Source organism: Pongo pygmaeus, chromosome 10 (assembly GCF_028885625.2).
Source record: "Pongo pygmaeus isolate AG05252 chromosome 10, NHGRI_mPonPyg2-v2.0_pri, whole genome shotgun sequence".
Taxonomy (NCBI): Eukaryota; Metazoa; Chordata; class Mammalia; order Primates; family Hominidae; genus Pongo; species Pongo pygmaeus.
In genome coordinates, this window is record NC_072383.2 from 78,741,347 (window position 1) to 78,813,435 (window position 72,089).

General features: G+C 37.1%; 2 protein-coding genes across 2 annotated transcripts; both read left to right on the forward strand.

Annotated features, from left to right (window-relative positions):
- The first annotated feature begins 6,730 nt into the window (after positions 1-6,730).
- On the forward strand, positions 6,731-8,586 carry MYF6 (myogenic factor 6). The gene is made up of 3 exons (XM_054444220.1): positions 6,731-7,335; positions 7,637-7,727; positions 7,960-8,586. Exons 1-3 carry the CDS (start codon positions 6,817-6,819, stop codon positions 8,076-8,078), a joined length of 729 nt encoding a protein of 242 aa, XP_054300195.1. The 5' UTR covers positions 6,731-6,816; the 3' UTR covers positions 8,079-8,586.
- Positions 8,587-16,372: 7,786 nt separating this feature from the next.
- Positions 16,373-19,129, forward strand: MYF5 (myogenic factor 5). Its single transcript, XM_054444954.1, has 3 exons — positions 16,373-17,025; positions 17,819-17,894; positions 18,319-19,129. Exons 1-3 carry the CDS (start codon positions 16,525-16,527, stop codon positions 18,507-18,509), a joined length of 768 nt encoding a protein of 255 aa, XP_054300929.1. The 5' UTR covers positions 16,373-16,524; the 3' UTR covers positions 18,510-19,129.
- Positions 19,130-72,089: the final 52,960 nt, after the last annotated feature.

A 72,089-nucleotide genomic window follows, 5' to 3' on the forward strand; every position in this document is an offset into this window, starting at 1 on the left:
TAAAGAGATCATTTACTTAAAGTACTTCAACATATAAGGGCCTGAAACTTATTTTTTTTCAGAGTTGAACAATGGCTACAATTTTACAAAATAAAAAACGTATATAGATTACTACTTTTTATTCTTTTCTTTTAAAAAGCACCGATTCTTGCACATTATATTGCTACAAAAGAAGCAGCATAAATCTTGCGATAGCTTATACTGAAATACAAGAAAGTGAAAAAAATCTATATAAATGGCTTAATAAAAAGGCCATACTAATATTGTAAAATTCACAGACAGCCTTTTCTAATATGAAAACACTTAGCCCAAATCATATAAAATCAGGGAAGATAAAATTTAATATGATTAATTTTATATGACCAGTGACATGTTAAACATGTAATGCCTGTACTTTAAAAAGCTCCAGATTATATGCAATGTGAACACATTATAACTTTCTATCACTCACTAACCTAAAAACTAACGTGTATTATCCACAGACAAAAATGTCTGGACTTTCAAAAAAAGCGTGAGATGCAAGTGTATATCTGATTGAACAACTTTTTTCTTCCAAACTGGTAGGGAAACTTTATGGAATAAATGTGTTTGTACAGTGGTGGCTATCTGTCACGGTAGACCCTGACACAGGCATTAAAGCACCAAACATTTTGGGCAATATGTCATAACCAGCCAGTTGGAGGGCAGTAACAAAATACTTGGCTAACCATACTATATTAGAGACATTTGTTTATCTTAGCAAGCTAGTAACACCAAGCACCACTATAATTGGGGTCATCTGAATATCATGATTCATTGCATTTTTAAAAGAATTAAACATCATAGGAAAATCATTCCATATATTTTAGATTTTGAACATTTAAAATATTAGTTGTTTTAGCATCATAAAATGTTTATATAATATTTTCTTTGAAAAAGGCAATATATACATAATATTATATTGTACTTACATTTAAATAAAAAGTAACAAAATTTACATTATATTATATGACATTATGTAAAATTTTGTTCATATAGAAAACAAAAAAGTAGGGTTTGATTTATTGAAGTGACAAGGAATGGTTGATTTTTTTTCCCTTCAATCATAGCTGAAATAATTTGTATTGAATGTTGTTTATGTGCTAGACAGATACTGTATATTGGATTTCATTGACATTATTTAACCTTTAAAACAATATTATAAAGTAATGTTATCTCCATTTTATAGACTAGTTAATTAAAGCTTAGAAAAATTATAAAACATGTCCAATGTCAAATGATTAGCAAGTAGTAGAGCTGGGCCTAGAACTTTGTCTAATATCAAAACCCATATTTATAATCACAGTAATTTTTTAAATAAAAAATCTATATATATCCTGCACTCTGTACATTGTTCTTATTTATGAATAGATGTATGTCAGTTTCTATGGGCTTTTTCTGGGAAATAGAGTGACAAACTCATTCTGACTTGACCAGGATTTCCCCAGTTTTAGCACTGAAAATCTGGCCTCCTGGGTACCCGCTCAGTCCTAAGCAAACCTATGCCAGTTGGCCCCTCACCAGGAAGGAATACTTAACCTGGAAAAATTATAATGGTTTCCAAATTTTAATCTTAAATTCATAAATCTGAATAAAAGCGGGGGGAGGGAGGTGCAGAATTATGAAGAAGGCTTCATGTTTTGCACTGAGGAATGTGTGTTTCCCAGGGAGAAAAGCATTCATTGTCACCTTCCCTGGAAATTATGCCTGAGAATTAAGAAATGAATAGCAGCCTTCTTAAGTGTCATTTTGCAGCTAGTACATAACTGAATACAGATTTTTGGAATCAGGAGTGAGAGCAAAGAGCAAAAATGTGTTTCTTGAATTATCTGAAGAGCAGCCTCGCTGGTTCCCTCTTTGCTTGTTCTAGACTCATTTCCTTGGTGCTGTTTTTAAAAGGGTGCCCCATGGTGGGCCTGGAAACTGAAGCCCTTCCTAATCTAGGTCCAGCCCCATTTCTACGCATAACTTTTCACTGCCACTTACTGGAGATTGCAGAAGATTTGCCTTTAATATCTTTCCTTTTCCTCTGCTTGGTTTATGCCCCTCCCCCAGGTTCTCTGAAGTGACTCAAATGTTCTGTCGATCTAAGTGCAAAACTATTTTTACCACAGCGTTTGGGAATCTCCGGGCACAAACTGTCTGCCGATTAGGTAAATTACAGGTGCAGGAGCTCATGTTACTCATTTAGCTGCCACAAATTGAAAGCACTAATCTGCCTCTTCTGAGTTTTGCCTTTCAGTCAGCGGGCTCTCCCTTTACCTTCTATTCTTTATGGCTACTCTCTGCCCTTGCTGGGTGACCCTTCACCCTGAGGGCTAGCCTGCGTTCTGTTCACTCTTTCTCTCCTCTCTCTCTTCTCTCTCCTTTCTTCTGTCCCCTTTTCTTTCTTCTATTTTTCATAGTTGAAAGAGTATAATCATCATCTATCTGGCCCTCAGTTCTGCTTTATCAGCTGTGGCTGAAACTGCTTTCTTTGAATCTGACCATGTAGCCAAATCCCCCAGCTATCACCCACACAAATCTCTTCCCTAGTCTCTGACAGTCATCTGTGTCTCTCTTTCTTCCTTGAGCTTCTCCTGACTGTCACCATCATCCTGTTACTTTCCAAAGGCTTTTCAAAAAGCTTGAACTTTGTTCCCTAGAAATACCACCACAATACCTCAGGAACTTCTGTTCCCAAACCATCCTTTTCTCAAGCTTCCTGTTCAGGAGTGACTTTATTGTTACACACTCTTAGAGAACTGCATTCCTTTCTTTCAAAGTTCCTAACTCAGTTATTCATTTGTGTGACTTTTAATTAGTATCTTGTTCCCCAGTAAATTGGAAATTTAATGAGGGTATAAATACACTAAGCTCTGTTACTAGAGCGACTAGTTTCAATATTTTCACCTTGATTAACACAAATCCCCAAATTTTTCAGAACATCTTTCTCACCAAATCTAGGTTTTTCAATGAATTCACTATGATTCTTTCCATCAGAGGCCTTACAAACTGAATAGGAGAATTAATATTTGCTGAGTGCATATTCCATACCATGGCCTCAAAATATATTATTTAAATTAGTGTGAAAAGAAAGCCTATGATATGTGTAATGTATATGCCTTTTGATCTCTAATAAAACTGTGGCTAGAAACATACTTAAGAATGGCTAGAACACAGATTCTGTCTTTCCCCCAAAGGTCTCTTCTCTTTCTATCATATATGCAACCTTTCCAAAGGCTCATAGCTAAAATCCACTGATGTGAGCTAGCCATAATCCTTTCCTTCCCACTTCTTTCCACACAAAAGAATTGGGAGGCACTCAGGCTATTTTTGGGGGAAAAGAAAATCATTTGCAAATGAATAAGCATGAAATAAGAACAACAGGGTGGTAAACTACATGAAAACTTCCCATCCTATCACTAACCTGGTTTCAGATTTCATGATGAATGAAGTCTAGTCCCCTTGGAGTGATTTTATTAATGATAATATTATTATTCCCCTATTATCATTTACTTTTTCCATAATTAAAAAAATATTTGGACTATTTAAAGCTTGGAGGATTGCAGTTTATGTAAACCTGATTTGACCACTTGTCAAAGTCTGTGTCTCCAAGTTCTACTGAGAAGTGATATAATTGCAATTACAGGCATCTCATATTTTGTAAACAGTTTGAGTTCCAAGAGTTCACTAGTTAGAAGTTTGGCATCAGTGCGAATTTTCCCATTGACCTAATCTAATAAAGGGTGGTTATTTCCCAAGCTGGCATTTCCTTGTTTTCTCCTTCCACCTCCTGCTCTCAACCCCCAAAACAACCACAAAAAAGGGGAAAAAATCTGTTTAAACCAAGGTAAACACTCCCACTAATTTTACTGGTCTGAGGCCTACAGTGTGTTGGAAAAGGGGATTTACAATGTAATAAGGAACAATTCAATAGGTGAAAGTTGACTTTATGCCAATAAAATCCACCCTTGCCTAAGAAGTTGCTCCTGATCTGCACCCCAAAGCTTTATGTACTTTTTTTAAAAAAATAATTCTCTTTCTACATTTCTAAACTGGCTCTTTCTCCAGTGGTGACACTTGAATGAAAGAAACAGAAAAAGGAAAAGGCGAACTTTCATATTTTTTAGCAGGTTCATGATGTGAAGTCTCTCTAACATCTATCTGATACCTCTTAACATCAGTGGCAAGTCTAAGAATGGTAACACCTTAAATGTATTTCTTTACCCAGGCTTCAAAATTGCTTAGTAGTGATATTTTTCTCCCTCATTTTTCTCTGAACATACTAATTCCAATAATAAAAGTACTTTTAGAGAGGATGCTACATTTTTGAGGTGGGTTTCATGTTTTTAAAAGTTTAATTTTTTAACATCCTGTGAATATGGACATCTTTTGTCATCATGCCAATGTTATGGATGAAACATCTGAGGATTTGAGAGAGCAGGTAGCAGGGTTCATTAAATCCTCACAGGCCACAAAAGACTATAATCTAGGCCTTTCCCATCCCAATTCCAAGGCTATTTCTCCCATTTGGTCTGTTAATTTAACTCACCTCTTTAGATTCAGACTCCATAAGAAGAGAGATTTTTTTTAATGCTTTATCCTTAGCACCTAGGATACTATCTGGCACTTAGTAGGTACCCAATAAATACTGAATAAAAATTAGTCATTTTTATCTTAATGATCTTAATGATTTTTTATCATAATAATCTTAGTTAACTTTTCAAATTGTCTTCACATTTACAAGAGACAACATAAAGTGTGGTTAAGACACAAGCTAATTTTCTATAATAGATGTTAGATTATACCCTGAGTTGCTGAAACTTTCAATCTGCAGTTTTAATTGCTGACTTGAGCAACCAAGAAACTGGTGAAAATAGAAAAAAAAAGTCACAGAAGAAGTATTGGCCTCTTGTAACTCTTCTCTCTGCTTCCTACCATTCCAAAAATCTAAGAATAGGTATTAAACTTGATAAGGAATAAAAACAGCCAAAAATATCAAAGCTTAACATCCCGGTCTGTGGCTCAATAGAAACCGTGAAGAATCATCTTCTAGAATAGGCCATTTGATTAGCTAATTTCCAAATTATCTGACAGTTGATTTCCTGCATTATCTTCACTCTATTCATTTTTTAAAATAAAGTCATAAAGAACAAAGCTTATAATCATTACTGCTTGGGGTAGAGCAATAAGATTTTATGTTTCCACGTAGTTTTTCAGGCACTGACTACAAAGACCAAAACCAAGGTTGACTGTCATCCCAAAGGCCAGTTATAGCTAGGAAGTCGTTCCAGAGCTCTAGGAGGAAAGGTGAAAGGAAAGGAAAGAACAACACAACAGAGGGAGGGAAGAAAAAAAGCCTCTCCAACAGCTATGCTTTATTTCATTCATAGGAACGAGTCTTTGCCCTAACATGGCTTTATACTATAAATGATAACTACTGTTCATCAAGCAGCTATGTGCTATGTGTTTCACATGCATGGTATCATTTGATTGAATCCTCACTAAAACTGTAAGGAAACTACTATCATCTTGAAGACATCAAGATCTAGTACTTACCCATGGATATATACATAGAAATTAACCTTGCTAGGACTTGATAGTTCTTTGGAATCTAGGGCCCCCACACTTGACCTTCATATTGTACTGTCTCCCGAAGAACAATACATGTGTCTTGTGGACCACGGGCAAGCTGCAATTTAAAAAATGCTGTTTCTTTGCTCGTGCCTTGCTTGCTAACCTTTCTCACTTAAATCCTATCAAACAACTTATTTGGAGTCAATGGATAGTGAGAATGCAAAAGAAAAAGTGGTGAGCACACAGTGTGCAGAACTGGAATCATAAGAGAGGCACCTTGGAGGGGGCCACAAGTAAATGCTGAAATATCAAGTAGCTGTGGTGTGAGTCTTGTTTTCACTAAAACTATTTTTAAGGAGGAGTTACTACATGTATTGTAACCCCATCCTCTATCCCACTCCCTACCTCATATGTACTACTGCTCCACAAATGGAAAGGTACAGAATTCAGATCCTGGTTGCCCCTCTCACCAAAGGAAAAAAAAAAAAAAGATAGTCCAGGAAGGTCTCTATGGAAGGACCCAGAGAATCATTTCAACCAGTGTCATGGGATGTGAGCACCCTTCAGCCACCCCCTCCATTTCCCAAATCATCTTGCAGCCTTAGTAAAAGAGAGGAAAGAGATTTACCTGCATCTATTGAGGTTGAAGCCTGAAAGTCATGTATAACCTTTGAAGGACTGTAATGGTTTTAATCACAGGAATAGCATCTTTTTGAGAGGCAGGAGAAAGAAAGGAACTGAACCACTCTGCAAATATTAACCCGGCTATTTTGGAGCAATGGCTATTGCCTTTGAAATCTTTCATCATGGGTCTATACTTAGAATTCAGATGAGCGCAGGGGGAGGGGAATAGGGCAATGTTAATCCCCAGTTGTTTTGAAGTTGTCCTGTAAGCAGGTTAGTACCTAAACTGCCCAAAATGGAAGCGTTCAATGCTTTGTTTAAGTTATGTGATTCTCTCTGTGTAACCTGGTCTGCACATAGATTGTCACAACACTCTGGGAGGTGACACTTCTCAGTTTTCTTTCAAACTAGATGTTCTAGAGAGCACTAGCTGCAATCACATTGGGAGACTGATGCTCCATGACAGCTAAAAGTTGGATTGAGTTTCAGGAGCTACTATATATAAAGCTGGGTCGACTTATGTCACTGCACTAATTAAATGCCATCTGGGTGGTTCCTCTGGGTTTTTGAGTCCATCACCCAGTTCAGATCGAGTCAGAGGCCAAGGAGGAGAACATGATGATGGACCTTTTTGAAACTGGCTCCTATTTCTTCTACTTGGATGGGGAAAATGTTACTCTGCAGCCATTAGAAGTGGCAGAAGGCTCTCCTTTGTATCCAGGGAGTGATGGTACCCTGTCCCCCTGCCAGGACCAAATGCCCCCGGAAGCGGGGAGCGACAGCAGCGGAGAGGAACATGTCCTGGCGCCCCCGGGCCTGCAGCCTCCACATTGCCCCGGCCAATGTCTGATCTGGGCTTGCAAGACCTGCAAGAGAAAATCTGCCCCCACTGACCGGCGAAAAGCCGCCACCCTGCGCGAAAGGAGGAGGCTAAAGAAAATCAACGAGGCCTTCGAGGCACTGAAGCGGCGAACTGTGGCCAACCCCAACCAGAGGCTGCCCAAGGTGGAGATTCTGCGGAGCGCCATCAGCTACATTGAGCGGCTGCAGGACCTGCTGCACCGGCTGGATCAGCAGGAGAAGATGCAGGAGCTGGGGGTGGACCCCTTCAGCTACAGACCCAAACAAGAAAATGTAAGCCTAGATGCTGCCGGGGCAGGGAAATGCAAAGGCTGATTAAACGCCTTCCTCGGGGCCTTAACCTCCAGCTGCTTGGTTTTTTTTTCCCTTCCCCCTTTCTCGCCCGCCCCTCCCGCTCCGTCTCTAATGAACCCCCAGTGACCCGAGAAGACCGGGTGCTTGCAATAGGCAGGAAATGCGTACCCGGCCCGAGGAAGCAGGAAAGCCGCCCCCCCCCCACCCCACCCCACCCCACCCCACCCCCGGAACCGATGTTTCTTTCCTAATCTGCTGCTTGCCTTGCTTTTCCCTCCAGCTTGAGGGTGCGGATTTCCTGCGCACCTGCAGCTCCCAGTGGCCAAGTGTTTCCGATCATTCCAGGGGGCTCGTGATAACGGCTAAGGAAGGTAAAGTAAAAGAAAGGGCTCTGGGCCGCGCCAGAGAAAATTCGGGAGGTGGATAGGATGCTTGGGCCGAGAGGGCTCGAAGCGAGAGCAGGGACGCGCCCTGCGAAAAGGGCGCTCTTTGCGCGCAGGGACCAGGCCTTTCTGCGCTGCCAAAGCGGCCTCGCGCGGGGCGCGGAGCTGCTTCATTTTCCTTCTTTGGGTGCCATGTTTGTGTGTTTGTTTTTTCGCTCAGGAGGAGCAAGTATTGATTCATCAGCCTCGAGTAGCCTTCGATGCCTTTCTTCCATCGTGGACAGTATTTCCTCGGAGGAACGCAAACTCCCCTGCGTGGAGGAAGTGGTGGAGAAGTAACTGGGCCGGCGCTTGAGACCTTCTTCACGCAGCAGGAAGATCCCACCGACCCTTCCTGGCCTAATCCTTTAGATTAGGTCACATTACATTAACATTTAGGAACCCAGACCGAAAAGTTGGTGAAAGGGAAGGAGACACATGCACAAAGAAACGTTGCGAAAACTGTTGTGCACGCTCAAATGAAAAAGCCTTTCAGCTTTGGGCTTTTATTTTTTTGGAACCGCGAGTGGCTTAGGTCTAGCCTCCTTATTTTGTTTTTGTTTGGTTGGTTTTATAATATATTAACTTTTATTACGGTGATCCTTTTGTGCCATGTTCAAAAGAAGTTCATTCCTGTCTAAAGTGGGAACGTTGCATTTAATGTTAGGAGTATTTAATGTATTTTTGTAAATAGATTAGCACTTTCTTTTTTTATGTAAACCTAAAATATATTTTAAATGTGGAATGATGTATATAAAATGTGCGAGGATCCTGGTATTGTAATATTAAAAAGAAGTTTCTATATGAACAAAGTTGGTCCTAATTTGATGGAACTGGAAAAATATGTTTGGAGGCATGTGTACAAAAATAAAGGGTGCCATATTTTAATTTAGACACCACACAAGCCCATTTATTTGGGTGTTTCCTTACATGCCAATTGAAAGGAAATTTGGCTTTCCCCTTTCTGAATTAAACTGGATACTTTCCTATCTCTCGTAGACCTCACACTTGTCATTGGAAGTGAATAGTGCCCAGAAGAAAAATGTCATTTTTCCTTTTATCAGCATCTTTTTCCGTCTGGTTTTACACTCCTATACCTGGAGATCTGGGTGAGATTTACTCACCCAAAGTTAACAATGGAATTTTCAATCTAGGAAAATATGGTTGCAAGAAATTACCACACCAAAACTGTGCTCATTTCCCGAAAAGATCTTCAGCGGATTTACCGCCAAACTGCCTTCCCTCTTAGCCTTCCCAGGCCGCTCTTGTCCTGAAGTGTGGATCTGGAGTTCCCGGGGCTGCATCCGGCATCCTCAGGGCCGGATCTCGGGCCCCCTCCCCAGTTTTCTTGAACTAGACTGGTCCCTAGCAGACTGGAATATTCTCAAGGCCTCGTTTGGCTTGGGTTTGTTTTCCATATACGAAAGATAAAAGAAATGGGCAATCTGTCTCTGGAGGTGGGGTGGGCTGCTCTGAAGGGAGGGCGGCTTCAAGTGAGGGAAGGTTTCAATGGTTGAGGGCAAAAGACAACAACAACACACATGCAACCTCTTAGCCGGGCCAAACAGCAAAGCCCCAAAGAGGCTAGAAGCCCCAGGAGCTCCTCACCATGCGGATTTTACAACGTGTGCCAGGTTTGTTTATCCTGTAACCTCAGGAAGAAACGACCACCAAAAAACACTGTGGGAAGTGAGGCAGACGAGAGGAGGAAGCCATTTCTTTTGAATTGCGACTTCTCTCTTAGATTCTGTAAGTGGCATCTTCACTCCCTTCCCCCACCCCTGAACTTCTACCTTTCCTCCTCCTCCCCAACAGCTAGTCTTCAGTTACCAGATGTGAAAATCAAATCGGATTCAGTATTTCCCAGCCCACCCTTTCCTTCGTAACCCTCCAAAGGCTGGACCTTCTTATTGCGCACCTAAGTTCCAGATAGCACCACAGACAGTGCCCCCTGGAGGTACAGAGCTGTATCTTGCCCCTTTTTCCTCTCAGAAAGGAAGGCCTCTTCCTGGGGATAATAGTCACTGCGTTTTCTGAGTATATGGGAAATTCAGATTTCTTCTAAAACAAATTTAAAATGCAGAAAGGTTCATAGTGGAAGCTGACATTGACATACAATCTCTTTTAAAGGTTTGGGAGAGGCAGGTGGGAGATTTAGCGGATGCAAACTGCTGAGCCTGTGTGGGGTTGGCTACCTAGATGGAATCCAGGCTGCCATTGTCTAGGGCTAGTCACTGCTCATTCTTAGTCCCGTTTCCTCCTGAGGTTGTGAAGATTCACTGAGATAACACATGTGAAGTGCTTAGCCAAAATGGCACAAAATAAACACTAGATGCCAGTTCTCTTCTTCATTAGTCAATTCAAAGACCCTTTCCTTCCATCGAAAGCCATAGTTTCTTCAGCCTTTCCTTGCTCTGGCTGGGGAAAGTATTGACAACAATGAGAACAAAAGCAACATAAATGAGCCATTCTTAGTATTTAAATATTAACTCATAATCCTACAACAGATGAGAGAGGTACTGCTATTACTTTTACTTTACAGAAGATCCTTGGAACAGAGTTTCCTGCACTTGGTTAAGTACTGCATAGAGCCAGGATTCAGAGCCAGGCAATTATCAGTGGATTCAAGCCTGTGTTCTTAACCATCATGCTCTGTGGAACAGATGCCTTGGCACATTGGCAATTTCTTTCTTTCCTCCTTTTTTTTCTTTTTAAGGGGTGATGTGTCCCTGTTGTCCAGGCTTGAACTCCTGGATTCAAGTGATCCTCCAGCCTCAGCCTTTCAGGTAGCTGGGACTACAGGCCCATTCCACTGAGCCCAGCTTGCCTTGGGAAATTAATAAGCAACATTTTATGGTCTGGGGAAAAATTTGGCTCTCCTTGGCTTTTGTTTTCCAAAAGCTTTTTCTCAAGAGTGGCTAGCTAGTGAACTCCAAATTAGAGCAGTAACTTAAAAAAATAAATGGTAAAGCATTTCAGATTATCCAACCAAAACGTGTGTGAATATATCTGGGTAGTGTCTATGCCCATTAATTATGCTTATTAGATGCCCATCATTTTCTCCCTGAGAATCAACAGGGATTTTCCCCAAATTGTATATACGCACACTTCTATTTTTAAAATTCAAATTTATTATGCAACACAAAATAATGTAACTGATTAGGTGAACTCATTTAATTTATAATTTAGCATATACTTATAGTAAGATCTGTGTTATAAATGGCTCAACAGCAGAATGCTTTTATTAATTCATGGACTTTACTTGTTGATGGATTTTATTCAGTCTTTGCAAGCCAAATCCTCTCTATCTCTCTTAGCTGGGTAACTTGAGAAATTGTTTGGAATAAGTTTGCCTATAGAAGTCTCTTCATTAAATAGAGCAAATATTTCCCAAAGACTTCATGTGACCTCCACTGCTACAGATGACATGTTAGGCTTTCCAATGAAATCCTTGGTGTGTTTGCAATTAAAATGTTTTTGTTTGATATTAATGATGATAATCTTTACTGAGGCCAAAGCCAAAATAAACAGGGCTGTGGAAGCAGATAATCAAGACATAATAACTTGGTAAAGATAAGCAATTTGGGATTAAATTCAAGCCTCTTTCCAGAGGCAGGTGTAAAGTTATCAAGTACAAAATAATGAGTGATTTTCTTTATTATATTACTACAGAAATGATTTGCAGAAAATCAAATGCTGGCTTTCATACTAATTTCAATACCTGGATCACTGAATTCCAAGCCTGAACACTGGAAATCCTCTTAGGTCTAACAGTCTCATTTATTTTTCTCCAAACTCTTGCATTTGTTTTGGGAGTGGAGGGAATGCTGGAATTTAGGGTTCACAACTACTTCTGAAACTAGCAGAGAAATCTTGGGATGCTGAAAGTGATCTCTATCTTTATTAAGACTTTTTTTTTTTTTAACTAAAGTTAGAATTTACCCAGTTGTGTTTTTCTTCTAGTAACATTTTATCCCATTTTGTCATTTCAAAATCGCTCTCCCACAACACCATAGCTGGAATTTTTTTAAACATTTTTGTTTAAGCTTTGAATATCTAATTGCCTAATCCAATGCATTGATAAATTATCAATAACGTAGTATTTTCTCAAAGAGCCAAACCACCAAGCTATTTCTCTGACAGGCCCCTCCAGTCACTCCCTTAAACTATTACACTTATAAAAGATGATCCTCCATCATAGAGGTTTCACTCTGAAAAAAGCAATTTTTTTGCAAGCCTAGTTCAGAGTCAGTCTGAGATGGAATGGCTATGCCATGTGCTGGAACAAAGATAACGCTGTAAGAACTGGCTACCTTCTGTACTCTCAAGGCTGCTAAATGTCCTTACTTAGGCCTTTGATCTCTCCTGGAAGTCCTCTAATTCAAGCAGAGGCCAATGTCTTCCTCAGCTGTCTTCACAAATTCTTCCAGCAGCTCTGGCAGGTACTAATGTGTTTACTTAGGTGTGCCTGATTCCCAGAGCTAATAGCAGTTTGCAATTGTTGAGCACATTGTGAAGTCATCTATAATACAAAAAATATCAAGAACAACTCCCTTAGTCCAGGAGTTGATAAGGATCTGCAGGCAGGGGCAGAAGTGAATTGGAATGTATGTATCCTTCTATATGTATTTGGTTTCTCCCTCCAAGAAAAGCATAGAGAATTTTCAACAATGCAGAAAGCCTAGGGTGGGCAAAATTTACTAGAAGAGGAAGGTATGAGCATCATTTTGCTGGTGTGGTCTGTCCATCAATATTAGTGTGTTGCCATAATGCTTAAACTAACACAGATTTCACTTAAAAAAAAAGGCGATGTTACTTAAAGGTCATTGCAATTAGAACCTGACTATAATTCTAAATTGTAAGAAAATCAAATGTATTTATTTTTTCAGAATATAAAATGAAATAAATAAATAAATAAATACTTCACCAGAGCCTTAGTGGGTATCCATTTATAGCACCACAGGTGACTGAGTTTTCTTCCCCTTATCTACCTACTAGTAGACTTTCCTAGCAGACAGTGTTGGAGTGTCATTTCTAATAACCTGTTTACATATGAAATAAATGTGCGTTTTCTCTGCAAGCAAGAAATCCACTTCTTTGCAGAAATAGTGGAAAACTTATTTTCATTCTTTTTTTTAAATTAATTAATTAATTTATTTATTATTATTATACTTTAGGTTTTAGGGTACATGTGCGCAATGTGCAGGTTAGTTACATATGTATACATGTGCCATGCTGGTGCGCTGCACCCACTAACTCGTCATCTAGCATTAGGTATATCTCCCAATGCTATCCCTCCCCCCTCCCCGCACCCCACCACAGTCCCCAGAGTGTGATGTTCCCCTTCCTGTGTCCATGTGTTCTCATTGTTCAATTCCCACCTATGAGTGAGAATATGCAGTTTTTGGCTTTTTGTTCTTGCGATAGTTTACTGAGAATGATTTGTGTGAGGAGCAAAAGCCAATCTAGTCCGACTTTGAGTACAAAAGGGTGTCCTGAGTAGATCTTTTCAGAGCCATTTTTAAAACTTTTCCCATGCTTCCCTAGCCAACCCACTCAAAAAAAAATGCTTTTCTCTATGTTGCTCACCCAGTTCTTTATTTTTCCCCTTCCAGGTCTCCCCTGGGAAAAGAGCAGGGAGACCGCTCCTGAATTGGGACACTGTAGCCATCTTTGTGGTGCTGGCTGCCTACCGTCTTAGCATATTGCTGTTTTTTTGTTTTTGTTTTTTTTTCTCTCTCTCTCTTTCTTCCCTCGCCCCTGACAGCGTTTTAAAAGTTTTGTCTTATTTCTTTTTACTTTGGTGCTCTGAGATCCTATTTTCAGCACTTGCGTCCCAAGGGCTCTCAACTCCGGACCCTGTTCTCCTGCTAGCAAGTCCCATTAAGCCGCCGGGCGCTTGTGTTTTCTCGGCTTCTTTAGTTCCACTCGCTCGCGGCACTCTGGTAACTTTGTTTTGAGATCACCTTACCAGAGACAGCTCTAACCTCTGAGAACTACGCTTACTGACAGAGGCTCCTGAGTGACAGCGTCTTCCCAGGCACAGGAGCCAGGGAAAAATGTTGAGTAGCCAGCTTTTGCGAGTTTCTGCTTTGGAGCCCTAAGGAAGCTCACGGAGCCTAAATTAATTGAAGAAGAAAACAAACAAAATCACCTCTAGGAGTAGGAATTGTAATGACAGGATGCCTAGTTTCCAATCCTGTGTGACCTTGGGGCAAATAACCTAGTCCCTGGAGCTCGGGTTTACTTTCTTTCTACAATGGGCCCAATAATAGCTCCCACAGGGTGGTTTGGAGTATTAATTGTTAAGTTAATCTATGGAAAGGGTTGAGAACAGTGCGGGGCAAATAGAAAATTCTCAATAATTGTTAGTTAAAAATATTTCACGCTGAGGGGCTTGAGTACAAATCACGTTAAGTGCTTTCAGAAATTAGCTGAAAGATGAGCAGAAGCGTAACCTCTAACTTTCACTCAAACCTTAAAGACCAAGTTTATTTGTGTCCAAAGCACAAGTCCGAGCTAATTTGTGGACTCCACAGCCAAAAAAATTAAAAAGTGGTCATATGGCTGCTAACAGAAACTGTGGGACTTGGCTGAGAATTCCTGGGGGGGGGGATATCTACCCACTATTGTATTTCAGAGGTAGCAATGTGCTTTGCATTTGCTGTGCATTTGAATGTTTCCACCAGCGTGGATGGCATCTTAGATTCCACCTGGGTTCTTCTTGAACTTGCCTCTTTTTATCTGGCATAGCCCTGGATACCGTATTCATTTCAAAGGCATAGACTTGTTAATAGCCCTAAAAAAGGTGCAGATGGATTTCCCACTGGTCAGATGATTAAGCAGCCCATTGGTGTGAGAGGGAGCCTGATTTTCAGGAGAGATCTTTGTCTTAGAGATGACAGGACAGAAGAGAGGAGACAGCAATGCTGTGGCTAGCAAACCTTAGTGACTGACAGTGTCACTCTCCCACCTCTGGTTTTCAAGGTCTTCACTTTAGAGAGAAGATCTCACCCTGAAAAGGTTGCTACTTCTCTGGCCCCTGAAGATGCTGGATCAATGAACCAGTGTTGCTTTAAGAAAATAATTCTGCAAAAAAAAGTACAAAGTTCCATTCACTGAAAGAAATAATAATAATAATAGGAAGGAAAACTCCATCCTCCTCCCAATAACTTTGTAGCCACTATATTTATTGAACTGGGTTACCCTAGATTGAGTTGAGAACACTCCTGCTTCTTTTAATGAGGCCACAAGACCTAGTCCAAAACCCCAGGCTAATTGTGTAGACCTTAAGTAATTGCTTTTCCTAAATATAAACAGCACCTCCCCAACCCAAATAACCTGAAAGTGGATTAAGGGTGGAGGAGAATTGGTAAAAGCTGATTAATAGATTCATTCTCACTTAAATGACAACCCTCCCCTCTTGCCTTCTATCCATCGAAGTTCTAAAGACCCTGCTGTGATTGCTTTTCTGGAAGGCTTTTGTCACTGAAGTGTGTGAAGTTACTCCTGGTTTGAGGAGTTGGAAATTTTACACGAGTCAAGGATTGCAGTGGCGGCAGCTGGGACGCATCTGTAACGGTGTTAGTTTGCCTGAAAGCAGAAAATTAGCAACCCCAAAGCCCAGCTTGGCTGTTTAGTCTGTAGAAATGACAGGGCGGAGCAGAAAGAGAGGGAGAAAGGAGACTCGCCCCTGGAAAGGGAGTTTGCCGTCGAAAACTGGGCTTCTTCTATGGGAAATCTTAGAGACACTTTCAATGCAGGTCTTTGGCCTGCTCAGGATCTAGGGAAGGCCTGGCACAAAGGAGAAGGTGCTCAACAAATACGTACAGAAGGGGAAAATGAAGGAAGCAAGAACGGGAGGAATGTTCCTGGTCACCTGGCCCTCCTGTGCCCCACCTCCTTTTAGATGAGCAGACATACAGGGAGAACTCAGAGCAAGCCCCGTCATGGGAAAAGGAACCTCCCTCCATACCCTCAATAAGGTAGAGCCTAGAATAAATGACAATCTGAGCAAAATTTTACTCATCTGAAGCTATACAAAATAGATTTTAAAAGGCAAACCCTGTATTCACTCCAAGATTGAAAATGCCACTTCAAGTTTTTAATAACCGTATTCAATCCAATTGCTGGAAAAAAATTTCGAGATAATTAAAGTTCATGAAAAAGAGAAACAAACACCCCCAAATCAGGTGATTCCTCATGCCCAGGATTGGGAGGTCAGGTCAGCTCTTGGTGCCAGCTGAAAGGGATTTCTATTTATTACCACTATTTTAAAATGTGTGTGCAATTGCAAAAAGTTGGACTGCCTTCGTTACTTTTGTGTGAAACACTCCTTAAGCGATCCCTTGTTTTAGCTTATCTAGAGAGTGCAAATGAGCAGGTTGGGGACCCACTCCCGCCCCAGCAGAAATGCAGTAAAACCATTAGCGTCAAAAGGGGCAGTACACAGCAGATTGTCTCTAGAGGAAAGGCGGAGGGTTGTCCAGACAGCCCCCGCGGGGGTTGCGGTGGGATATGCTAATAGTGCCTGGCCACTGGGGCCAGCCTCCCTCCCGAAAGAATATATAAAGAACCCCAACCCCAGCTTGTCGACCCAGGCCAAGAGGCGTCTGCCCTTGTTAATTACCGGAGCGACAGACTAGCGAGCTCCGCCCGGGATTTGCCCGTCGGCGGAGGCGCCAGGCTTCCGTTTTTCCCCATCCCTCTCGCTGCCGTCCAGGGGCACCGCCTGCCTCTCTGCAGGATGGACGTGATGGATGGCTGCCAGTTCTCACCTTCTGAGTACTTCTACGACGGCTCCTGTATCCCGTCCCCCGAGGGTGAATTTGGGGACGAGTTTGTGCCGCGAGTGGCTGCCTTCGGAGCGCACAAAGCAGAGCTGCAGGGCTCAGACGAGGACGAGCACGTGCGAGCGCCTACCGGCCACCACCAGGCTGGTCACTGCCTCATGTGGGCCTGCAAAGCCTGCAAGAGGAAGTCCACCACCATGGATCGGCGGAAGGCAGCCACTATGCGCGAGCGGAGGCGCCTGAAGAAGGTCAACCAGGCTTTCGAAACCCTCAAGAGGTGTACCATGACCAACCCCAACCAGAGGCTGCCCAAGGTGGAGATCCTCAGGAATGCCATCCGCTACATCGAGAGCCTGCAGGAGTTGCTGAGAGAGCAGGTGGAGAACTACTATAGCCTGCCGGGACAGAGCTGCTCGGAGCCCACCAGCCCCACCTCCAACTGCTCTGATGGCATGGTAAGCAATAGATCTGGTACCTGCTAGGCTACCCTAATCTTTTCTAAAGTTCTTATACCTCATTTAACCTGGTATAGTGGGGAGAGTGGGGTGGAGGCAGATGCTGAGTTGCTTTAAAAGAAGAGAGGGGTCTACATTTAGAAAGACTCCCCAAACCGCTGCTGAACAAGATTTTAGTTTAACTTTCTAGCAGGTTCTAGGTGTATACTGTAATCGAGAGTTGACATGGAAGATGGATGGCTGGGAATGATCACTCAGATGTTTTCTCCATTCCTGAATTTATTTTCAAAATATGCCATCTGTGGATCATGCCCTACGCTAATATCTAAAGGCACCGTTTCTAACTTAATGAGGAAATGGAAAGAAATACCCACACGGCCCCAGTTCCTGCTCCAATGAGGCCTGGCTGAAAGATGTTGATGCATTCTTTTTAGAGGGCGTTTGCTCCAAGGCTGCCAGGTTTTAATGTGTTTTTGCCCTGGGAAAGTGTTCTTTCCCTGAATTAGTGTGGCTTTCTTCTACTCCAATCCATTTTGCATGGTTAACCCAATGCACACTGCTGCTGAATTCCACCCCCTCTTCCCTTTGCTGCTGCTCTCCTCTTCTTCAAGCACAGAGATTGACCTCAGTGCCCTTGGAATTTGGAGAGGGCTAGCCCTTCCTAAATCAAGGCAGTGAAGGTGATTGACAGTGTTCGGTTACAGAGCTGGTGGGCAAGCACAGCCTCACTGTTGGTCAGAACATCTTTTGCCAAGACCTGAAAACAAACTTTGTTGTGTATCTTGTATTATAGCCCGAATGTAACAGTCCTGTCTGGTCCAGAAAGAGCAGCACTTTTGACAGCATCTACTGTCCCGATGTATCAAATGGTAAGAATTGATAACTTCACAGGAGTTTTACCAGTTCAACCTAACAATTCAGCCTATAAAATTCTGTTCTTCCTGATAGTATTGGGGAAGGGAGAATGGAAGTGATTGTTCTTATAGGGAGGCTTTGGTAAAGCAAAATAAACACATCTTCTGCTCCAAATCCCCCTAGCAGACACGCATGCACACATGCATACACACATGCACACACACTGTTGCTTGAAATATTATCAAGGGGCTTCCCCACTCCCCACCTCTACCCCTCAGGAATTGCCAGATATTTGCTGCAAATTTCTATGTTAGGCTTTCTGTGACCACCTGACCTCTGGGTGTCAGAGGAGCTGACCTACAGTTTAAGGAGCAACATAAGCAAATCTGTCTATCTTGGGCTAATTATTTTTTAATGCTTTTCTTCTTGTATCCTTAGTATATGCCACAGATAAAAACTCCTTATCCAGCTTGGATTGCTTATCCAACATAGTGGACCGGATCACCTCCTCAGAGCAACCCGGGTTGCCTCTCCAGGATCCCGCCTCTCTCTCTCCAGTTGCCAGCACCGATTCACAGCCTGCAACTCCAGGGGCTTCTGGTTCCAGGCTTATCTATCATGTCCTGTGAACTAATTTTCTGGTCTATATGACTTCTTCCAGGAGGGCCTAATACACAGGAAGAAGAAGGCTTCAAAAAGTCCCAAACCAAGACAACATGTATATAAAGATTTCTTTTCAGTTGTAAATTTGTAAAGATTACTTTGCCACTTTATAAGAAAGTGTATTTAACTAAAAAGTCATCATTGCAAATAATACTTTCTTCTTCTTTATTATTCTTTGCTTTAGATATTAATACATAGTTCCGGTAATACTATTTCTGATAGGGGGGCCATTCATTGAAGGTAACTTGTTGCAATGCTTAACTTATATATACATATATATATTATAAATATTGCTCATCAAAATGTCTCTGGTGTTTAGAGCTTTATTTTTTTCTTTAAAACATTAAAACAGCTGAGAATCAGTTAAATGGAATTTTAAATATATTTAACTATTTCTTTTCTCTTTAATCCTTTAGTTATATTGTATTAAATAAAAATATAATACTGCCTAATGTATATATTTTGATCTTTTCTTGTAAGAAATGTATCTTTTAAATGTAAGCACAAAATAGTACTTTGTGGATAATTTCAAGATATAAGAAATTTTGGAAATTCCACCATAAATAAAATTTTTTACTACAAGAAATATTTTGGCTCATGATCTTTTAAAAGAACACCCCTAATGGAATTACTATTCATTGATATGAAATCTTTACGTGTGGGCTGAAAACACTTAAAACAGTTGGCTTTTCAGGTAAGTCTGAATATTTACCATTCTCATGTATCCAGTTTAGGTCCTGTTGATGTCACAAATGAAAATGTCATATTTTCATTTTAAATATATTTCAAGTGAACCTGCTAAATGAAACTTTTCCTTTATCTTAGAACTGTACCATATACTATCAAGTCGTTTGTGTGTGAAGGGAAGATAGAGGTTATTCAGGACAATAACACATGCTTTTTTTAAAAAAGACTATACAACATTACATCATTTTAATACCTATAGTACAATAGAAGATACGAGTTAAGTCATATTTACTTTTACTACCTGCCTGAAAATATCTTGATAGTATATACTAATATTGTCAATAAAATATTTAAAGGTATTGGGCTGATTTTTTTTATATTGCTAGAGTGCCAACATAAGAAAACTTACACAAATTATACTGAATTGAGACAGACTTGAGTTGTCTTCCTTCTTTTTACAGCCTTTTAAATTTTATTGTATTAATCATATCATGTATGCATGTGTGTGCATGTGTGTATGTAAAACAGATGTGTCTCATATTCATCACCCTAAATCTCCTCTAGAAAGAACTGATGTGAAAAAATTAAACAATTAAGTGGAAAATTAGGTTGAGACAATGATTGGGATAATTCTCACAAGTTTACCATTGAGAGAGATTTTAAAAAGAGATCCTTAACGTATCTAAAGTAGCTGTTCACAGAGAACAAATATTGATTTGTTTAATCCTCTTATATGTACATTAGTTTAAAATTCCTAAGGATTTGTGGTTACATATGTTAATTTAAAAAAAGCATACAGACTCTTTACTAGATCTTGGCAATGCTACTGTTCTCAGGAAGGTTTCTCTTTCTCTCTGATGTGATTCGCTCATGCTTATGCAGTCATGAAGCTTAAAGGAATGGGAATCATTCCCTAAGGGAGGGATAAGAGCTGAGTTAAAAAATATTATGACCACTGTCACTCTGTTAGCATCATGGCCTGACAGGGGACGCTGACTTTTAGCACACAGATATAAGTCTTTACTCATGATTTGAGAGTGTGAGGATTTTACATGAAAAGAATTCAAGAGAGCATGATAGAGATTTGTGCATATTTCCAACATAAGTCTGGGTTATTCACTTTTGTTAGAAACTGTGCTAGGTACATTTTCTCCTTTTGATACTTCTATGGAGACATTGGAGATTTGTTTTTAATAGGATCAGACAGGAAAAAAATTCAAATATTGGTTTAGTTTTTTAAACTTCAATTTTTAAACACATTACCATATTTTGTTTCACTTAATATAATTAAGCAGAAAATATGAAATTTTTGGTTCAAGTGAATGAAAATTAAACTTTTTCAAATCAAATCTCAATTGCTTTATAACTTTGCAAGCATACCTAATATTCTCAATGAATATAATAATGATAATTCGAAGTAGTTAGAGCCTTTTCAGTGTCTGGATATAATACAAGGGGGGTGGTTAATGTACAATTTAAAACAATATTATCCATGCCATGTATGCTCAATTTATCTCATTTTCAATGTACTAACATTGAAGGCTGATGTCTGCTCAGCACAACACAGCATTTGCAGTCATACATACTTCTTTTTAGACAAGGGACCTTTGGAAATTGGTTTTCCAGTGGTTCAGATCTAGAAAAGTCTTATTTTCTTTTAAAAAGTAGGGGAAAAAAAGAAATGGAACTCACAAAAAGATCAAAGTAAGGATGGGATTTTGTCATCTATAAATCTCCCGCAGTGAACACTTGGGTTTCTGAGTTTGTATTAGCCCACTTCACCTCAGCTGGTGGAAAACATGCAGCAAACCAACAGTCAGATTTCTAAGAGCAACTAGGACAATATTCCCTTCCCCGTCTGCAAGCGTGATGGGGAAGAGGTTTTCAGGAAGTGAGAGTCAAAAGAGCCTCCTTTCCTCTCATGGCTGCAAAATGCATGTTCCCTGGGTTATATATGAAAACCGAGTCCAGTGAAGTTATGGAAATTTGTATGTGTTATGTGGATGCAAGTTGTTATATATATCCAGGTGTGGTGTCTTCATCGTTCTTATTTTCTTCTCCTTTGAAAGATGCAAGTTACATAAAATTAGTAGCCATATTATACCCATAAATTCCCCTTTATGATGGCATTCTTAGGAACACTTAATCTGGGAGTGGTATTTCCTGAAATTCTCTCTTTGGAGTTATAACAGTTACTAGATTAAACAGGTAATTTAATTCTCTGACTTGCAGAAGTGGTATTTCTGGAAATGATATTAGAGTACGGCTATTTGTAACTTCAGAAAAGCCCTGCTTGAATGGCAAAGTGCTCCTGAAAATATCACCACTGAATGTTCCTACATTGTCACAAAAAGCACAGGATATCACATTTATTTCCTTCAAGAATTTTAATTGTATATATTTTAGTTGACTAGTGACTTGGTTTATGATAAAATCATAAATAGTGAACACCAAAATTATTGTAGGGTCAAAATATTATGAAAATAATCCTTTGTAAAGGGGAAATTAGCCAAATCTTATCTCTGTTTATGGTACAAATTCACTTCATTACAGATTAATCAGAAAATAGCGATACAGCAGCAACTGGCAAATATTGAGTGCTGTGCTTATCATTATGCAAATAAGAAAACTGAGGTTCAAGGAGTTTAATAATTTGCCCAAGACATAGCTGGCTATTTGGGCTTCTTTACATGTGTTCCAGGAGGCTCAGGCAGAAGTTAGAAGTCTTATGATGTAGCATTGGAAGTGCCAGAACATTATTCCTACTACATTCTTCTGGTCAAGCAAGTTACTAAGGCCAGCCCAGAATCCAGAAGAAGCAAATTAAACTCTATTTTTCAGGGAAGGAAATAGCAGTAAATTTGCATACATAGTTAATACTACCACAATGACTACTATATACTTGCTGTCTTTATTTCCTCACCTTTTATCCATTCCACTGATGGTAATCAGGCTTCTGTCTTTATGACTGTCCATGATCACTGGTAACCTCCAAACCAGTGGACTGTTCCAGTCCTGGGTGAAGCTTATCCCTATAGGCGTGATGTCTTTCCTGATCTTCAGTCCTATATATCCAACTGTCTTCTTAAAGTCTCTCATAAGTCTCAATGGCACTTCCAACTCAATGTATTCCAAATTAAACTCATCATCTTTCCCTTCTCTCCCTACTTCTAAACCTGGCTCACTTACCGTCTTGACTCTCTCTGTGAATGACCTTACCAGTCATTTAAACATGAAATTTAGGACATATTCCTGGTATCTCAACCTCTCTTACTCTCTTGTCTAATTCATTACAAAATCCTATGAATTTACCCTTTACCCTTAATTCAAACTATGGCTATCTCATTTCAGGGTTATCATAAGATCCTTTTAATCTGTCCCTCCATAATTACTTTAAATCTTCCACTTCTGGTGATGGCATCCATATTTTTCTGTGGAGACTGTTCGTTTCCTCTTTTCAGTTCATGTTGTTCAGGTGGGATTCACAGTACCACCTGGCTCTAGAAGTGAGCAAGTCATTCTTCTCTTACCATGAGTATATCCTCTTCCTTGACCATAATTATTGTTTCATGGATTCACATGTGACCCAAGTTGTTTAGTAAGTGTCTATCCTGGGATATTTGTTGGAACTTCAGAGAAAAAAGAGGTTCTCTTTCTGCTGAGGTGATAATATATGAGATTTTTTTATCTTATGTATCAGGCTGCCAGCTATCATCTCACCCCCAAAAAAGTAGATCCTGCCTAAAAATAAAGCAACACAGTAGAAAGCAGAGCTGTGATGCAGATGTTCCTGAAAACATCATTGAGCATCAGATCCCCAAATGCTTGAATATCTGCTCTTGGCTACACATTACAATTTAGGGGCCGACACATGGTCTTTTTTCTTAAACCAGTATGAGTGGGAATTTTGTTAACTGAAACAGAAATAATCTTGTATAATATCACTCTTTGATCTCTTCTGCTTATTACAGCTAGAGCAATTGTCTCAGAATATTCATCTGATTATGTCAACCATTCTGTTTTCCCTCCCAGTTTATTGCATCCAGGCTAATAAAACAGCAGACTCATTAACATGACCCTCAAAGTTTTGTGTGTCAATCTCCTATCCACCTCTCTAGCATTATCTCTTTCTTGTCAAGTCTCTGCTCTCTCCACTCCAGCCACAGAAGTGACTTTTATCAGTCATCATATTCCCTTTTGCCAAAGAGTTTTATATATTCCATTATCTCTGTCTGAAACCTCTTCTCCCCTCTACTTCACCTGGTCAATACTCATCCATCTTTTAAGCTGCAGCTCAGGCATCAATCTAAGGCAAGTTTTCCCTGAACTCTCATACAGTATCAGGTACTCTTAGTCTATGCTCTCAAAGTACCATGTATCTTTTCTCTGTGTTATGTCTCATCATTGAAATTACATATTAATTTTTGTGATGATTAACATTTGCTTCCTCCTCTATGAAAGCAACAAGACCTGTTCTTTCCCAACCCTGTTGTCCCCTGGATTATAGTAGGAAATATTTACAGTTATGCATACATACATATAATATATATATATATATGTTATCCTGCTATAGTAGGATAGATTGTGTGTGTGTATATATGTGTATGTATGTATATATATATAAAATAAATGAATTGACGTTTCTGAAGCATTTGTTGTTGTGGAATGTACTCTCTTTTTTCAAAAATCTTCATAGGATTCCTTAACATCATTTTCTATTTTTCTACTGGTTCTCTTAGTTTTCTGTTTTATGTTAATTTCTTGCACTGACTTCTCTTACTCTGGTTAATTGTTATATGTTTGTTTCTTAGGTTTCTGTTATGTGGACACCTCTCTTTTTGGTCTGCTGTAGTCCTTTCAATTCCCATAGCTTCACCTCCTATCTGTCTTTTATTGTAGAGATGTTTCTACCGTTGCCTTATTCATACTCTCTTCTTAAGGAAGCTACCCCACATGCAGCTTCTGTTTGGCCTGACTGGTCTTTTAAATAACAGCTAATCAGTGAAGAATAGGCACCTGACCTGAGGGCAACCAATATACAGACTAAGCAATATTTATGAACTGCATAGTTTAATTCAAATATGTGCTTGGAGATAAACAGACTGTTTTTTTTTCCACAAACAGAGAAATAAATCATCAGTTAACAATGAGAATTAAATTGAAAAGTCATGATATGGATGGACCTAGAGAGATTAGGATGGGTCATACACAGACTGAAATTACAGGGGAATAGAAGAGCCCAATGGAGAGTACTGTAAGGTACATTCAGAGACAGAATAGGGCATAGTACCCGCTAAGTGCCTACTATTGTCCTACTGAGGCCTTGGGTAAAAGCTGAGGTTAAATCCCAGCTTTACCACTAATTAGCTGAGGGAACTTAGGTAAGTTGCTTAAATTCTCAAAAGCTGTTTCTCATTTATAAATGTGGATAATAGAATATAATAGAATATAAATCACAGAAATTGTGAATATTGCATGAGATAAAACATATAAAATGCTTAGCTTAGGGACTAATACAAAACAAATATTTATCACATGGTAATTCAAAAAAGAAAATATAATGGTTTGAGGCTTAGAATAAAGACTCACGAATTCCTCATGTGGGACTCTTTGGAACTATCTTGATTCTCGAAATATCTTCCAGCTTTAGTAGCTATGGGCTCAAGTGGTTCCTTTTATTACTCTTCATGTCTCCTATATATGAAATAGCTTGAGTGGATCTGCAACTAAAAGAATCACATTAAAACATCTTCTAAATGCTCATCTGCAGGTTTCTCTACAGAGAGCCATTCATATTTTTAAATGGCCAACTAAACATTTCCCCGTTGGTGTCAATCTCAATACGGACAGAACTGAATTCATCTTCTTATTCTACACATTTTATTTCATCGTGTGGCATCATTTGATGAAAATTTTGGAATTATTTTAGATTCTTCCCTTTCCTCAAAGCAATTAATTTAGTTTGCTGGGAACATAAGGCAAAAGGGAATTGTAAAGGTAATAGTAGTAGTAGCAATAGAAACAAAACTGTATTTCTTCAGGAAGCATGATTTTTCACACTGTAACATTTATAAAATCAGCCTGGGTTTTATGGTTTTTGCCTACATTTAATGAAATAGGACTTCTTTTTTAGGCAAAAAGTTGTTTCAAGTTGAACCTCTTATGATCAATGGGATTTTAGAGTCAAGGAAATGTAGTATTAAGATTAAGAAAAGAAATTTATAAAGGACAGTTATTAAACATTTCTTTTTTTACTAGAAACTGAGTTTGACATGTATTACTAATGTTGATCACTGGTTGATTAGAAAACTACCTCCATTCATAGAGTGACTACTATGACCTGGAAGTGTTTTTGGGTCTGATATGCATTATATATAAACAAGCATAAAAACAGCTCAGGTAATTGGGTATTACTGACTCCAGGCTATTGCAGAGTAAGGGGTTACACATAGAGAGTGTGTGTAACATGATCAAATACAAGTGGGATTCTTATAACACTCCTATTACAGCTCTATGCAGCCACGAAAGTTCAGTGGAAACCTGAGGCAAGGCAAGTATTTTGAGCAAATAACTAAGATTTTGAAAAGGTGTTTTAGTATTCTGGTGTTTTGGAATGAGGAAAGAATAGAGTCAGAAGGACTAATTAAGAGGATTTTGTAGTTGCCCATACATAAAGTGATGTTCTACATCCCTCGCTGAGTTGTACAACACAAGGGGGGTGCTCAATGGAAGTTGATGACTGATTGAACCACTGAGGTTCTGTCTGCCTGATGCCAGACATCTGGATATAAAGATTAAAATCCAGTCATCCAGATGTTAAGGTTACATGATATGTCACCATCAAACATTTAGAAACTTTTAACTGATTGACTGCCTTTTTTACTTTTCATCCAGATAAACAGCATTGAATTAACTCAGCCTGAGCATGTACCAATTACTATTCTTTTTTTTTCTTTTAACTAGCGAATGGTTAATCAGGTTGGCAATGCTGATGAGTCACTAAAAAAGGAATGGTGGCATAACAAACAGGTAAATATGAAAATAAGCAAGAACAAGTAAATAATGAAGAAAGTGAAAGCTTCATCTTATCAGAGATGCATTTTAAAGACTCTTTATTGTGGCTTCTCTTTACAGACAAAAAATTTTCATTGGGTTGAGTGTTTCAACATTACAGCATTATACTTCTCTATGTAACTATTGTTTTTTCACATCAAAGCTAACTCTGAAAATATTTCACAGACAATTAAATGTTAACACTTTCCTTCTGTTAACACTTTGTGTGCTCAGTTAAAATGGGATATAAAAAGTGAAGAACTGTAATCGCATATTCAGGTCACTAAAAGTAAATATTATTCTCCTAAAGGACTATATTGTATGAATAATGTGTTTTAAGAATCCCAATTTTGATAAAACCATAGTGTTATAATCAAGTAATGATGATAATGTAAAATAAATACATCTTTTTTTTTTTTTATTGAGATGAGGTCTCACCCTGTTGCCCAGGCTGGAGTACAGTGGCATGATCATGGCTCACTGCAGCCTCCACCTCCTGCACTCAAGCGATCCTCCCATCTCAGCCTCCTGCGTAGCTGAGACCACAGGTCCATGTCACAATGCCTGGCTAATATTTTTGTTTTTGAAAAATGAATCTCCAAATTAAAGTATATATAATTTGAAAATAAGATCTTTAATTTACCATTGAAGATAATGCTTTTTATCCAAACCAATTCTATGTCCAGATGCTAAACTGACTTGTTAAGTGACAGTTCAAGTAAAACAACTAACTGGTTGTTTTGTATGCACAATAATAAAGAGATTGACTGTTTGGTGTTGGATTTTTTTTTCTTGAAGAAATTACTGATTTTAAAGTTACTCTTTGTAATCATTTGTTTGTTTTTTTATTATCTGAATAGGGATAATCAGAGCTGGGAAGATGAGCTATCTACACAAGGAAGTGACAAGGAGAATTGAGATGATTTCTTGGGTCACTAAACCCAAAACTCCGTTAACTTTAGTTAGTAACACATTTTGGGGGGAGAATTAGTTTGTGGCTAAAGAATATTAAGAGTGTGATTTTATATGTTTGCTTTTTTTTTCTATTAGTTTATGCATTCCCTGAATGCAGAACTGGTCCCTCAATCCCTAGTATTTTTTCTTGATTCAGACACAAAAACGGTATAAAATCAATGTTAATTGAATAAATTTTTGTACTGTCATATAAATTTATACACGAGTAAGGTCTCTGTAGGAGGAATTTAAATTTTTCCATCTATACATGTAGATCAGAAAAGCCATCCTGTTCTAAATGTTATAATCTCTTTCAGAAAGACAGGATATACAATATGAGTAGTCCCATAAAAATTTAGAATGAATTCAATATTAAAAAACGAGTATCTTCGCAAGGACAGCATCATTACAATCACAGGCTTAATAATAGAGTTAGAAATAGTTGCATTAAAAAGTTTGCCAACAATTGAATGGCAGATGTATTTTTTTAATAAAGTTACATGAGGAATTTTGAAAGTCTTTCAGGCTTGCTAAGTTGGAGGGATAAATGGTCTTTAACATTGACATATTGCCAACTCAGGATATCTAAAAGCCCTTTTTAAATTACATACAAACAAAAATCATTTCACCCACCTCTGGGCTGGAATGTGACAGCTGCTTAAAGTAAGCATAGCAACACTACACAACAATGTCAAACAGGATGAATGGCTTAACTAATCAAAAATAGAGCATCAAAGTAAAACTGCTCAAATTAGATTTCTGGCCAGGACAGAAAGGTTAACTGTTCTGTACTGGTATAAAGTCCTTACGATTCTTGATGACTGCAGGATTCATGTCAGTATTGCCAGTCAAATTCAAGATGTGATTTGACAACTTAAGAGTTTTTTAATATCACACTGGGGACTTTTTATGGTCTTTTGATCCAACATGAAGAATCTAGAAGGCAATACGTATGATAGCTAAGAGAATAAGCTTTGAAGAGTGACCCTGGTCAAGTCACAAGTTCTTGTTTTATAAATTGACCAATCTACTTTCCCTCCTGCATGTACAGTCCTCAATACCCACCTTCTCAAGATAGTTTTAGGATGAGTTATATATAATAGGTACCATGCTCTGAAATCAGTTCCTGGTACAGAGAATGCACACCATACTTGGATCTGATTGTCTTTAATCTATTAATGATCAGCAGAATTCATATTAAATGCTGAGGGAAGGAGTTGTGAGAAATATTTTCCCATATACTAAATTTTTCTTAACCTAGGGGTCTAAAAAATTGTTGGCTCAACTGATAGTCTGGTTTAATTTAAGATGCTTGAGCAATAGTGATAGACTAACTACCATAGCCAGAAGTTGTTCAGGTAGAACTAGAGAAAACATAAACATACTAATTTTCCCCTTTTTTATTCCTGCCTACCAATAAATACTTAATCAAAATTCAAAAATGAACTTTCGAACTGTTTAGCAAACGCTGGGATTTCCAAGCAGATATTAATGTTCGGATGGAAATTTATAGATTGCTCTATTATAAAAGTTACTTAAATAAATTACCTAAAATCATTATTCATTTTATTTTGGCCAATTTAAAGTTTTAATGAAATCTTATTTTAACACCAGAGATTATATCTTCTTTACCCCATCTACCTTCTGAACCTTTGTCTTTATTTTTTGAATTATTAACTGAAGATTCTGTAATTTTAAAATGTTTTCACAATAAAAACTTAACTCTGGAATATCAGTAAATATGGGAGCATATAACACCTAAGTATGACTGAAACTATTTTCTAGTGATTCTTAGAGAAAAATATCCAAGTTATATTCTGAAATCATGTACTAGTGACTGGCGTAAGTGTTCTACAATCATAGTATTCCTCAATCCATCTAGGTTCAAATGCCTACTCTAGCATAAGTGATAAGATCATTTTTAATTCTTGCTAGAGTGTAGTAGGCAAAGCCATACTTTTTAAAACCAACGCGTTAACAAAACAGAGTACTGTGTCAAGACTTCTCACTCACTGAAGTTATAATACGCAGGATTCTGTTAGTCTAGTCCTCTCCGGAGGTTAATTCTTAAAATTGCAGCTATTAAGTTTCATGTGTTATATTTACTGTGGAACTTGAAAACATTGACAAAGGGTTGAGCATCTCTGGTATGTCCACTCTAGGTTTGCTTAATGAGCCACATCACTTGCTGATAAGTTATATGAAAGACTTCTATTTTTATGGAGTTTCCTTTACTACTTTATGTATTTGCTTCCAGTAAATGTTCAGCGAAAAGTAATGACATTCTATAGGATTCTACAAATACTATCATGTACCACTTGTACTATTTATTTCCAGTTATCAACATACAAAGAAAGATACTATACATTTGGATGAGGGAATTATAGATATATTAATAATTGCCCCACTGTTTTTTATTTTTTTCCAAGTTTTCTAAATGGATATTTTAATAATGGAAACAAAACAGTTTCACAGAAATGTACATAAACTCTCCTTATACGAACATTTTCTAATCTGTAATTTCCTTTTCAGTTAGTCAACTTTTGAAAGCAGTCCTAATGTTTCATGTGCTCTTTGCGCATAGGTACGTTGAATCTCATTAGATTTGACTGAAAGACAGAAGGATAAGTTGGGGTAGAAGAGAGATATTTAGAGGGTGGACATTGGGATGCTTACCAGGCTTACTAAAACCCCACTGAGATCATACAGAACCCTGGCAAAAAGCTTTGTGAAAGCTAATTGGAGCGTATCTCTTTCCCCAATGCCCCAGTGACCACTCAGACCACCCCCTATAGATTTGCTCTTCCCCAAAGGTACTATTTATACTCAGGCAATCCCTGACAAAGACCATGCTAATTTAAAGACAGAAAAATATTAATTTCAATCACAGAATTTATTCCAAGTCTATTTTAAGGCCAAGAATAGATACTGATAATTGTGACAATAACTCTGCTTTTCACCAGCCTTCCAATGGAACTGTTAGTTTTAGTTTACTGCAGTATAATAGCTTATTTTAACCCCCTTTCCAGAATTTGTATTAATTTTTGCAATTATACAATGTCTTACTTATATATTCAAAAATCTAGTCAAAATTCAAATGTGGGTTTATTATCTAGTCTTTTTTTTTTTTCAGTGAACAGAGACATCTCCTCCTGAAAAAATTAACAGATATTTAAAGTAATTTGGAGAGCATGTCAGAAGTTCTAGGAAAAGACTAGTCTTTTCTGAAGGCTAGCAATGAATCACTTGTAAAGTTTCATAATATCCACAAAAAAATGATATATACTTCATGTAAATTTTTCTAATAGATTTACAGAAAAATTCTTTCCAATGAAAATGATAAGGCTGGGCATGGAAACTCATGTCTGTAATCCCAGCACTTTGGGAGGCCGAAGCAGGCAGATCACTTGAGTCCAAGAGTTCAAGACCAGCCTGGGCAACATGGTGAAACCCCATCTCTGCTAAAAAATAAAAAAATTAGCCAGGCATGGTGGCACATACTTGTAGTCCCAGCTACTCAGGAGGCCTTGAGGATCACTTGAGCCTTGACTGTTGAGGCTGGAGTGAGCCAAGGTCATGCCTCTGCACTCCAGCCTGCTGGTTGACAAAGTAAGACCCTGTCTGAAGAAGAAGACGAAGACGAAGACGAAGAAGAAGAAGAAGAAGAAGAGGAAGAAGAAGAGGAAGAGGAAGAGGAAGAGGAAGAGGAGGAAGAGGAAGAAGAAGCAGCAGTGGTGGAGGAAGAGGAAGAGGGAGAGGCTCAAAAAAAGAAGCTCAGTGAATAAAATGTTTTGGTGAGACCCTTCTAAGTTAGAAAATTAGAATATAGGAAATTGTTGGGAATGAGATTTTGTGGCTTCCATAGAAAGTCTGGCCAGAGGAGAAAAAGAGACAGAGAGGTTACCTGGAATACATTTCTCCATCTCTTCCCCCTCCCTCCAAATCCTTTTCTAGGTTTTTGCTCTTGTTTTCATTATAGTAGCATATACCTTCATATTTCAAATATCCTCCCAGAGAATTCTGAATCCCAAATAACTGTGAGTAATGCCTGTAATGCTTGCCTTCTAAAGGATTTAACCTAGGCTGCATAGTTTATAGCTGATAAACTGGGAGTCAATCTTTCACTGCAATGATGTATTCGCTGCACTAAGAACCATTTCCATTGTAAATTAGTTCTTGAAATGTTGGGTCATAAATGTCATCAGTATCATTACCTAGTCCACTCCCAGAAGCAGCGACTCTGTCAGTTTGCTGCAGGTGCTGGCTTCTAAAAGGAAGGTGCTCCAAACAAAACGCATTAAACCGTGACTCCATTCTTAAGGGCAACTCCTTTCAAATGCCTTTTTACTTTATGCTGCTTGGCAGAGAGATTAATGGATGCCATTTCTGATATGCAACTGGCTTCAGGGTTTTTCCTGTGCCCTTTCAGAAAGAGATACTCTTGAGTGCCTTTTAACAAATATATTTCCCAAATGTTCCTTCTTTAGAAGGCTACTCTAAATTTAGTCAGAATTCAACTTCTTGTGCCTCTGCTTAGAATCAATAGGCCTAAAATACGACGACTCATCAGTGTGTAGAGAACATACTAGGAATTACGTGAAGGATAAGAATCAACAAAACAGGACTGCCCTTGAGGAACTTAGGGTTCTGTAGGGTGAGAAACAATCCTACCCTGAAGAATCAAGAAAGAAATAATAAGCGAAACCAATTTCAGGTATGAGTTACTTAGGGCACTCCTCACACATTTTGAGATGTTAACTAAAGTTTCCAGTAAGTTTATTCACAGTTTGGTGCTTTCTGGGGAACAAATGTTCTTCAGGAAATCAGAACAACATGAAAATATACATTCTGAACATATATTTTTTTGAAGAGTAAAAAATTGGAATGTTGATTCCACAATTTCTATGCATAACAGAAAGGAATATTTAAAGTAGTTCATCCGTTTTTAGTTGTTCCCTTATTTTCAGACTTCCCAGATTAATTTAGCAGAGTATGCGTGAGATAGCCTTAAAGCTCAGCATGCATCAATCTGGTGAAAAACTTTAGGTTCAGCAAAAGAAAACTGTTGTTTCTGTAACCCATCTTCTGATTTTGTAGTCAGGAAAAATTGGAAACAAGTGTCCTGCTCCTTAAAAAAGTCAGTAGGGATATGTGAAAAGCCATTCAACTGGAAGCAGATGTCTCATAAAATAATTCTAATTGGTGCTCAATTAGTTTAAGGCAGGGGTAAAAAACTGTTGCCCCTCAACTCCTGATACGTATTTATATTCCTAGAGCCAGAAGGACATTAAGTGCACTACCTTGTGTTAATAACAAGTATTTACTGAGCATCTACCTTGATATTGTCACTGTGATTATCTCTGGACCTGCATCATTTTACAGGTTATGGAAACCAAGGCTCAGATAAATTAGGGAGTCACCACAAATTTGAAATAAGTAGTAACAAACAGATCATGCCGTTTGGCTACACTGCAATCATTTTTGATTTCAAATAAAAAATGAAAACTTTAAAAATCCATATGTTAAATTTTAAAACTGAAACTACCTGTATTAAGTAATTTAGGGGGTAAGGCAAAGATTCAAATAGATATTGGAAAATCTTAGAACTGAATGTTTAGTATATCAAAATTTGTAAGATACAAACTGCCAGCCAGGTGAGGTGGCTCATGCTTGTAATCCTAACACTTTGGGAGGCTGAGGTGGGCAGATCAACTGAGGTTGGGAGTTCCAGACCAGCCTGACCAACATGGAGAAACCCCATCTCTACTAAGATTACAAAATTAGCCGGGCATGGTGGTGCATGCTTGTAATCTCAGCTACTCGGGAGGCTGAGGCAGGAGAATCACTTGAACCTAGGAGGCGGAGGTTGCAGTGAGCTGAAATCGTGCCATTACACTCCAGGTTGGGCAACTAAGAGTGAAACTCTGTCAAAAAAAAAAAAAGATACAAACTGCCAAGTATCATATTAGAAATCAATACTAAAATTTAATTAACTATTCGTCCAAATTAAGAAATTATAAAAATATTAAAATAACAAAAATTACCAAAAAATTTAAAAATTACAATAGAACAAAAATAATAAAATATAAAATGTAGAATAGATAAGCCTTTATTAAGATAAAATGGAAGTGGTCACAAACATTTTAGGAATGAGAAAGCTGAGAGTTTTGACTGTTATTGTGATTTTAAAAATGAGATTAATATGCAAAAAATGCATGAAACATAAAATTATATACAATATAGTTAATTTCCTAAAACAATATAACTTTTAAAAACAGATAAAAAAGAACTAGAAAACTGTAATAGTCTTATATCTTTAACAAAATTAAATATATAGTGACAAATATCCTAACAAAGAAAGTACCACATCCTGATAGTTTTAAGGACAAATTCTACTAAACCTTCAGTATTATATATTCTTTTTTTTTTTTTTTTTTTTTTTGAGGCGGAGTCTCGCTCAGTCGCCAAGGCTGGAGTGCAGTGGCGCGACCTCGGCTCACTGCAAGCTCCGCCTCCCGGGTTCAAGCGATTCTTCTACCTCAGCCTCCTGAGTAGCTGGGATTACAGGCACCTGCCACCCTGCCTGGCTAATTTTTGTATTTTTTAGTAGAGATAGGGTTTCGCCATGTTGGCCGGGCTGGTCTTGAATTTCTGATCTCAGATGATCCACCCGCCTCGGCCTCCCAAAGTGCTGGGATTACAGAAGTGAGCCACCGCGCCCGGCTTATATATTCTGTTATTTAACAGCAAAAGGTTGGGCGTTCTTAACTTGTATTATGCAGTTGTGAGATAATAGCAGTACGAGAGGAAAAAAAGATCACAGCAAGCTATTCTTATTTATGAACATAGAGGCAAAATCCTAAACAACTATTAGCAAACTAAATTCAAGTTGGATTTATCTCAAATAAGCAATATTTTTTACATTTACAATAATTTATTAATATAATTTAATACATAGAGATTAAAGTAGAAGAAATGAAATGATCATTTCAATAGATGGAGAGGAGCATTTTGCATAGAAATGATTTGAAAATTAGCAAAGCAGGCATTAAAAACACCTTTTTTTTTAATGGATGAAATTCGAAATCATCATTCTCAGTAAACTATGGCAAGGACAAAAAAATCAAACACCGCATGTACTCACTCATAGATGGGAATTGAACAATGAGAACACATGGACACAGGAAGGGGAACATCACACTCTGGGGACTGTTGTGGGGTGAGGGGAGGGGGGAGGGATAGCATTAGGAGATATACCTAATGCTAAATGGCGAGTTAATGGGTGCAGCACACCAGCATGGCACATGTATACATATGTAACTAACCTGCACATTGTGCACGTGTATCCTAAAACTTAAAGTATAATAATAATAAAAATAAAAATAAAAAAATAAATAAATAAACTCAATTAAAAAAAAAAAAACACCTTCTTTATCCCGATAAAGGTATCCACAAAAATCTCAAGACAGACATCATATTTAACAGTAGATTTTCAGAAGCATTCTCTTTTATATTACAAAAGGAAGCTTGTCTACCAGCACTGCTTTTATTCATAGCTGTATTTGATGCACAGCCATAGAAGCAAAGTAAGGAAAAGAAGTGGTATAAGAATTAGAAAGCAAGAAACAAAATGGCCTTTATTTGCAGAAATACAATTGGCTGTGTAGAAAACTTAGATATTAACCAAATTATCAGAGCTAATAAGAATTTAAACAGCTTGTTAAATGTCAGATCTGTATCTGAAAATTAATTGCATTTCTATACGCATACAATAAAAATGTAATGTTCCCATTTACAAGAGCAACAAAAAGTAAAAAAAAAAAAAACCTAAGAATAAAGCTAATAAAATTATTCCTGACATTTTTGGAGAAAATTATAAAAAGAAATTCAGGAATATCTAAATAAAAATAAAGCTATACTGTCTCCACAAGTAGAAAAATGTGAGGCTGGGCGCGGTGGCTCATGCTTATAATCCCAGCACTTTGGGAGGCTGAGGCTGGCGGATCACTTGAGATCAGGAGTTCGAGACCAGCCTCACCAACATGGCAAAACCTTGTCTCTAATAAAAATACAAAAATTAGCTGGACATGGTGGCAGGCACCTGTAATCCCAGCTACTCAGGAGGCTGAGGCATGAGAATCACTTGAATCCAGAAGGTGGAGGTTGCAGTGAACCAAGATCATGCCATTACCCTCCAGCCTGGGCAACAGAATAAGACTCTGTTCTTACTGTTTTTTTCTTTTTTTGTTTTTTAATCACATTTACTCTATAAATTCAATACAACTTCATTAGGGAATATGATGAACCAACTCTAACATTTACAGGAAATAGTAGAATTAGTTCATCATATTCAGAGACAAAAGATGGGGTTCCTTGTTCTACAAGAGTTACTATAAGAGATACAGTAATTAGACAGTTTGACGTTGGTTATGTGACAAATAGACAAGTAGGGCAAAAGAAAACAATAGAATACCTCAAAATAAATAGACCTGCCTTTATGTGGACACTTTATTACAATGATGGCATTTGAAGTTCAATGGTAAAATTGTATGTCTTCAGTAAATTACGCCTGTATATTTTATTATTGGAGGAGAAGGGAAGGGAGGAGAAGGGAAAGGAATGGAAAGGAAGGAAAGGGAAGGGAGGAAGAAAGGAAAAGACAAGAAAAGTTCTACCTCCAAGTAGAATATAAATGTGAGAAACAAAACTTTTAAAAGAAAAAATAGAAGAATATATTTGTGACGTTCAGGTAGTAACAGATTCTTACATAAGACATAAAGTAGAAAAAAATGATAAATTCTTCCACATTATAAATTTTAAGTTATGTTCATCAAGAGATGTAATTTTTAAAAGTGAAAATACAAGTGACGAGAAGGAAACAAGAAGATATTTACAATACGTAACCAAAATATGTATTTTATATATGTTTATTACATGTATATAATCTTTTCAAATCAAAAATAAGAAAGTAAACAAATTAAAAAATAGGTAAAATATATAACACAGAAAATCACAAAAGAAGAAACTTGAATGGCCAATAAACATGTAGAAAGTTAGTCAATTTTAGCCAGGTGTGGTGGCTCAAGTCTGTAATCCCAGCAGCTGGGGAGGCCGAAGTGGGCAGATTGCTTGCGCCCAGAAGTTTGAGACCAGCCTGGGCAACACAGCGAAACCCTGTCTCTATTTACTAAATTTTATAATAATGAAAGAAAAAAAAGAGGAAAGTTTCTCAACCCCATTTGAAATTAAGAAATTACAAATCAAAACTACAATTGGTTATTATTTTATGCATACTAAACTGGCAAAAATTAGTCTGTGACTATTATGCAATGTATACATGCAGCAAAACTGCATTTGTATCCCATAAATTTATACAAAAAAGCAACTGACAACCTCAGATGTTGGTAAGGATGTGGATTAATGGAAACTCTTCTACACCGCTATTGGGAGTATGAATTGGCACAACTATTTGAGAGAATAATTTGGCCTTAACTAGTAATTTTGATGATGCACATAGCCTATGACAAACCAGTTTTATTCCTAATTATAAAATCCTTGGGCAGAGGTCTTTAGACTGAGTTGCCTATATATCTCGAAGTACACAAAAGCATTCCAAGTGTATGAAATGACAGTTTTAAATTAATAAATTTTTAGATCTCCAATTTCCACATAGATGCTTTCCTAAATTTGGTATGCACAAGAACATCCCTGAAGAAGCTTTTCATTTGTTCATTTCCATTTCCCCTCTCACACTAAGCTTTCTCTTATTTTATAAGTCAAAGGAGTCTTCTCACACATCCTGAAATTTACTATATAGTACATCAACCCCAGGCGTAAAAATCTCTAGGGTGCCAAATAATGAAACAACTTAAAATATTGGTAAATACATAAGGAAAGTGAATAACTTTATTAATATATATGTATTTATATTAGGAAAGTGAATAACTTCTATCTAGCTTTGTCATGTTGGAAGGTTTCTAATAATTTGCTTTTATTTAATTTAACAGAGCACTGAATCAAGGTATTTGCTAATAGTTCATTAAAATGTTTTATCATAAATCACTAAGTGATTCTGACATATAGCTCAGAAACAGTTCAATGAATTGAATGATATTAATCCAAAAATCTTCTTCCATTTATATTTACTTAGGAATGTGAATAAGATTTGTTAGTGCTTATTTTTATGGGAAAAAAGTAGAATTGATCTAGACCTTGTCTTATTCTAGCTGTAAGTAATAGTCATCCTTGGATACATGAATTGTCTAAGGAGGTCTCCCCTTTTCCCCCTAAAAAACCCTGTGTATTTTATTAAGAGACACTTCCAATATAAATTTTACTCTCTAAGAATTATCAAAATGTACAATACATTAGTTGTTTTGATCAATTATATACTACTATGAACTGTAAAACCATAACTTAATTCTGAATAAATTTTTAACACTTAGTATTTTATAGTCAGAGGAAGTTTTCTTTTTAAAATTTAAATTATATGTGTACTTTTTTTTAAGAGACAGGATCTTGCCCTGCTGCCCAGGCTGGAGTACAGTGGTATGATCATGGCTCACTGCAGCCTTGACATTCTGGGCTCAAGTGGTCCTCTTGCCTCAGCCTTCCAAGTAGAAAGGACTACAGGTGTGCACCACTATGAATGGCTGATTTTTAAATTTTTAGTTTGTAGAGATGACGCCTCCCTATGTTGTCCAGGTTGGTCTCAAACTCCTGGGCTCAAGTGATCCTCCCATCTCAGTCTCCCAAAGCGCTAGGATTACAGGCTTGAGCCACTGCGCCCAACCTATATGTGCTTTTGTTGTAGGTAGTTATCAGAATGAGATCAATAAAAGAAGTTGAATCATAAAAATTGATCACATAAGATGATGTGAGTAAAACAAATGGAAATACAGTTTGAGAGATAAAGGATATGTTCTAAAGTTGATGTATTTTGAGTGGAATCAAAATACAAATATCAGGCCATATGATGTGTACTAAGAGTATTATTTCTTAAAAAAGTTATTTCAGTTATATACATGTGTGTTTATGTGTGTGAGTATGGGTGGGTCTGTGTATGCATATTGAATCATGATGTAAAAATATTTTTTCATTTGAGTAGCAGGAAAAATTGCCTTGACTCAGGTGACTCTGATGCAGCAATCCACATTTTGAGAAACAATTACCTGGGGGTGGTAAGGGTGAAGGAGAAAATATCTAGGACTTTGGCTTCCAAAAACTACATTTTAATGTATATTAATTATATATGTATATATATATATATATATAATTATTTAAGAACTTGAAATACATAATAGGGAATCCAGACCTTAATGCCTGAGAAGGAATCAGTAGCAAAGTATACAGTTTTAGGAGGCTGTGCAGTAGAGACCATATTCAATAGCCAGAAGAACACTGAACTTTTAAAATGAACTCCAAGAAAAGAAACAAACACATGCAAATTCCACAGTAGTATGAGTTAGCTTGATGGGGAGAGAACGCCTACCTGCTAAAGCAAATATATCTGGCCCGTACGAAAGCAGAGACAGGAGGGTTGGGTCTGAAACTGGAGAGACTCAGGCTATAAACAACTGATAAAAATCTATCCCTTCACGTCTTACATTACGAACTTGGCACCCCTAGAGGTAGAGTCCAAAGTGGGGATTCATATACAAGTGGTTTATTAAAGTGTTCCCAAACAAATCTAATACGGAGGTGAGCAAATCAGAACAGGGAAGGAGAAGAAGCCAAGCAAGGGTGCAATTTCAGACAAAGCTCCAGTGTCAAGCTGATCCCATGGGATCTCTGGAGTGCAAATTACAGTTGACTCTTAAACAATGTAGGGAATAGGGTACCAATCTTCCCACCCCATGAAGTTGAAAATTTGTATAACTTTCGACTCCTCCACAACATAACTACTAAAGCCTACTGTTGACTGGAAGCCATATCGATAACATAAACAGTCAATTAACACATATTTTGGATGTGATATATATTGTATACTACATTCTTACAATAAAGTAAGCTAGAGAAAAGAAAATGTTTTTAAGAAAACTATAAAGAAGATAGAATATATTTACTGTTCATTAAGTGGAAGTGGGATCATCATAAAGGTCTTCATTCTCATCATCTTCATATTAAGTAGGCTGAAGGGGAGGAGAAGGGAGGGGTTGGTCCTGCTGTCTCAGGGGTGGCAGAGGTGGAGACGTTGGAGAAGGTGGAGAAGGTAGAGGAGGTGGAAGGGGAGGCAGGAGAGACAGGCACACTCTGTGTGACTTCTATTGAAAAAAAATCCGCATGCTGCTCAAAGGTCAGGTGTATATTTCAGAACGTGTTCTTACTAAGGGCAAAGGAACTGGGTTTTCATGCTTGAGCATCAAGCCAAAGTCATTGGCTAAAGGATCCCTTGGGGAGATGTGACCTCCCAGAAATTTCTTGCTCTCTGCACTTGTAGACAAAGTGGCTCTAGCTAAGGTCAGCTTTCTCTGTGTAGAAACAAAGCACACAGACCCTGTGGATGGGCACACAGAAAAGGATCAAAGGGGTCTGAGGGGACCTGCAGAGAACACAACAGCATCCACTATCCTTTAAAATAGTTTTCTCTCAAGAGGATGTTTTTGCAATAGGAAGAGCCAGTTAGGGTAAAGTGAGCTTGATAGGAAATTTTCCAGGGGCTCCTAGGACATTTAAAAAATAAAATCAGTCCCTTTCACTCAATAAAATTATTTTTTTAAAAATATGAAGCTAGAACTGAAGCTGAAGTATTTATGGTTTTATTATTCTAGTTTGCTTCATTTTATTTCCCAGTATAGGAATGGAATAACTTTGGCATGCCAGTGATATTACGTAAGTATAATTTAATTAAATTGTACTTTATTAGCTATTAGGTACTATTTGGCATAATTCAGAGGGTAAGGGGAGCATATGGGAAGCATATATTTCTTGAATCAAGACTGAGCCCATGCCATGACGATTCTGCCAGTGTGCTGACTCTATCTTAGCTACGGAAGAGGAAGACATCCAGGAAAAGTCTTACTAATAGAACACATTGGCACATAGAGGGAAACAACACACACCAGGGCATTTTGGATGGTGGGAGGAGAGAAAGGATCAGGAAAAATAACCAAAGGGTACTAGGTTTAATACCTGGGTGAGGAATAATCTATACAACAAACTCCCATGACACAAGTTTACCTACATAACAAACCTGCACTTGTACTCCTGAGCTTAAAGGTTAAAAAAAAATTAGTTATAAAAATGAAATAAATAAATGCAATAAAGAGGAGGATAAAAGTAATAATGTATATTAAACTAAATAATACTTTGATTAAAAAGTCTAAAACTCATTTTCTTTGGAATCAGCAACTACAAGTTTAATGATAAAAGTTGGTCTTTCCTATCGTGTATCAGCTAGAAATGCTTTCAGTTGAAAGTAACAAAACTCAACCTATAATGGTTAAATAAATACGACATAGTGGTTAAGCATAGATTTTGTAGATTCAGATCTTAGCTAGTAAACTTGAGCAAATTACCGATTTTTTTCTTTTTAAGTATTCTAATCTAACAAAAATGGAGATCATAATAGTATCTACTTTATATTTAGTTGTGAGAATTACAATTATTACATGTAATATATCTGAAATGTGCATGTATGTAAAAGAGTGCCTGCATGGTAGTAATATATAAGTAAATAACTTAAAATTTATTTTAGTTAAGAATGACATAAAAATAATTTTACTGTCCTGAATTTCTGTTAATCTCTAGAAATAGTTGCCAAAGAAGGCAGAATCTGTTTCTCTCCCAAACAACCCAGGATTTATGTGTAGGAGAGTGAGAAATTAATTCTTTGCCTATTCATTTATAGAAGTGGGACACTATACATTTTGTTTATGTTCTGCACCTTGTTTAAAACAAAATATAGACATCTTTCCATATAAGCATATATAGGCCTCTAAGGCTTTTAAAAAATAGTGTAGCATTTCACCATATGACTATACCATCATGTATTTTACTTGTCCCACAGTGACAAACATATAGTTTATTTACAACCAACACTGCAATGAATATTCTTGTATGTGGATCTTTGGATATTTATATGAAAATGTTTAGAAGGTAAAATTAAGAGAGAAAGCATTTGATGTGGCCGTACTCTATGTAGATGACAACAGTAATGATTAAGAGATTCAGGAAGATGAAAAATATGGAGGAAAGTGTTAAAATTAGACATTTAAATATATCCCACATGATTTAGAACACTCCGTAGTTAAATTTAACTAAATGTGTGTTAAAAACTGGGATTGAATACTTTTAATTTAAATATTTAAAGTTAAATTTAAATGCACAGGCAGAAATTCACTGTCAACCAGTTCTGCATGTGTATACAGTGCTTTCCATTAGTTTTTTAGAGCTAAGCTCCTAAATATGAGCAGACAAGCAAGAATCAGCAGATGCACCATGAAAAAGCCAAAATAAATAGAAAATAAAATTTTGGAGGACATAGCAACTATGCAGAGAGAAAAAACTTCAAACATTTACAAAAATATTCTCAGATTCAATCAACAAATATTTGATAACCTGCTGTGTGTTAGGCACTAGGGATTCACCATTAAGTAGAAGAGACAAAAAAGTTCAGCCCTTGTGATGCTTAGAAATTATTGTATTGTGAAAGAAGAGAAAATCCTATGAATAAGGAGATATTTGGAAAGCAAAAAGGAGCTCATGGAAATTAAAAATATGATAACAATGAAATAATCAAAAGAAGGATTGAACAATAAAGTTTAAAGAAAATAGAAGAGAGAAAATAGCAAAGAAAAGATCAGACATTTTGTTGGACTGGGTCAGGCAGTTTAACATAAACATAATAGTAGTTCTAAAAAAGAAAAACAAAAACAGAGGAAAGGAATAATTCAAAAAGTTCCAAATAATTCTTATAAATTCCCCAGTAATAAAAATACAGAATTTTTCAGATTAAATCAATCTATTGAATGCCCATGAATATTGACTCAAACCAAATAATAATCAGTATGCAATTTCAGAAAATTAAAAACAAAGAGAAGATTCTAAAATGTCCCAGAGAGAATATAGATTTTATATACCTAATCAACATCAGAAAGACAACAGACATCTCAAGAATGACGCAAAAAGGCAGAAGACAGCAAAGTAACACTCTCAGATTCTGAGTGAAAATTATATTTCCCATCTAGACTTTTCTTCTATTAACTGTGAAGGTGGAATAAGGACATTTTAGATAGATATGTACAATTTCAAAAAATTATATCTGGGCAATCTGTCTTTTAGAAAGTTACTGGAGGATGTGCTTTGTTAGTAGGAAGCGTTTACAAAGAACAAGTTGTAAGATCCATCAAACAGGAAATCAAACACAGGGAAAGCCTTTCTAAATCGAACACAGGAAAGGGAGACTTCAAGGGGATGGCTATTCAGCTGGATAATCTGATTGGAGCAAAAAAAATTCTACACAAAGAACATCTTCAGGAAGATAAAACTAAAGAATACCTTCTGCTTTTAGATGTATTGAGAAGACATTAACTAAATGTGGGAGAGTTAGGGGAAAAATGAATGATGAACAAACACAACATCCACACAACAAACAAAACAAAAATTAATTCTATGGAAAATAAAAAGTGCAGGAAAGGAAGAATAACTCACACTCTACATCATCATTCTGAGTAGGACTTACAGAACTGAAAAACTGGGAGCAATCTAGAGATGGGGCTGACATTATAGGCTAGTTGCTAGATTTTATTTGCTTTTCTTTTTTAACATTTGACTTTGTTTTAGATTAAGGGGGTACATGTGTATGTTTGTTATGTGAGTATGTTTTGTACTGCCCGGAGTTGGGCTTCTAATGTACGCATTACCCAAACAGTAAGCATTGCACCATAGGTAATTTTTCATCCCTTGCCATGCCTCCCCACCTTTTGGAGTCCCCAGTGTCTATTATTTCCAATTTTATGTTCATATGTCCTCATTGTTTAGCTCCTACTTATAAGTGAGAACATGTGACTCTAGCCAAAGATTTTGTCTTTGAATTTTAATTCAGGTGTTTGAGATTAGTTCTTCTTCTCTCTGATACATTGGGAAGAGCACTGGATTAGGAGTTATGACTTGCTTTGACAAACAAAATGTGATATAAGTGATATTGTACACGTTCCTGAACCTAGTACTCAAGAAACCTTGCAGCTGTCATCTTTTCCTCCTTGTACCCCTGAGACTATCATGCTATAAAGAAGCTCAATCAATTTTTCTTGAGGATAAAAGACTACGTAGACAGAAGCGCCGAACCATCGCAGCTGCCCCAGCTGGGCACAAGCTCCAGCTGGCAACCAGTAGAAAACAGCCACAGAAAGAAATTCAAGTGAAACCAACAGAAGAGCTGCCCACCAACCTATAGAATTGTGAAAAACAATAAAACTGTTGTAAGCTAATAAAATTTGGTGTGTTGAGCTACTACATTTGGGGGCACAATACTATGCAGCAAAAGATGATTGATACCGTATATAGCTATTTATTTATCTCTCTCAGTAGCATTCCTTCTCTCCCCAGCCCAAGTTTATCAATAGTCACTAATATTACTAGCTGCTCCTTTTCTGAAGATGTTTTACGTATTTCCATCAGTAGATCTGGGTTTTTTTCTTTTCGTTGGGTTTCATACACCTTTCTAACAAATATTTATTGCCTATTATGGGTCAAGCTCTTTAAACATAAGATCTCGGTCTCTGGCTTCACCTCTTAGCATTACCACATTCCATCACTAATTGCAATCCTCCAATTGTAACATTTATCTCACTCCTCCTTGTCTTGAAGACGCTATTTTCTCTCTGGAACAATATTCCTTCCTTAACTGCCTGACAACTGCTTACCTAGACACATTGCAATTTTGCTATTCCTTACAAAGTTTAAAATTTGCAATGTGGGATCCCAGTCATGAGGTTTGATTATTTCTTATTCAGCACATTCAAAACTCCTTTATTTTCATCTCCCTCTAGAATCTGCTTGATGCTGTGGTTCTGCACTAACTGACAGAGCCTCCATTTTCTCCTGGGCACAAGCATAAAGGCTGCTCTTCCTGATTTTTGTGTATTATTTTTCAGGCTTGTGAAACCAGCATGCTAATGAACGATTTCAAATGTTCTTCACATTTGTTCAGCTGCAGAATCACCTTCGGCAAATTCATGAATTGACACTACTGTTAAATTGAAGCTAGAGCTCCAGGACCCAGTGAAGACAATCCCTCTGCCATGTCCCATGTCCCAAAGACTTTGTCTTCCTGAAGGACTTAAATGTTCCAGATCTTTCTTACTTCATATTTGTTATATTCTTCGTTTATTTACCTTTGATATGCTCCTACTCCTTTGAGAAAACTTCAGTCCAACTTGAACATTTTACCTGATTCTTAAGTTGCCCCCTTTCCTACTTCGTACAGGTAGAGTTAACAGTATTTGCTGGATTTGAGTGTCTTGTTTTTTCTTTTCCTTTCTGGCTCAGACTTTATATTTATTGCATATTCTTTTAGAGTTTATCTTGTCTGTGTCCATCATAGACAGAAACATCAGTTTTATGGAACTGCTTAAAGATTCCACTATTCAAATAAAAGTCTTCACCTTTATTTCCCCAAGTTGGGTAATCTTCCATCAGACAAACATTCAGATCAGGCAGGGCTCCATTTTTGCTCTGCCCAGCTTCTCTTAGTATGTCATACCTACTGGAACATGTTTTTTCAAGGCATAGGCAATCTCCGCAAGCCTGTCAATGGTAACTTTCACCTTGAAAGTTCACGAAGTAATTTTTGAGTTTCTGCATTTATCTTCCTGGCTTTTCTTTCTTAAATAGGTCCAAATTTTCCATATTAAAATGGATTGATATAGCTGTCCTATTCTTCAAAGTTTTTTCCCATGTGCTCACTTTGACTGCAGCTTTCCTTGAACCACCAACTGCATGGTTCAAAGCCAGTAATTTCCTGAATCCTGCTCTTTGCGAAGCAGTAATTTTGACCTGCTCTTTAAGATCTTGCTTCTCTTCCTCTATTAGAAGTTATTGGACCCTAAATACCCTTTGTGAAAACCCAAATAATTCTTCTATTTCATATAATCTCTTTAAAAGAAAGGAGACCTGGAAGCATTTCTTTTGCTTTTAAAAAAATATCCACTTATCATGACCTTGAAGATCTAATATCATTGTCCCTTATATATCTGTCTAGAATGTCTTCTATGATTTTTAAATTATGGATTTTTTTCTCTTCTTCAAGTTTAATTAATTGCCCTCCTTTATTTATTTTTATTCTTTCCTTGCTCCTTTCTACATGTATAACTGAAACCTATTTTTTCGAACCATTCCTTGGTTTCTTGTTAACTGTGATTCCAAGAAACATGAAGAGGTCAGGACAGATGTCTTTAATTACTTCCGTGACCTTTCATTTTGTAAAAGTCTTATTGAGTTGTTTCTCTACCTCCAACCAATAAGAAGGTACACACTTTATTTAGCAAGGGACCATATAATATTTTTTCATAATTACCAAAATTGACCATTCTAACATGAGTAAAGTCATAGTTTAGGCTTCTAAAATTTAAGTCAAAACTTGTGTAGTAAACAAAGCCATAGCCATTTTGAGACCATGTGGCAATGGTGGTAGGCTGGAGGCAACGGGTACGTGTAAGAACATATGGACAAAGCATGTAAGTCAAAGATGTTACCTATTCCTTTATCAAGAATGCAGCGCAATACTACAAAAGGAAGCATGGAATTTCAGGCAGCTGATCTGGCACCTTCTCTAAACAGTTCCTGGCACTAATAACTGAAAGTTTGAAATACACTAGTGAAGTCCATTTGGAAACACAACAGTCTATGTAGTTTGAAGCCCCATCTGAAAGCCTGGCTGAAAAACACAGTGTAAGCAGCAAATATTTTTCTCCCTACCCATGTTCAGAAAGAACGAATCAATTTTTCTGTCTCATTTGCAATGCCAAGGCAGAATGCAGCTGACAGTCAAGCTACAGCAGCTTGCATTGCAGAACCCAAGCAGCCGACATCTGCCAAGGCCATTATGGCATTATGGGCCATTTTTGCTGAGATAGAATCAATCGCCTGAAGTTAAAGCTACCCTAAGCTGTGGTGACATGCCAGTGTCAAAATCCCTCATAGATTTGCACTCAACAAAACTCCAAATCCTAAAGCTGCTGTCTTAAATCATGCCAGTTTAATGTCAACTACACAACCTTAAAAGCATGCTATGGAGTACAATTTTGACTATCACCTAGGTTTAAAAACTGAGCACTTGGGGCCAGGTGTGGTGGTCCATGTAACCCCAGAACTTTGGGAGGCCAAGCAGGAGGATTGCTTGAGCTCGAGTTCAAGACTAGCCTGGACAACATAGGAAGATCCCATCTCTACCAAAATAATAATAATAATAATAATAATAATAATAATAATAATAATGTTAGCCAGGAGTGGTGGCTTGTGCCTGTAGTCCCAGCTACTTTGTAGGCTGTAGTGGGAGAATTGCTTGAGCCTAGGCAATTGAGGCTACCATGAGCCATGATTGTCCAGCCTGGGCAACGGAGTGAGACCCCATCTGTGAAAAAAAAAAACCCCATTTAATTAATGAGCTGCTACCAAAATGTCAATATATTACAAGTTAATATGTTGCCAGAAGCCTAAGAGTAGACCATAATATATTCTCTGAAGGCAGGCCAATCCCAAAGTAAAGCTGCTATGTGCTAAGCCACTCATGCTCATTTCTTGCCTCCTTCTTATGGAAGAGGAGGTAAGTCACTCCTTCTTTATAAGAGGCCTGGAATTTTAGTCTGGGACAGTCACACTATACTACTAGTCCTCAACCAGGGACAATTTTACTCTCCAGGAGACATTTGGCAATGTCTAGAGTAATTTTTGGTTGTCAGTATTGGAGAGGTGTTACTGGATCTAGTGGGCAAGAGACAGGAACGTGGCTAAAAATCCTGCAATGCACAGGAAAGCAACGGCAGCAAAGAATGATGAGACCCAATATGTCAGTAGTGGTAAGGCTGAGAAACATGGCACCATATTGAAATACTGTATGAGGTGGGAAATAGCGTTTCTCCCTAACAGCTAGATTTACCATCTCACCAAAACTACATGCTAGAGGGTAGAGAGGATACTCCATAAGGATATGAGTGCTAACAGGAAGGGAAAGGTGGTAGAAAACAAGATGATCAACGTCCTCTTCAAAATATATGTATATGTGTGTTGTGCCTGTACTTGGAAGTGTTAAGAGTAACTGTTCACATGGCAGAATTTTAGATATTTTGATTCTAATATTTATTTTTGTATTTATATTTTAACTTTTTAACAAGGATTAATATTTCTATAGTGATACATTTAAAAAATAAATTGCTTTCCTTACTTGAGACTTTCACCCAAGTCAAGGGAAAGAGAATGTATCATAGAAAATGATTCCAAGTCTCAAAGACATTAGGGAGCATGTGTCTCCTGGTTGCCAATATTGTGAAAAGGTACTATTCAAATTCTGACAGCCCTGTTGAGAATAAAGAAGAATTTCTTACAATTATTGTTATTTTTCAAGAGACAGAATTCTCACTGCTTTGCAGAATATAAAGGAGCATATGACTCTGTAAATTCTTCATCACAAGTTTCCTGGTGCCTGTATTCTCCTCTTTTGTGCAGCATAACGAGGGAAGACAGAGTTGCTTGACTCTTACCATATTATTAACTCTAAATCACATCTGAAATAGGAGCCCTGCAGGGAGTGTTTAGATAACGACACGTCAAAGAAAGAACACAGCCTAAAAATATTTGGTTTAAAATCTCATTCTCGATGTGCCAAGTATTATTTTCCTTGACATACTTTGTTGCCTGCCTTTGCAAAACCATAATTAGAATAACTTCCCAGTCATATTCAATGGGGAAGAGAGTGAGGATTTTGTGACCCAGCTGACAAATTACAGAAATTGAGAAAAGTCCAGTTCAAAGAACTCTAGAATAATAAAATTTTAGAGTAAAAAGAAGTTGTGATCATCCACATTAACTTTCCTATTTATAGAAACACAGAAACTGAGACCCCTGAAACTGAGTTATAATCTTCGACGAAGATCAAAAATCATGTTCATTGAAAAACCAGATATCCTGACTCCTGGACCAATTCTTTTCCACTCTGTGATATTGTCTCATCTATTGCATTATCCTTTCATCAAATATTTATTGACTATCCATTACAGGCCCTTTGGAAATTCAAAAATAAAGCAGAGAACTCTTATAGGTCTAATAGTTTGAATAAAGGGAAAGACTTGTGTATAGCTAATTAGAAGAACAGACATTAAGTAATACATGCATTAACAAAATCAGGCCAGACGTGGTGGCTAACACCTGTAATCCCAGCACTTTGGGGGACTGTGGTCGGTGGATCACCTGAGATCAGGAGTTTGAGACCAGCCTGGCCAACATGGTGAAAACTCATCTCTACTAAAAATACAAAAATTAGCAGAGCATGGTGGCGCATGCCTGTAGTCCCATCTACTTGGGAGGCTGAGGCAGGAGAATCACTTGAACCCAGCAGACTGAGATTTTGGTGAGCATGCCACTGCACTCCAGCCTGGGTGACAGAGTGAGATGATTCCATCTCAAAAACTAACTAAATAAATATAAAATCGGAGGAATGAAACTCAAACTCCTATAGAAACTAGACAGGTAATATAAACAAGTAAAAGAGGCTGTGTGCAATTTTTAAAATTAGTGAGGTTTTGGGGCAAACAAGGAAATCCAAGGAGTGTGCAACGTTAGCTCTGGCTAATTATCACCAGGAAATAATTAGGTTCTTTTTTTTTTTTTTTTTAACAAGATAAACTGAGAATCCCAATGTATATGTAAAATAGTCATGTTTTTAAACCTTCCTAATTGTGCATATGTATTGTGGGGAAAGGGAGAAGTTATAAAGAGAAGAGAGAAAAGGGATAGAGTATAATGATGATGAAAGGCTTTGGGGCTGAGATGAGTGTCAAGGTACAATGTCGAATGTTATGCAGGTTATTGCTGACCTTGTCTTGGCAATCCCTCTCCCTGTTATATTCTATGATGGTTTTTACTTTTGTTTTAGTGTGATTTAACTAATGAGCTATCTATTTTGGATGTCTTTTCATTTTCTCAATAACTGGCCTACTTTCTGACGCTCAAAGGCTTCCTGAATACCCTGGGTACTAGCACTTGCATTTGTCTTACAGATTGAGATGTGAAACATCTCTGCAGCTTTTGTGCCATTACTTTGAACCTTAGGCGGGCAGTGAATCTCTTTTGTGACAGGCTCATATTGAAACTACAGAACAGATGGGAGTTGGCTGGAAATCATAAAGAAAAGAGAGAAATCAGCCATGAACTATGATTGCCAAGAAATCCTCCAAAGTTATTTTTGTATTAACTAGCATGGAATATACTGGAAGACACAGAATACTGAAAGAATAATGGAGTTCATTGTCTTCTCCAAGGAGTAGTGAAAGCTTTTTGATAGATTCTAAGCACCTGTTTCTTTCTCCTAAGGCAGAAGTAGATGATGATTTCCTTTCAGACATGGAGTGGTTGAGGACAGCGTGGGGAAATGGTTGGTACTCAGGTCCTTTTACCTCCCACAATGAAAGTTGCTGCACCACTAAAATGTGAAGTGTTGTGCAATGGTGGAACTGCATGGAAAACATATCCTTTAAGGTAGTAAAAATACTATATGTGTAGGAATAAATGCTATTTCAGCCATCTATCAATGCAACAGGACAGAGAAATTATAGTGGTCTCAAATCAAGATGAGAAAATAAAAGAGTAATTTGTCATGGATGGTTATTCTGTTTATCAATGGAGAAACCATACAACCATGGAGATAAGCATGTACTGAGTACTTATTATACACTGAATGTTGTCCATCTGCTGGGATTCGCCAGGTAAGCAATGTAGTTCCCAGCATATGCCATGCTCTATTTTAGCCTCTCAGCCTTATAAGTGCTATCTCTTTTTTCTAAAATGTGATTACCTTCTACTCATTCTTCAGATCTCAGCTTAAATTATTTCTTCGCTAAGAAGTTTTTCCTGACCCTGCAAGGCTGGATTAAGAGCTCTTCCTATGCACTCTCATAAAAGCCTGTGCACATCTCTATCATTGTCCTGGCCTTCCTGTCTCTTTATTTAGACTGTAACATGAAGGTGGAGTTTTATTCAGTTTTATAGCCTCAATGTTTTGCACAGTGCTTGGCATAGTACACATACTCAATGAATGTGTGTTGTATGAATGAGTGAATGAGTGAATTTATGAATAGATGGATGAATGAATAAAATATAATCCAGAGTGCAGAGACAATGCACAGAATGGGAGAAAATATTTGCAAACTACCTCTGTGATAAGGGATTAATAACTGGAATATATAAGAAACGCAAACAACCCTATAGGAAAAAAGTCTAATAATCCAATAAAAAATGGACAAAAGATTTGAATAGACGGTTTTCAAAAGAAGACATGCAAGTGGAAAACAGGCATATGAAAAGGTGCTCAACATCACTGATCATCGGAGAAATGCAAATCAAAACTACAGTGAGATATCGTCTCACCCCAGTTAAAATATCTTGTATCCAAAATACAGGCAATAACAAATGCTGGTGAGGATGTAGAGAAAAGGAACCCTTGAACACTGTTGATGGAAATGTAAATTAGTACAACCACTATGAAGAACAGTTTGGAGTTTCCTCAAAAAATCTAAAAATTGAGCTACCATTTGATCCAGCAATCCCACTGTTGGGTATATACCCAAAATAAGGGAAATCAGTATGTGGAAGAGATACCGGCACTCCTGTGTTTGTTGCAGCACTGTTTATAATAGCTAAGACTTGGAAGCAACCTGAGTGTCCATCAACAGATTAATGGATGAAGAAAACATGGTACATATACACAATGGAGTACTATTGAGCCATAAAAAAGAATGACATCCAGTCATTTGCAACAACGTGGATGGAAATGGAGGTCATTACGTTAAGTGAAATTAGCCAGGCACAGAAAGATAAACATCACATGGTCTCACTTACTTGTGGGATTTAAAAATCAAAACAACTTAACTCATGGACATAGAGAGTAGAAGAATGGTTACCAGAGGCTAGGAAGGGTAATGAGAGGCTGAGGGAGAGGTAGGGATGATTAATGGGTACATAAAAAATAGAAAGAATAAATAAGACCTACTATTTGATAGCACAATATGGTGACTTTAGTCAATAATAACTTAATTGTACAGTTAAAAATAACTAAAAGACTATAATTGGATTGTTTTTAACACACAGGATAAATGCTTGAAGGGATGAATACTCCATTCTCCATGATATGCTTATTTCACATTGCATGCCTATATCAAAATATCCCATGTACCCCATAAATATAGACACCTACCATGTACCCACAAAAGTTTTTAAAAAATCTATTAGAATTAGAGTTCAACCCCTTGGATGAAGTCAGTTAGTTCTAGAGATAGAACTCTATGTGTTTCAGGCTGTACTATCAAGACACTTGTTAGTTTTAGATAGATTAGTTTTGAGAACTAATAAACATTCATTGAAATATTAATATATATAATCCAGAGTGGAATATAGAGGGAGTGACTTACTTGCCTAAAGGAATGAGGAAAGACTTTACAGAGAAAATAAAAATATTTGTTGGGATTGTAAAGATTTCTTGAGAGTCCTAGTTCCTGCTGTATACTTGTCTAGGTAGCGGGATTACAGTTCACAAAAACCCAACAAAGTCTCTGAGTTTACGGAGTAGGGTTGGAGAGCTTATGAACTAATACATATAGACATGCATACATACATAAAGGTATGTATACATTTTACATTTTAGGTAATGATTAGTGCTATGATGAAAATGCAACAGTATTATATGAAAGATTATGAATAAAGGCAAAAATAGGTACAACTTTTCCAGGGTTTAGTTAAACCAAAACTCTTTAAAATTTTATTAACAGATTCTGATCAACTCTCCAGCTTTCTGCTTACTCAAAGCTGTCCTGTGGAAGGCACATTGCTCAGACTGGGCAAAATCTTGAGTCTTTTGCTGTTCCTTCTCCTCCCCACTTTGAATTTCCTGCCCTTTTCTACTCCACACTCAAGACTCCTTCCTTCTACTCATTTAGGCCTAAAATAAAACCACAAATTTCTTAGCAAACAGCCTGTATTTTTTTGTCTCCCTAGCCAAATGATCAAATAAATATTTAAGGAAATAAAGAAGAAAGTGGGGTGTTTTGTTTGGACTTAGTGTATAAAGAATGGATTGTTGGTGAGGGGGAATTAGCATACACAGAGGCAAAAATGTCTTTCTCCTGGATGATAAACATAACAGTGAGCAAATGCTGTCTACACAGATATTCAATAAGTCATTGGCTAGGCTGAGATGAATGGCAGTCCAAAATTCTGCAAGCCTACATAACCAATAATCAAGAAATATGAATAGCAGTTAACCCAGAATACACACTGCAATTTAAAAATTTCTAGTGGAAGCACTGAAGTGTCAACAGAGTTGTCAAAATTTTTTTTTGATTAAATGTGAGCATATCCAATTCAAGCATTTTATAATTCATGCCCGTAGGCATTGTGACTATGCTCTATAAAATCCCAAAATTAATTATAAAAACTATGGATGCTTAATGAGTCAAATTCCACTTACATTTATTGCTTAGTAAGCTGTGCTCTTCCAGTTGTAATGTATAAGTTTTAGTTACTCAGACTAACAGCAAATCATATTTGTTGTGTAAAACATCACTGAGCATGAATTATAATATCTATTATTCCACCTTCTGCATCATTAAGGCAAAAATCCAGTTTCATGGTAAATTTGACCATTAAATGCAGGACTTCTCAATACAGCTTGCTGCTTCTAACTTAGAGTTTGTAAGTGAAAAAATAAGAACTTTAAGAAATCTGCCCTGTCCCACTAGAATCCAATGACAAATCCCTTCAATTCTATTCAATTTATTGATTCACTCAATTACACAATTACTATGTAATTACTATGTATTACTATGTAATAAGGCATTGCACTAATTTCTGGGATGCAATGAAATTTACTCTCTAGTTAGAAAGACTTTAATCAAATAAGAATTATACAAATAGAAGTAAAATTACAAGTGATGCAATGATTACAAAGTGCCTTACAAGCACATGACAGGTGCCCTGATATAGTTGGAGCATTAGCAACAGCTTTCCTCAGGAAAAATAAATGATCTGAGATTTAAGGGAATTAATTGGGTGGATGGAGGGTAGCTGGAGACTAGGGGTGGAGAAAAGAGTTCCTAGCAGAGAGAATTGCATACAAAGTTCCTGCACTGAACATGGGTTCAATCAAAAAGACCAGTGTGGATGAAGGAGGATTGTTCTGAGACGAAACTGGGGAGATGTGTTGAGGCCAAACCTTGCAGGATTCAAGTGGTCACTTTAGATATTTTGGTCTTTATATTACCAGGAAGTCCTTGAAGAATCTGAAGCAGAGGAATGAAATATAGTTATGCATAAGTCATATTTGAAATACATTTTTGTAAAGGTTGCCTCATTTTACATTTTAATAAGAATAAATAAAAATCTGTTTGCTGTGCTTAAAAATGGTATACAAGTTTTCCTACCAAATTGTTCTTTGGCTTGTAAACATATTTTTCTCAATAGTTGAAGTTGTGAACATTCTTTCTCCATTTTTGAACAAGCAAGAGGCACCTAACTCAGCAAAGATAAACATCTGCTGTACCTGAAAGACGTAATTATATTTTGAAAAGTAAAGGAGTTCTGGAATTTATTCATGAGGAGTAATATAACTCATAAAAACATTATATAATTACAAATATAATGGTTTATGTAACTTTGGGCCTAAACAATAAGAATGAAGTCGTTGTGACTAAAAACCAGTAGAATGGGCGATTCCAGGGTACCCAGTTTCCCTAATTATTATATAGGCTCACATTGACTCCCTGCATCCTTGAGAGTGTGCAGAGCTGTTGCAAATCACCATGTGCAGACCAATAGGCAAATCCTACCCTTGATGAAGACCTTGGCAAAGACATCTGCAAGTAAGACCATGAGACACACTGATTAGTAGTGAGCAGTAGCTGAGCTAGTGAGAGAGACTGCTAATCCCTAGATATGCAGCATGTGCCTTCCACCCCCATCTGAGGCTCTTGCTTACTCACAGATGTCCTTTCGCTTGTTGGTTTGGTTCAGTGTGTGTGTGTGTGTGTGTGTGTGTGTGTGTGTGTGTGTGTGTGTCCCCTCAAAATAGGTACAGAGCCTTCAGCTTGCTGGGGAAATTGAGAAGTTAAAGCTCCTTAACTCATTTCATGTTTATTAAAAAAAAAAAAAAAAAAAAGTGGGCTGGATACAGTGGCTCACGCCTGTAATCCCAGCACTTTGGGAGGCCTAGGTGGGAGGATCACTTGAAGTCAGGAGTTGGAGACCAGCCTGACCAACATGGTGAAACCCCATCTCTACTAAAAATACAAAAATTAGCTGGGCGTGGAAGTGGGTGCCTGTAATCCCAGCTAATAGGGAGGCTGAGGCAAGAGAATTGCTTGGACCCAGGAGGCAGAGGCTGAGCCAAGATCATGCCACTGCACTCCAGCCTGGGTGAGAGCATGAGACTGTCTCAAAAACAAAGAAAAAAAAAAGTGCAGCTACTGGCAGTGCTCATTTAATTTTACATGAACACACATTTTGAGGCTGAAGAAAATCTAACTGATTTTCAATGTGAAAATAAAACGTAAAAACCATTCTTGGAGTTATTTCTAAACAGAATTTGTCTCTAATCCTAATGTAACAGAAATGTATATAATGATCAGTATTTAATAATTGGACAAACTTTGAGGGTAAGATTAGGACTGTAATCCGTGAGTTATCTTTAGGTAAATGTTGCAGCTGCGAGGCCTCTGGAGAGTATTCTTGTGGCAAATGGGAAATGTATTTATGTACAACTTGTGTTTATGTACAATTTCTTTTGGCATTGTGGGAAATGTGTTTATGTACTAATTTGTGTTTATGTACAATTTCTCTTGGTATTGTAGGAATTGTGTTTATGTACTAATTTGTGTTTGTGTACAATTTCTCCTGGTATTGCCAACTCATCAACACCTCAGACCTAGGTCCTTGTTTTGACCTAAGGTGTATTTCTATAAACTAAAACAGTCAAGCTTTTAAAAAATCTCTATTAGACTAGATGGAGAATTGAATTTGGACACTTCTACTGTGTTTCCTCATCCACCTGATCTACAAATGTTAGCATGACTCAGGCATCAGTTCTTGGTGCCTTCCCTTATCTTGAATATACTTATTCTCTTAGTGAACTCATTCAATTTCATAGCTTTAAATATTTTCAAATGTTGAATACTTCCAAAGTTATATCTCTGACCTAGATTTCTCCCTCTGAACTCTAGACTCATAAAACCAATGGTCTGGTCAACCACTCTACTTAGAGATTTAAAAGGCATCTCAAACCACAGGGACAAACCTGAATCTTTCTTCTCCAAAACTGCTTCTTTTGCGGTCTCCTCCCATCAGTAGATGACAATTTATTATTTCACTTGCTCAGAACAAAAACTTCTGAATCTTTTAAAATTCTCTTTATTCCATACTGTTGTGATTTATCAAAAAAAATTGTTTGTCTCCACATTCTAAATATATATCTCAAATAAATACACCAAAAGTGAAGTAACTTCCTACCACCTCCACTGCTATCACATTGGTTTTAGCTACCATTTTCCCTCACAAGATTGTTGCAAGACTCTCTAAAATAGTCTCCTTACTTCTACCTTGCTTATTTTCAACACAGTAATATGAAAGATCCTGATGAAACGCATATATAATCATGTTATTCCTCTACTCAAATACTTCAATGGTTTCTCATCCAATTCAGTCTGAAAGCTAAATTTCTTCAAGTGATATATTAATACAAAGCCCTAGAAGATGCTTTTCCATATTACTTCTCTAATCTCACCTATCCTGTTCTTTACTTCACTCTACTGTAACCATGTTGGCCTCCCTGCTGTTTCTTGAACATATGTGTACACTCTTCCCTTGGGTAATTTATCCTTTCTGTATTTAAGATGCTTTTCCTCCAAATACTCATGTGGCTCACACCCTCATGTCCTTTGGGTCTTAATTTAAATGTCACCTTCTTAGAACACAAGAGTATTCCCTGACCATTCTCAATACATACACACTTCTTACATTTTTGTCTGCTTAATTTTTTTCCTGTAACTAGTACCATGTAACATAATTTATATTTTGCTTATTTATCTTATTAACTGTTTCTGCCCCTAAAATGTAAATTCCTAAGAGACATGAATTTGTGTCCATTTTATTTTTCTCTTACTATCTCCATGGCCTAGAAAATTGTCTGGCAATTAGTTGGTACTCCATAAATACATGTTGAACGAAAGAATTCATATTCATGGTAAGATGAATAAAAGTGTAGTGAACGCCCAGTGAATAAATAGACAGCAGGTAAAATAACTAGATATTCAAACAGCATCATAGGCCAATATTAAGATTCAATGTTCAGTGAAATAAAGTAAAATGAAGAGTATAATCTTTGCATAGTAACATATATTATGTTTTAAAATCCATCATACTGAAGCAAAATCACATTTCTTGCAAGTACATCTAATTATATAAATAAGCAGAGTGAGAGGAGAAAAGAACGTTGATGGGCAGTGGAGGGAAAAAATAATGAGATATAAAGTAAGAGGGAAACATTGCATGGACTGAAGAAGATAGAGTGCCATGAGCTGAGAAATATGAGTAATCCATCTCTTAACACCCAGGATCCCAAAATAACCACACACTCAACCAATAATCACTCTTGCTGTAGTGTGGAGACTTATAGGAGAGCAAAAGTCAATCTAAAATGACCAGATATTAATCCATTGCAATCATCCAAGTAATGTTTGGGGGTACAATAGTATGAACCTAGAAATTAATAACAGGAGAAATCATGGAATATTAACAAGTATGTGGAAATTAAACAACATGCTCCTGAACAACTATTGGGTCAAAGAAGTAAGTAAAGGAGAAATTTAAAAATATATTGAGATAAATGAAAATGAAAACACAAAATACCAAAACTTATGAGATGCAGCAACAACCATTTTAAGAGAGAAGTTTAATACCAATAAATGCCTGTATCAAAAACAGAGGAAAAAATAAGAAAGATCTCAAATAAACAACCCAACATTACATGTCAAGGAACTAGACAAATAAGAACAAACTAAGCCTAAAATTAGCAGAAGGAAGAAAATAACAAAGATCAGAACAAAAATAAATGAAATAGAGATTAGAACAATAGAAAAGATAAACAAAACGAAGACTTGATTTTTTGAAAAGCTAAATAAAATGAACGAATTCTTCATTGAATTACGGAAAAAGAGAGAAGACTCAAATTTGAAAAATCAGAAATGAAAGAAGAGATGTTATAACTGACAACACAGAAATACAAAGGATCATAAGAAACTACTATAGGGCAATTCCATGTAATTAAATTGGACAACCTTGAAGAAATAGTTAAATTCTTTTTTTTTCTTTTTTCTTTTTCTTTTATTATTATTATTATTATTATACTTTAGGTTTTATGGTACATGTGCGCAATGTGCAGGTAAGTTACATATGTATACATGTGCCATGCTGGTGCACTGCACCCACTAACTCGTCATCTAGCGTTAGGTATATTAAAAATATGTAACATACGAAGACTGAATCATGAAAAATTTGGATATATGAATAGATCAGTAATGAGTTAGGAGATTGAATCAGTATTTAAAATCCTCCATCAAAGAAAAGCCCACAATTATATGGCTTTGCAGTTGAATTCTACCAAAGATTTAAAGAACTAATACCAATCCTTTTCCTACTCTTCCAAAAATTGAAGAGGAGAGAATACTTTCCAACTCATTTTACAAGGCTAGTATTAAATTAATACCCCAGACAAAGACCTCACAATGAAAGAGAGAAAAATTAAAGACCAATTACTCTGATGAACATAGCTGAAAAATCCTCAACAAAATATTAGCAAACCATATTCAACAGTATATTAAAAGAGTCATTCACCATGATCAAGTGGGTTTTACTCCTGGGATGGTTTAACAAACCAACAAACCAACAAAGTTGGTTTAACATACAGAAATCAATAAATACAATTCACCGCATATGAGAATAAAGGAAAAAGACCACATGAGTATCTCAAGTGATGAAGAAGAAGTATTTGACAAAAAAACAAATAACTCTAATTAAAAATGGGCAAAGGACTGGAGTAGACATTTTTCAAAGGAAGACACAGAAATGGCCAACAGACGTATTTTTTAAGAGCTCTACATCTCTAGTCATCAAAGTCATTGTGGCTTTATTTTGCAAAATAAAACCACAATGAGATAAAAGCTCAGACTGTTAGATTGGCTATCATAAAGAAGGTGAAAGATAACAAGTGTTGGTGAGGATGTGGATAAGAGGAAGCCCTTATACACTATTGGTGGTATTGTAAATTAGTATAGCCATTTTGAAAAATAGTATGGAAGTTCCTCAAAAATCTGAAAAATAGAATTACCATATGGCCAAGAAATCTCACTGCTATTCACAATAGCCAAGATATGGAAACAATCTAAATTTCCACCAACAAATGAATGGATTAAAAATATGATATATACGTATATACATATATATATATATATATACTCACACACACACACACAATGGAATACTATTCAGCCTTTTTAAAAGAAACACAAAATTTTGTCATTTGTGACAATGTGGATGAACCTAGAGGACATTAAGATAAATGAAATAATCCAAACACAGAGAAAAAAACACCACACAGTCTCACTTACATGAGGAATCTAAAAAAGTTGAACTCACAGAAGTAAAGAGTAGAATAATGGTTACTAGACATGGGAGTTTGGGAGTAAATAGGGATAGAGGAGACACTGATCAACAGGTAAGAGGGTACAATTAAATAGAAGGAGTAATTTCTGGCATTCTGTTGGATAGTAAGGTGACTACAGTTATTAATAATATATTGTATGTTTCAAAACAGTTGAAAGAGAGAATGTTAAATGTTCTCACCATAAGAAATGATAAATATTTGTGTTGATGTATATGCTAATTACTGATTTGATCATTCCACAATGTATATGTATTTTGAAATATCACATTGCATCCCAAAAATATATACAATTATTATCTGACAGTTGAATATAAAATAAAATAGAATTTTACATTGGAAAAAAAGATAAGGTAGTAGATTGGATTAGGATAACAGTAAAGAGACCAAGAGATTTATTGGAAAGACTGTGTGATTGATTGACTACTGGATGAGAGGAAGAAAAGAAAGGTTTCAAAAATAATTCCAAAGTTTCTGATTCTAATGCTATGAATAATAACATTTCAGTGAATAACTGAAATAGGGAATGTTAGTGTAGGAATTTCATCATAATTTTTGTTCTGGTTGTATATTTATAAGTGTGATCATCTAAATGACATTCGATCAGATAATAGTATTCAATATTTCAGTAGGTGCAAGAATTGCATTTTATGGGATCTACACTATATTTTCTGATTAATTTCAACATCAGATAATAAGATGAATTGAATTGAGTCTTGTTAGCACTTTAGATTATGGGGAATTACTAGATTAAAAATACTCTTTAAAGCTTTAGGTTTCAGGAGTTTCTACTTTTTTTTCTTCTTTTTTATTTTATTTTATTATTATTATACTTTAAGTTTTAGGGTACATGTGCATACTTTTCAAAGCATTGCTTAAACAGACTGAGGTAGTGGGAAATGAAGAGAATAGAGTCTGATAACATAAAGTAAAACTCATAGCAATTTTTTGTTGTTGACCGAGGTCAGTTTAGTTGAAGCATCTTGCAAGAAATAAAAACACATTTAAAATAAAATTCAAAGAAATGAATATCTCAAAGTATTGTAATAATCTATTCTATTGTTGTTTTATACATTTTTGTACCTTTATTATAGCATTTATCACACTCTACAGAGGATTGTAATTATTATGGTTACATCTTTGTGTCTCCTACCCAATTATAACCACTTACTGGGCAAAGACAGTGTCTTTTTTATTTTTTCCCACTCGCAACTCACACACTGCTTATATCTCACTCAGTATATGTTTACTGGTCTTTTAAATTATCAATTTTAACTTCCTATGAGGCAATTTTTTTAATAGGCTGGATCCAAACCAGTTTTCCTGAGAACTAATACAAATGTGAACTTATATTTGATGAACTAGATTCTTAGACCTTGTAGGGCAAGAAAAAAAAACCCTTTTCTTTCCTACCCATCTTAGGCTCATTGAATGGACTCTTGTAAATTAGACCGACAAAAGACAGATTGTCAAGAGAAAAACACACTAATTTATTTACTATAAGTTTCACATGACACAGGAGCCTTCCTAAGGAAACAAAGACCTGAAGAGACTGTTAATCTTGAATGGTTTTATGCTAGGTGTGATGAAGAGTGGAGAGTCTTGGGAAAATTTGATAGCACAAAGAGATATCATAGGAGAAAGGGCTAAGTGTAGTAAAGTGGGGGACATTTGGCAAAGTCTGTTCTTTCAGATTCCTCCTGGTAACTCTCCATCTTCAGAGATCAGGATGCTCCTTTCCTCCAGGTACAGGGAGTGCACCTCTCACATGAGGGTCTCATGACCTGCTTAAGGGGAAGCTCAGAGAGTCCTTCCTGCACCTGCTGTTTCTCAAATTCCTTCTGTTTGAAATCGTCAATATGCCAAGGCAGCATACTTTGGGGTAGTGCTTTCTGAATCCTGTTAACCCTGAAGCATGGGAAAACTACTGACTTGCCTCGAAGCGACATTCAAAGAATTTGCCATTTTCTGTTCTACTTATTTATTGTTTCATATTCTTCTTATTGTTATTGTTCTGGCCCAGTTATACACAAGGGGTGATATGATGGTTGTGTTTCACCACCTACTCCTGGTATTTGAAGAGTAATTTCTAGACAAGAAATTGTGATAGAACCAAGGCTTGCATTTTCTCAACCTTATATAAAAGGGGAAAACAAGTAAGAACAGTGCTCAATAAATCATCTTCAATGTTTCTCAGATCCTCTCTACACATTACTCTTTCCTCCTTCCCACCCATTCAATTATTCAGCAAATATTTATTGAGTTTTTTAGGAAGTGGGGGCACACCGATGAAAAAAACAGATTAAAATCTCTGCCTTTGTGAAGTTTTTAATTCAGAAGAGGGAAACACACAATGAAAAATAAGCAGCACAGAAGAGAGAAAGAGAAGGGCTGGTGCAGGTGGCAGATACAGACACAGATATGCTAATAAATACTGACGAACAAAGGAAAATATTAAATAAAATAGATAGGGTAGTCCATACTGTGAAAATAAGATCCAAACGAAGTGTTGAAGGATCTGCAGGAATTAGCCCAGCAGTTGTCTCGAAGAAAGTATCCTAAGCAGAGAGAAGGCTAGCTCAAATGTCCTAAGGTAGACATACCCAATGTTTCTGAGAAACAGCTCAGGGGCCAATGTGGTTGGAGGGGAGTGAGCTAAGAGGGGCTAGTAGGACCTGAGGCAGAGGAGTAAGAGAGAGATAGGTCACAAAAAGCCTTGAAGGCTCTTAAAAGAATCTGTTTTTACTCTAAAGGGTCATTACAGGGTTCTAAGCAGAGGAGTGACACAGTCTGACTTATGTTTTTAAAGGTGTTGCTTTAAAGACAGCAACTCTTTTTGGAGACCAACTGCTTTGTTGAGGACAGATTGGGGCGGGGCAGGGTCTGGGTGGGGGCGGGGGGACCTGGAATCAGGAAGACCAGCAGGAAGTTATCATGGTGATTCAGGTGGGAGATGATGGCCAGGACTGAAATGACAGCAATGGAAGCAGTGCAAAGGGCGCATCTACTGTTTATACCTTGAAGGTTGAGTCAACAGAATTTCGTAACAGACTGGATGTGGGTGTGAGAGAACGCGTGAAGTAGGGGAATCACTCCACTATGTATTGCTTAAACAAGGGGCAGGGTGGAGCAGCCACAAATTAAGCTGCGTGTGCTCCCTGAATGTGGGGGCAGGGTGGTCAGGAGTTCAGTTTTGAATGTACTGGGTTTGACACGTGTATTCATCATCTGAGATTTTACCTTCATACTTCTTAGTTGAGAAGGAGCTTAGAGACCACAGTAAATATGGTATCTGTCTGCCTAATCAATATTCTTTCCTTACAAATTAAGAAGTTCATTTGTAAAAACAATTCAATGAATTGCACAAGGCTACACAGCATAACAATTGTCATGCACAGTTGTTCTTTTAAAGTACTGTCTGGGCAATAAATCATAGCCAAGTTCAGAATCCTCTGGCCTGCTTAAGTGAAAACCTTCCAGGGTTAATAATTCCAGTCACTGAAGAAGGGGCTTTTAAAAAAAAAAAAAAAACTCCCTTGTGCCGGTGCACGGTGTCTCACAACTGTAATCCCAGCACTTTGGGAGGCCAAGGTGGGCTGATCACTTAAGGTCAGGAGTTCGAGACCATCCTGGACAACATGGTGAAACACTGTCTCTACTAAAAATATAAAAAATTGCCAGGTGTGGTAGCTCACGCCTGTAATCTTAGCTATTGGGGAGGCTGAGGCAGGAGAATCGCTTGAAGCCAGGAGGTGAAGGTTGCAGTGAACCAAGATAGTACCACTCTACTCCAGCCTGGGCGACAGAGTGAGACTCTGTTTCAAAAATAATAATAATTATAATTATTTAAAAAAATGAAAAAATTACAAACTTCCCTTGTAAAGAAGACATACAACTAACATTCATTAAAAGGTCATACCATTCCGGGCACACTCTCTCACTTAAGGGTCACAACAGCCTTATGAGTTAGGTTCCATAACTATTTTCCCCATTTTACAAAAGAGGTAAAGAAATTATAGAGAGGTTAAGTGATTTGTTAATTAAGTAGTAAAGTCGAGATTTAAACCCCGCATTCTGAGCCTAAAGTTCTGCACTAGACCTTTACCCTTTCACTATAGTATTCAAGCCCTATAAAAATACAGTCAGTGTTTGGAAGGGTAACTTTGAAAGCTGGTCACTATGTCACAATTGTGTTTGTGACAACAGGTGTGGAGAGGAAGAGAGGAGCAAGTATATATATATATATATATATATATATATATATATATATATTTGGCATTCCAGGAAGATGGAGATGGGATTATAGAAGTAAGAGTTAAAAACTGGGGAACGGAGGTTACTAACACCCAGATTTCAAAGATGAATTTTCTAACTTAAATTTACTGAAGACTGTATCCTCTGGGGAAGGCATGTTTAAATAAAACCAAGGAAGGTTTTTTATAACATGAAGTGATTCCTTTAAATGAAATTAAGTATATAACATGCTGGTATTGTTCATTAAGAATAATTTGCTTAAAATTGCCTACAATCAAGAATTTTATGCAACCATTGTATTGACTTTATAATTGACAGATTGGCGTTTACTTTAAAATGTGCCAATGAGTAAACTGAGTCTTTACTGACATTTACACACTAAGTTAAACGGAAAACCAACTTGTTTTTTTCAGCTTGCTTTGCTGTGACTAAAGAGAACTTCTAAAGAAGCCTGTGTCCATAGATTGTCACGGTAGCTCGCAACCTTTACTTTCTTTACATGTGCCAAGTAATTCCAGGGAGTAGACGGTAAATTGGCACATCTTTCCATTAAGTAGGACTTGTTTGCCTTCAAAGAGGGGAGATATTGCCTCCTCCAAGTGATAGAGGGATGAGAAAACCTTTAAATATAGTCAGATGGAAAATGGTTAAAATGTTTTGTTTTAACATATGCCTTCTGGTGTTTTTTATTTTCAAAATAAAAAAATGCGTTTTTCATTTCATTTGTGGTAATTAACGCGCTTCATTTGTTTTCCTTTTGTGGTTTTTGACTTTTTCATTTGATTGACGAGCCTTTCTTTCAAGGCATTTGTCTGCTCCCTGGTGGTCAGATAAAAAATTGCACCTTCAAGTGTTCAAACGTTTTTTTTTCCCGACCTTAAAAAAAAATCTTTCAAATTGGCGTTCAGAAGTGTGTTACCTCACATTTTATCAGCAGATGGATCCTGCATTAAGTTAAATTATTGTTTCCTTAATCCAACTGAGGTTCCAAATGTTCCTTATATTATAATGTATACAGGGAAATTTCAATATGCTTACTTTCTAGTGTATGCAGCTGTAGTCTGGGAGGTCAGATGTTAGGGAAAAAGAAGGAGGAAAGCAAGATTAAAAATTATTCCTGGAAATGCAAGAGCAAATGTGCTGGAGTGGTAAGACCAGTAAGACCAAAGTTTTCTTCTTCCTCTTTTTTTTTTTTTTTTCTCTTCACACACACACACAAACACCCCACAAGGAAAAAGAGGTTTGCCTAGAAAACTACTGCTTCAGTTTCTCCTCTCTACGTTTCCTCTCCTGCAAGTTAAGTAAATCTCCAAGCCCATGAAAAACGTATGGACACCTGGCCTGGTGTGTATATCCCAGTACTTTGTGAGGCCTAGGCAAGAGGATTGCCTGAGTCCAGGAGTTCAAGACAAACCTGGGCAACATAGTGAGACTCTGTTTCTAAAAAAAAAAAAAAAAATTTTTAAATTAGCCAGGTGTAGAGGCCCGTGCCTGTATACCCAGTTACTGGAGAAGCTGTAATTGTGTGGTGAAGGATGTGTTGATTAATTTGATTGTGGTAATTATCACACAATGTATGTGTATCTCAAATTATCATGTTGTATACATTAATATATATAATTTTCATTAGTCTATTATACCTTAATAAAGCTGAGGAGGAAAAGGTAAGGCATTTTAATGTAATCCTGTCAAGACCATTTTCCACTATGACTGGCTTTCCTTCATACTTCCCCTTAGAATGGCCTTGGGCATTATGACTTTGGAACAAGGGGAAGTTGTGTTGAAGATATTCCATTTTAATTGTAATTTAGAGAAACAGTTTGGAAAATTTCAATAAAACAATAGAGAAATTATAGATTCTTGATGTAGATACATGTGAAGGATATTCTTTTGCCATTTTAAAATGTATTTACTAAATAACCAAAACTCAAATTCAAATTAATGAAATATGAAAAGAAAAACCACAAGAATAAATAATACAATCAATAGAAATTACTCTGATATCAAGAAGTAAATTATAACAACCACAATAAAATCACATCATATCCAAAAGAATAACTCATTAAGAGGAAAAGATAAGTTTGAATGGGAGTAATGAGTAGGCTCTTGGATTGACAATGAAATCAAAAGGAAGAGTTCCACACAGACAAAGTGGAAAAAATGTAAATATCTTGCCGATTTAACAGGAAATACTGGCTGAAGAAAACGTAACAACTCATAATGCATCCCAGCTACGGTGAGAACATCAATAGCAAAGTGTTTAAAAAATATCATCAATTCCAAGATAATTCATGGAAGTCTCTTAAATTAAATTGATAATATTGTGCAAAAATTGCCCGCCAAACCTATGACTCATATGAACAGAACTTAATATGCCAGGCATGGTGGCTCACACCTGTAATCCCAGCACTTCGGGATGCCAAGGCAGGCAGATCCTTTGAGCCCAGGAGTTTGAGACCAGCCTGGACAACATGGCGAAACCCTGTTTCTACAAAAAATACAAAAATTAGCGGGGCATTGTGGTGCATGCCTGTAGTCCCAGCTACTTGGGGTGAGGACCTGAGGTAGGAGCATCGCTTGAGCTTGGGAGGTCAAGGCTGCACTGAGCTGTTATCGTGCCACTGCACTCCAGCCTGGACAATAGAGTGGGACTCTGTCTCAAAAACAAACAAACAAAAAACTTGACAGAGAGTTTCCCAAATTATCCGCAATCCTAAAAATTTGACATCCCAAACAATAACGAAATTATAATAAATTCTTCTAAACTACCAAATTAAAAAAATTTTTTTGATCAATCTAGAGGAAAGACTGAATTATCTTTCTATTCTTTCCATGGAAAATATTATAAAATCAATGTCATATCAAGAGGCAATTGAGAGTATACAGCAAAAATACATATGTTAGAAAAAAGTATTATGGTGTTTTTAAGGTTGTTAATAAGTGCAATTGTGCAGTATTTCTGGATATTTGTATTTGTCAACTGAAAATTTCAAATTTCTTGTGATTTCTTTTCTCATTCTAAATAAATACATTTACATCTTCGTAAATTTTCTTAAAAACCTTATTTTCTGCCTCTCTGCAGATGAGTTTCATGCCCCCCAAAACAAAAGTCTATTCCTATACACACCTCCACTGTAACTCTTAGCAATTGTGGGTCCCTTCTCAATACTTACAAAGTGTGGTCACAGACATACACATTCACACACACACACACTGTCAGTTGTGATTCAATCTCATCTAAGAATAAAGCCTGTGTAATGGCTTTGCATTTGATTAACTAAAAGACCACCCTCTTAACATTCCATCTCCAGAATGAATTAATGTCTGTATCTCTAATGTAACAGACCTGCTTACACCTTTTAAACTTGCTACTCTTCAAGTCTTTACCACAACCATCCTGGAAAGGAAAATAAAAAAACAAACAAAATCTAAACAACCTAATAGCCTCAGTTTCATCTAAGACCCCTCTCCTCAGTTTTCATTCAATTTACAATGTCCTGGGCTGCACTGAAATGGGATGTTAGTATTTCTCAAGATGCAATTATTACTTGTTAAAATAATAATAATAATAATCCAGGTGCTGTTAGTACCAGGGACACTGGACAAGAAAGATAAGCAAGCCACTGCTGTCTGATTCCTACATAGCTGGTTTGTATTTTGTGACAAAGGTAGCATGTATTATTTTCTGTGCCCAGAAATTTCTAATGGGACTATGTATTATAATGACATCTTTCATACTGTGATGTTGAAATCATCTCTACAAAGTTCACAAGAATTGCATGTCGAGTTCTGGACAGAAATATAGTTATAATTAAGCATCAATCAGGCTGCACTCTGGCCCACTTCCTTGTTGTTAAAACTCATGTATCACTAGATACTGGCCATTTGCATGCTCATTGTTCCATAGACAGAATTTCTGACATTAGGGTCATAGGCTGTTTAAGAATTGATTTGCATGCCCACTGTTCCCATAGGGAGGATGTCTGACATGAGGGTCATAGACTATTTAAGAAATAATTTGCATCCCCATTGTTCCTACAGACAGGATCTCTGTCATTAGAATCATAAGGCTTTTGTGTAAGGCTTTTGTTAAATTTTGTAAAATACCTCATTTCTTGTAATTTCTATTCTCATTCTAAATAAATACATTTATATCTTTTCAATTTTTCTTTAAGACCTTACTTCTGCTTCACTCAAGATTGTTTTTCAGACCCCTAATTCCAGCAACCAGTTTGAAGACCCCCACAGAAGAGTGAGATCAGCAGGAGAATATACCTCATTCATCTCCCTATTCCATGACTTCACTGTGCACTCTGGGACCAATCAACAATCTCCACACTTCAGTTCACTCCAAAACCCTTAAAAATTTTATCCTCAGATTCTTCAGGGAGATGGATTTGAGGCTCCCTCCCATTTCCTTGTTCAGTGACCCTGCAATTGAATCTCTTTCTCTGCTGCAACTCAGCATCTTGGTGTATTGACTTGCTGTATGCATCAGGCAATGAGCCTATTACAGCTACAGTAGTCTATCCAATATGAAACAAGAAATAAAATTCTGTTAATGCCATGTTGAGTATTATCCTGGCTCTAAAAGTATATTTAAAATGAGAATTGTAAATCCAAAAGCTTGTTTAAGTACAATAGGCAAATTTTACTGGAACATATAAATATGACGGGCCTCTATTTATTGGCCTATCCAGTTTCTTTAAAAGGCTGGAAAAAGTAAACCTTTCCCTTACAGTTTTGTATGCTTCTCTAGGTCCTGAATTAGGTATTTATCTAAATAGTATAGAATTCGTGTTTGTAATTCAGGAGGTAAAGAAGAGTATTAAAGGGACTTGATGTAGTTTTAGACCCAGGAAACACTGCAAGCACTTTGATGTGCTGGATGTCCTGCAGTTGGTGGCTTGTGTTGATACTGGCAATGAACCATACAACTGACTAGTTTTTCTTTGTACAGGCAATGAGAAAGATTAGCATACTGGCTTAATCAATTTTTAATGAAGGAGATATATACTAATGACCAAATATTTGATACTGCTGTTGCAGAAGAGCAAAATTTAAATTTTCAAAAGGACAGAATTATTAGGAGAACTACTTTGGGAAATGGATTTTCTATATAATCATTTGTTCCCGTCTTCTCATTGTCCCCTGGCTTTCTTCTTCAGTCTAGGATATGGATGAATAATTAAATGAAGAAATATTTCAGATTCTTGCCTGTATGGATTTTATACATAGCATTCAAGCATTGCTGATTTACCATGAATCGATTGTACTTTACTGTGGGCTCAGTCTTTGATCATTTGCTCTTTTGGCTAACTAGCAAGATTAAGTGATTTGTCCTAAATCATGCTCTAAGAATTAAGACTTCATTAATAATGCACTAAGAATTATATACATGCTACAGAAAGCAGTCTTAGAGATCTGTATTTGTCAAGACTCTTGACTGCGTGTGACTTAACATGAATCAGTTTATTCACCCCCTAATGACTACATTGTGGGAAAAGTAGAGTGGAGAGATATAGAGATTCTGTTTCTCCACATAAAACAAAGAAATGTAGAATTTAAGACTTTGTGTTTCTAACACTGTAGGAGAGAACAGTTCATTCAGAGCTCTTAATATTTTAGGAACTAGAGATCAACTTAGTAAAAATTACTAGATCATCAATGTCACATTTGTTTGAATTGTAAAAAGTTGCCTCCAAGCAGGATTGAAAAAAAAACCTCTCTGGGCAGATAAATTACAAAAGGCATCTCTTTGGGTAAATAAACAATGAAAATCTAAAAAAGAAAACACTGTTTTAAACTGATAAACAACCCAAGGCTAACAAACCAGCCTTCCATTTACCCTCTTGGCTGTATGCATTTGTGAAAAGTACAGTCTGCAAAATCATACAATTGATTTTGGAGAGTTCATTGGATTTTTCTGAATCTTGAATACAGTATTACACTGGACTCTTTTTTTGGTGTCAGAGGGCAGTATCTGCCAGGCTCACAATGAAGTCATTAATTTTGTTATTACATCTCTCCCACCATCACTTCCCACCCCTGGCAACTACAGTGTACCACATGATCACAAATTCTTGCTCACAGTGGATTGGACACCGGACCTACATTGGGCCAATCAGAATTACTTCCCGGAAATTTGCGATTGTCACTGAAAGAAATTGTAATCCTCCTTAGAGGTGCTGCAGTGTGGGCAGCTTCCATGCACAACATGCAACATTTAAAAACCCAGTATAGGCAAAGAAAGAATGAAGCAGACATAGAGGGAAGGGTGGAGAGGAGCTACATAGGGTGGAGATGACCCTCTGCTCTTCTGAAGGTCTTTGGGGTCTGATACGTACCCCTGTGTCCCAGTTATAAATTCTCCTTTTCTCCTTTACCTAGGTTAAAGTGTTGCATTCATAATTCCCATTTCAGGAAGACTGAAAACCAGACTTTATTCTGTTAGATCCCAAGATATCAAGGAAGAGGAAAAGGGAAGAGCCCCCAGGCACTATTGAACCACAGCTACAATCACTGCCGTTTGAAACTTCCCACCAAACAACTTTACTAATCTGATTTAATTTCAACTCCCAGGGAGAGTTAGTATTAGGACAAAGTACCTACCATCCATGATAATCCACCAGCTCTGGGGGTTTAGAAGGGAAAGGATGGAGGTCTCAGTGCTTGAGGCTAGGCTGACAGCTGAGCAGGGCTCCAGCTCACCTTAATCTCACTCCTGTGGGTACCTGCACTAGGAGCCTGAGCATTCTCACAGATCTCTGCATAGGAGGCTGCCCTTAGGCATTATTAAGGTGTGAAAGCAGCAAGAAAGAGCAGAATTAAACGGCTTTTCTCTAATGTATCCTTTTACAGCCCAGTGTATTTTGCCCTAGGCTAGCCTTTTCTTCTCCTTTCACCTTCCACATGCCAGTCCAAGACAGCCTTTCTTCTCACAGGAATTATTGTATTATTCTTAAATTCTTTTTTTCTTCTCTATGGCTTTTCTAGAGGAAACCTAACAGTGTGGGTTTATCAACAATTTTGACAAGACTCTGAATTCCACTGAACAGATTTTTGAATAAAAATTATGAACAAAGAAAGTGTAGTAAATCTGCTAATAGAAAAACTGACTATGCCTTGTGGGAAAATTTCTGTGTGTGTGACATTCCATTGCGTACCTGCCAGAGAAGAAAACAATTGGGCCTGTTACTCAAATTGTTCAATTTTAAAGCGGGTCCATTGTTATGATTGGACTTTATTCCATTATAAACACTTGCAAAAGGATGACATAAAGTGACAATATAATAGAATGATTATATGTAATGAATTTACTGAAGAACCTCTACCTTTTGGAGTATAAACAATGTTTTGGATTTTTTTGTTTGTTTGTTTTTCTCCCATCATTTTCAGCAGTGTTTTCTTGCATTTCTCCTTGCAAGCCTTTTAAACAATATCATCTACAATTTTCTGCTTGCTTATGATTATCAGAACTAAACCCAATTCTATTTAAAACTGCAACATTTTTATATTTGATCTAAAGTTCTTCTTACCCCAAGCATACTTAATCAGTCCTGCTCAGTGTTGCCCATAGAATGTTTTTGGTCTATGAATGATTTGCTAGTGGTCAGAGGCAAATTAAGTATTTAGATATATGTATATTAATTTGACTTTTATGTAACATCCAATCCCACATAAGCACCTTCTTAAACTCTGAGGCCCTATCATAAGCACCTTCTTAAACTCTGAGGCCTTATCACATGGACCCAATGGCACTGCTGAGGCCCTCTTCCATAAATCCTGATAATCACAGGGAATTAGGAAATTGGGATGTAGTGGAGATTTGTTCCCATCATCTTCCCAAGCACCACATTTCCTTCAAGCTGTGTTGGTACAGAACCTGCAGAAGTCTTCCCTAACTTAGTGTCTTGTCCATGTGTGCCCCCATACCTTGAGGGGCAGATCTCAGAGCTCTCTGAAAAGCCCTCATGACATTCAGCTACAGAAGCAATGGCACCTTTGAAGAACTCAAGATTACTGCAGCTCAGCTTCATCTACCTGGGGAGTCAGTTTCCAGAGATGTTTCCTTATAGTCACCTCTTGTCCTGGTTTATTTTTGTTGCTATAACTGAATACCTGCTACATCTGGCGAGGGCCTTATTGCTGGTGGGGACTCCCTTTAGGGTCTCCGGGCCTTCAATGCAGGGCATCACATGGTGATGAGCATGTAAGGGAGAAGCAAAGTGGCTTTGATAGTAGACTCAGCTACGTGACAAACCATTAATCCATTGACCCACTAATTTATTAATTCATGAATGGATTAACCCATTTGCAAAAGCAGGGCCCTCGACCCAATCATCTCTTAAAGGCCTTACCTCTTAATACTGTTACATTAGGGATTAAGTTTCAACACGAGTTTTGGAGGAGACAAATATTCAAACCATAGCACCCCTACATTTTTAAAAATCATATATATATATATTTTCTTTTTTTTTGTAGCTTTATGAGGTACATGAGAAATTTTGTTGCATGTATCTAATGAATAGTGATCTAATCAAGTTATTCAGGGTGTCCATCACCTGAGTACAATACATTTTTGCTAAATATGATCATTCTAATGTGCTATCACACATTGAAATTATTCCATCTTACTATATGTTTGTACAATTTAACCTACTTATCTTCATCCTGCCCCCTC

Excerpts from the sequence above, each read along its gene's own strand:
- MYF6 (XM_054444220.1), top strand. The coding sequence starts at position 6,817 with ATGATGATGGACCTTTTTGAAACTGGCTCCTATTTCTTCTACTTGGAT. Across the intron at positions 7,336-7,636 it reads ACAGACCCAAACAAGAAAAT|CTTGAGGGTGCGGATTTCCT; the intron begins GTAAGCCTAGAT and ends TTTTCCCTCCAG. Across the intron at positions 7,728-7,959 it reads CGTGATAACGGCTAAGGAAG|GAGGAGCAAGTATTGATTCA; the intron begins GTAAAGTAAAAG and ends TTTTTCGCTCAG.
- MYF5 (XM_054444954.1), top strand. The coding sequence starts at position 16,525 with ATGGACGTGATGGATGGCTGCCAGTTCTCACCTTCTGAGTACTTCTAC. Across the intron at positions 17,026-17,818 it reads CCAACTGCTCTGATGGCATG|CCCGAATGTAACAGTCCTGT; the intron begins GTAAGCAATAGA and ends CTTGTATTATAG. Across the intron at positions 17,895-18,318 it reads CTGTCCCGATGTATCAAATG|TATATGCCACAGATAAAAAC; the intron begins GTAAGAATTGAT and ends TTGTATCCTTAG.